Source organism: Lycium ferocissimum, chromosome 5 (assembly GCF_029784015.1).
Source record: "Lycium ferocissimum isolate CSIRO_LF1 chromosome 5, AGI_CSIRO_Lferr_CH_V1, whole genome shotgun sequence".
Lineage (NCBI taxonomy): Eukaryota > Viridiplantae > Streptophyta > Magnoliopsida > Solanales > Solanaceae > Lycium > Lycium ferocissimum.
Window position 1 is genome coordinate 10,644,408 of NC_081346.1, and position 58,569 is coordinate 10,702,976.

The 58,569-nt window shown below is 34.4% G+C and overlaps 5 protein-coding genes and 1 long non-coding RNA gene across 6 annotated transcripts in view; 3 read left to right on the forward strand and 3 right to left on the reverse strand.

Annotated features, from left to right (window-relative positions):
- Window positions 1-3,942, reverse strand: part of LOC132057544 (protein TORNADO 1) — a 6,016-nt gene extending 2,074 nt beyond the window's left edge. Inside the window, exons 1-3 of the mRNA XM_059450181.1 lie at window positions 3,618-3,942; window positions 2,572-2,658; window positions 4-1,231 (exon numbers count right to left, since the gene is read on the reverse strand). Of these exons, the coding sequence (XP_059306164.1) occupies window positions 4-1,231; window positions 2,572-2,658; window positions 3,618-3,773 (1,471 nt within the window). The 5' untranslated portion in view covers window positions 3,774-3,942. The remainder of the gene's footprint in view (window positions 1-3; window positions 1,232-2,571; window positions 2,659-3,617) is intronic.
- Window positions 3,943-17,345: 13,403 nt separating this feature from the next.
- Window positions 17,346-28,407, forward strand: LOC132055951 (homeobox protein knotted-1-like 6). Its single transcript, XM_059447982.1, has 5 exons — window positions 17,346-17,756; window positions 18,550-18,687; window positions 18,865-18,991; window positions 26,798-27,096; window positions 28,076-28,407. The coding sequence occupies exons 1-5, from the start codon at window positions 17,556-17,558 to the stop codon at window positions 28,226-28,228; spliced, it is 918 nt and encodes a 305-aa protein (XP_059303965.1). The 5' UTR covers window positions 17,346-17,555; the 3' UTR covers window positions 28,229-28,407.
- Window positions 28,408-29,555: 1,148 nt separating this feature from the next.
- Window positions 29,556-33,422, forward strand: LOC132055944 (cysteine-rich receptor-like protein kinase 42). Its single transcript, XM_059447974.1, has 6 exons — window positions 29,556-30,830; window positions 31,254-31,373; window positions 31,487-31,837; window positions 31,933-32,167; window positions 32,257-32,401; window positions 32,805-33,422. Exons 1-6 carry the CDS (start codon window positions 30,053-30,055, stop codon window positions 33,198-33,200), a joined length of 2,025 nt encoding a protein of 674 aa, XP_059303957.1. The 5' UTR covers window positions 29,556-30,052; the 3' UTR covers window positions 33,201-33,422.
- Window positions 33,423-38,367: 4,945 nt separating this feature from the next.
- On the reverse strand, window positions 38,368-41,958 carry LOC132055945 (SUMO-conjugating enzyme SCE1-like). Its single transcript, XM_059447975.1, has 5 exons — window positions 41,765-41,958; window positions 41,499-41,582; window positions 39,212-39,364; window positions 39,004-39,120; window positions 38,368-38,610 (listed from the first exon to the last, which is right to left on the reverse strand). The coding sequence occupies exons 1-5, from the start codon at window positions 41,831-41,833 to the stop codon at window positions 38,548-38,550; spliced, it is 486 nt and encodes a 161-aa protein (XP_059303958.1). The 5' UTR covers window positions 41,834-41,958; the 3' UTR covers window positions 38,368-38,547.
- Window positions 41,959-48,525: 6,567 nt separating this feature from the next.
- LOC132055946 (uncharacterized) lies at window positions 48,526-49,918 on the forward strand. Its single transcript, XM_059447976.1, has one exon. It carries the CDS (start codon window positions 48,689-48,691, stop codon window positions 49,760-49,762), a length of 1,074 nt encoding a protein of 357 aa, XP_059303959.1. The 5' UTR covers window positions 48,526-48,688; the 3' UTR covers window positions 49,763-49,918.
- A 3,229-nt stretch (window positions 49,919-53,147) lies between these two features.
- LOC132058189 (uncharacterized) lies at window positions 53,148-54,042 on the reverse strand. The gene is made up of 3 exons (XR_009415204.1): window positions 53,856-54,042; window positions 53,662-53,760; window positions 53,148-53,533 (listed from the first exon to the last, which is right to left on the reverse strand). It is a non-coding gene; the product is annotated as an uncharacterized LOC132058189 (long non-coding RNA).
- Between the last annotated feature and the right edge of the window lie 4,527 nt (window positions 54,043-58,569).

Sequence of the window (58,569 nt, forward strand, 5' to 3'; positions counted from 1 at the left end):
AACTCCTAAAGATTCTGACTATATCATCCGGTTTTAAACTCCCATCATTATATATTCCGAAGCTGGTAAGGCTTTCGTTACTTGTCAACATCTGCAAGATAGCTGCAAGCCCATCCCTACCAATTTTATTTCTTTTTCCTCCAAAAGTAAGTGATTTGAGATTAACATTTGCTTGATGTTGCAGCGCAGAAAATCGGCTTAAAGGGCAAAGTAAATGTTCTACACCAACACCTCCAAACCAATTTCCTTTAAGATACAACTTCTGCAAGCTGTGGTTCTTGAAAAGCCCAGCTGCAACATAAACAACTCCTTTGTCTTTCAAGCAAGTGTTTGACAAATTTACCTCTTTGAGGGTCCCGTTCTGTTCCAAAACCCATCGGAATTCCTTTGCCCAACGGGACTTCAACCGAACTCCTGTCAGATCGAGTGACTTCACAGTTGAATTCATCCCTAAAGCACAAGCAACTCTACAAGCACCCGAGACATTAAGACGATATATCCGAAGGGTGCTGTTTTCAGGTACAAATTCAACCACCTTAAAAGTTTTCTCCTTGTTCTCTCCATTCCATATGTGCACTTCCATTGACCTGTTCCTCGCAAGAACTGCTGAAATCAAAGGTGTGGCAGTAATAGACTTGGAATCGAAAATGGTGAGTAGCTTCAAAGTTGAGTTAACTTCGATCATTTTGGAAAGCTCCTCTGCTCCCTTTGAGCCAATAGAGTCTTCCCATATCTGCAACTCTTCTAAGCTTCCGTTCACCTTAAGTGCTGAAGCAAGAAGAGAAGCTCCAATGGGACCAATATTTGATTCTGACAGCATTATTTCCTTGATCACTCCATTCTTCTTTAGAACTTCTGAAAGCTCAGATAAGCATTGTGCAGTAAACCTGTTTCTCTTAAAGACTAATTGCTTAATGCTGGAACTATTTTCAAGCAAAACTCTGAGATTTCTCACTTGCTGCAACTCCCATTCAACCTGGTGGAACTCCAAGTCTCTCAAGGAAGCTTGAGTACATTTTGATGTTTTCAAGAGCACAAGGAGGTCAGAGAAATGGGAAAGACTCTCCTTTGATATGTTTAATTTAATGGAATTTTCCGTTTCTTGATGACAACCTGTTGCTGGCTGAGAAAGATAGAAGGAGATACTATGCAGGTCTAGACTTGAAGAGTTGATCACTTGATATCCCCATTGAAGATCTCTTAGTTTCTGGCTTGCTTTCATTTTCTTCACCTGAGAAACCATTTGAAACTCCCTTAGTTTCTGATTTGCTGCCATGCAATTCACAAGCTATGCTACAATAGTTAGAGGCTAAGATATCAACAAGATATCTTCTTTCTGAAAATAGTTCCCTTATTTGTGATGCCAAATTGAACTCAAGGACATTATATCATTTTGCTTTAAAGCTTTTGGTAGCTGCAATTACATGAGATTTACGGGGAGAATTCAAGATCAGCAAAGCAAAAGGCAAAAAAGCTGCTGGACAAATCAAGCTTGTTTGACGGAATTTGCTCTTACAGTTAGTACAACTGGCATGTAATGTGCTCTAAGAGATACCAATACCCTTTAGGTCTTTCCGCCCTTTATTAACTTTCAAATTCTTTCTTTTTGCTTCATGCATTCGATATTCCAAAATCAAGATGGTATGATTAATTTGGATTTGTGCCACATAGGGGGAGAGCGCTCCCTACGTTGAGTTAACTTAGCTAAGACAAGCTCAATTAGCTTTGACTACTTGATAATAGCCATTGGAACTTTCTTTATTTCTTTAACTAACACCCAACTTTCAATATCATTTTAACTGCATAAATAGTAAAATGTGAAAAGACAAAGAATATATTAGACAGAACACATCTTTTAGTCATAAACATATTTAAAAGGAATGTTAGTCGACTCCTTTAGTTTTTAAACTATCTACGTCATCTTCTTTTTTTCATCTCAAATTTATTGGTTCTTTTCTTTTTTTCTTTTTCCTCGTATCATGTGTTTCTTTTTACTTGTAAAGCAGAACAATAATTTGGTGCAAATAAAAGAGTAGCCATTGACGCATTGTCATTGCATTTGAAAGTAGCAATACAAAATGATTTTTATAGTTCAGCATTTGCTAAAAATGAACGAAATTTTCTCTTTATATCAATAAAATCGCAAACTTACCTTTTTGTTTTATTAGAATCACTTAACCGTGTGTTAATTTCATAAAAATACAATTCACTCAAAGTCAAATTTTTGGCACCGTAAAAATCAAACATCTTTGCCACGTATAAGCAAATTTTTAAAAGATTCCAACTTGTCATACCATATTTTAATCCGTAAACTATAGAAAATATTTAAACTAAAACAATATTTCACACAAAATATTTGAGTTAATTACCTGATTTCCTACAAAAAGTCATTTTTGTTTCATTTAGGACAATAAAATCACTTAAGTATCATTACTTTTCTTAAAAAGTACCTAAGCACCTCAAAGTGTCCTTCTTTCCCATGTATTCCACGCATTGTTACTTTTGAAGGTCATAAATATAAGTTTCAATAAGTTGCATATCATGAAGGAAACTAGAAATGTATTTACAAACCTGAGTTGAACTAGAAGAACAACCGTCAGACAATAAATCATCGGGAACTGCAGATTGCTGGCCTTCCTCTACTGGGTTCCTAGACTCCTGATGAGAAATAAGACAAAAGCAGCCCTTAAGTTTAAGGGTTGATGTAACCTTGGTCCTTTAAATATTAGACTTAACATTCCCCGTCCTTTAAATATTAGATTTTGGGACACTTTTGGTCCAAAGCACAAACGCCGATTTCTAATTTAACGAATTAATAAGTTCTCTCTCCTCTGATTCGCTTCTCCGTTATGGGGTCGAGCAAAATTATTTTATGAGAAAATGACAAATATGGTTCATTACGTGTGAGGATAGATTCAAACTAGTCCTTTAGGTATGCACTGGACAATTTTGATCTTTAATAATTGTTGATTTCTATCGACTAGATTTGAGGGGAACTAAGGGGAAAAAAAAAAAAGTGGGAGGTCATAATTTTTTTAAAAATATCAGGGGAAGGTGAAGAGGAAATGGGGAAGAAATTACGTGATGAAAATCATCGAACCGTCCTCTCCCATTAACCCCCTCACCAATAAAGTGATAGTTAAAATAATCAATCAATTGAGCTATTAAAAATCCTTGGAGATTACATTTAAAGGTACTGCAATTTTTTGTGACTTCTGTTATTTTTTATTTATTTTTAGAGTTCGGGTGCAGCATTTTAAGATGTAACTTATGTTATTATTATATATAGTTTTTAATGTGCAATGTAATTTTTTGTGTTGCATATTTTAGGATGTAATCAGACTTTCTTGGTGTTTATGATTAAATCTTTTTTCCACTATTTTCGCTAAATCTAACATAAATAAATTGTTAAATATTTGACAGAGATTAAAACCGTTAACTTTTAACAAATTTAAAGGACCAGAACTGTTCAATGCATACTCAAGGGACTATTTTGAACCTACCTCAACGTAAAAGACCATACTTGTCATTTTCTCATTATTTTTGTATCATCTTTATGCCATTATCTCTTCTTCTTCTTTTTCTCGAAAATTGCATACAGAGAAGCAAACGCTTACCGGAAAAAATGGCGGCTTCTCCATTGAAACTGGACCTCTAAAATTTTCAATGCTTGTTTCCTCAGAATTTATTCCAATGCTCGAACTTGGGTCCTTATTCAACGGTTTCTTCAAGCTCAGTTGTATTTTGCTACACAAGTTGTCAATTAATTTCATGCTAGCTTAAAATGCAATTCACCCAAATCAAAGATATACAGTGCATATTGCCCAAATGTTTCAGCCAATTCTACGCATTTCAATATAGTAGTAATTAATTTCTGGGACTTGGAAAATATTTTTAGGCTTAATGCTTTATGTTATATGGTCTGTTCCTGTCATTTTACATGACAGTGTGTGAAATGGAAAGGTTCTGCTTTTTGACTAATTTGTATAATTGAGAGACGTGATATCAGGTTGCTTTTTTCATTCTTCTTTCGGCGATTTGATTAAGACAGTTAAAGAATATTATTTACTTGTACCCTTTAAGAAGACAAGAATTCTATTTCTTCATGAATTGGTACTAGTGAGTAGTGAAGAAGGAATTTGTGATTAATCGCATTATTTATTTGTTAATGTGGTTAAAAAGTTGTCTTATTTTGATAGTATTCGAAGAGATAACAAATTGTAACCTCAAAGTGAAAAAACAAATATATAATGTAAGACATACATATCATAAATAATTGTAAATTGTAAAAATGTACATGGAAAACTACATGTAACAAATAAGATCATATTAAACTAATCAACCCCCCTTTTTCTTCTTGTTATTATTAATAGAAGGGCAAAGGTGCACATATATCATTCAATTTTGTAATTTAGAGCATATATATCTCTCGTTAAAAAAGTGTTATATACATACTTCTACCGTTACACAAATGGTGCAAATACATCCTTTTCGCTAACGGATTTAAAAAAAAAAAAAACTAATTTAGCTTAATTTTTAAAGAAATATCATGTAGCATTAAAAAATAAGTATACCCTTTTCTTAGTAGACTTACTTTTAAAAGCCACGTGACAATTTTTTTTTCTAGTTGATTATCTGGCTCTTTTTAAAAAAAATTATCTATGGCTTAAAAAAAAAAATCTACCCATTTTTTTAGACGAACCAAACCCAACCCACCAAAAAAAATTATCACGTGGCTTTAAAAAAATAAGTCTACTAAAAAATGGGTAGACTTATTTTTTAAAGCCACGTGACATTTTTTTTAATTAAAAAATAAGCTAAAAGATATATTTATGCCATTTGTGTAATGGCAGGGATATATATGCACCATTTTTTTAATAAGAGATATATCTGCTCTAAATCACAAAGTTGATATGTATATATACACGTATATATACACCTTTTCCCTTAATAGAATCTCAAATTCAATCGTTCATAATACTACCCAACTGATCAGGAAGAGATAAAGGTGAACTTACATAAATAACTACCTTATTGTCCCTCCTTACTATTCGTAGCTACCTTTTCGAAATTACCATTCTTATTCACCTTTTGTGTGTTTGCGTGTATTTGACAAAAGATTTACGTTGTATTTGACTGTATTTGAGTGGTACATTTTCGCTGTATTTGAGTGTACATATTCACTTGTATCTGATGTCACATGTATTTGAACTTTATTTGAATGTATCTCATATGTATTTGGTTCATATAATGTTACATCCCGCACTTTCAGTGTTACACCCCGTACCTCGGAGAAGCAAACGGTTAAATTTGAATGTAAGTATGTCGAGCTATGGCTAGGTAAAATAACTTTGAAGTGTGAGAAACGAAGCATTATTAAGTATATTATTTAAGTAAAGGATGAATTATGATCTTGTAAGTCGTAACCGGGAAGGACAACCTTGGAACCAACGGACATGACTATTATCAAGTATTATTAGTGATAAATATCATGTATGGAGAGTTTCGGAAGATTTCGGGATCAAGCAAATTGAAGAAATAAGTTTGACAAAAATTTGAAAAAAGTTGGCAGGATTTTGGGTAGATTTTTAGTCAACTTTGTAGGGGTATATCTCCTATTTTATTAGGAGTTTTAAGGTGTTTCAAAAGCCTAAAATGAAGTTCGTCGAGTGTAGTTTCCAACGCAATAAACCGCTCGTCGATAAGACAACGGAGTAGAGAATTATGGACGTTACAAGATAGGCTGACAAAGCAGAAACGCGTGCTACGATGCGCTTGAAGAATGCTACGATGCGCTAGGATAAAGGATTACAAGACTTTACCCACCTATAAAAGCGTCAAAACCCCTTTACTTTCATCAAAAATCAGATGAAAAAGCTCAGCAAACATATAGGGGTATTTATGTCATAAAAAGTTGAGAGAATTGAGTGATTTTAGCTAATCGAGGCTCGGGTAGCGCATAATCACGATTATAGTATCGTTTGGCGGTGGATCTTGACGTGGATTCAAGTGGATATTGAAGATATTGCTATTTTAACAAGAATAAGGTATGAATCTTTTATCATTAATATTAATTTCAGTTTATTTACGGAGATAAAATCATTAAATAGTCGTATAACAAGTTGGATAGTTGAGAAACTATGAAAACATCGTGTGGGATATTTTATGGAGCCTATTGGTGTTGATAATGTTGTTGTGATGTTGGTATTATTGTTATTGCTGTTGGTTGTTGAATTATGATTTCGGGCTAGGCATATAAATAGGGGAGATGCTGCCCGAATTTCGGTAACTCTAGAAAGATTTATTTGAAGGATTAAGACAAGCGTATAAAGGTGAGTCTAACAATAGTATAAATTTTCTTGAATATAGATTTACGAGCCTGGGAGGACAAGCGTTGAGTTGTTAAAATTAAGGCGACCAAAAAGGTATGTTAAGGCTATTCCTCTTTCTTTTAAAGGCATGATTCTTTTCCTATCAACCCATGCATGAATTCCATAAAAATCCTCATTTCCAAGAATGTTAGAGATTCATGACTCTTAAAGTTTTTACGGTGCTAAAGATGAATAATTTTTTTTTATGATAACCGTGACAATGATTATGAGGGATTTGTTTATCAAAGCTCCAAGGCATACGGATTTCATGCTATTATGAGATGATTTTATTCATAGAGATTTCCAATTACATGAGCTATATATTATTATGAGGTGATTGAGCTTACTTTGCAATTTCTTAATTTCCTTCATTGTTGGTAATCTCACCTTATGACCCTTGTTCTTGAGGTGGGATAAACGATGATGATTGATCCATAATATAATCGGAGGCTACCGACCTTACGTCACTCCGATATAGTTGTGGCTTTTGATTGGGCTCTCACGCATGCTTTATATATATGTATGTATTTTCTCACACAACCAATACGCGCTATAGTCGGCCGAGATGGCACGTAGATGTGCACACCCTTTGCGGTGGGCATGTTATGATATTGCCACGGACGCGGGCTAATGATGATAACACGAGCCTTAATGGTCGGGCATGATACTATATATATGACACCGAGCCTTAATGGCCGGGCATGATACTATATATATGACACCGAATCCTTAATGGCGGGCATGGTACTATATATATGTATAAAAATATTTTTTTTGTAAAAGGCTAAGCATGCATGACACCCTTCTTACGAGGCATCCGAAACAAAATCTCTCTTATTCCATGTTACCTTTCATATCTATATTATGTTGTTATTCATGCCTTACATACTCAACTCTCATTATTCGTACCGAACCTCCCTTCTTGTGGACGCGGCCTCGTGCTCGCGGTAGGCGGGGAGACGGATCGGACCGTAAGGTACGTTTATCGAATTCTCGGAGCGCTCCACTAAAAGCCTTTGAGGTTATTTCTATTTGGTATTATCCTTATGATTATTTATATTCTATGTAGAGGCTCGTAGACGTGTGTGTAATAGATGTTTTATAATCCAAAGGTTTATATTGTTGTATAATATTTTGGAGGCACTTGTTGGCCTTATTTTTGAAGACTCTTGACACTTCTTTGTTAGCCTTACCGGCTTTATGATATACGTTATGTTGTGGCGACCTTGTCGGTCCATATGAACATATGTCTTTGAATGATCGGATATTCCTATGTTAGGCCTTTTCTGCGTACGATGTTCTTTGAGTTATGGTTTATAATGTTCAAAGTAACGGATAAGTCAGGTAGTTCCCGGCCTACGGGTCGGAGCCTGTCTTACTCCTGGTGGGGGTGTGACAGTATTTGGCTTCATATACATGACACTTAGGCCAAATTCATATGAGATACAATATGAGCCAAATACATATGACGAAATACACTTAGATACACTCAAAATACAAGGAGAAGAAGCTAGGAAAAATATGTAAGAAAAGTAATGTGATTGGCTGAGTTCGAATCTAGGCGGGTAGGGGCAAAGCCACACCCAATAACCACTCCAACCACAAAAGTTTGATGTATTTTGTCATTTTGGTATAGCTACCAATGGTAATTTACAAAATCATTATAGCTACTAAATATAAATACATTAAAAGGTAATTATTATCAGTAATCACCTCTTAGAAGTAGCTATGCCAAGTAATCATTCATGATATTATGTTAGTACAGAGTACGAACTAACTAAATATATGCAGGTAAAAATAAAAAATAAGATTTTGTTAGTACAGAATGTTGTGTTGGGTTGCATTTTTAAGAATTTACCAAGAATAAATAGGATTACGCATTACAAGAGATGCCACATCACCCACTGATAGAGCTACAATCATGTAAGAGTGGCCAACCAAACAACCTTCGACGAAAAATTATACTAATGTGCATATAAGTTATAAATTCTGAATGAGTTTAAAACGCAACATCTCAGCCAAACACTTAATTTTTGTTTCATTTTGACAGGTTTGAAGCTCACAAGGTTGCGCAAAAAAATATGAATTCCCAACCCCCAACATCACCGTATCATCAATCAAAGTTAAATTTTAAATAAAGATTAGCCCAATATACTTATAAAATTTCCTCAGAATATTCTTCAATGAAATTAATTTTTTAGGATAGTCTATTTTTGTTTTCTTTTTTAGTTTTTCTCCCCAACAAGTTTGAGAGGAAGTCCTACCGTTACTTCAAGAGCTAGCTATTATTCCCAAGGATAAAATAAAAATCTTGTTAAAATAAATTTGAATAGTTACTCGATTTTAATTTACCCAAAATTCTTAAATACTTGTCAAACTCCTGAATATATAATGCATCCAACATAAAATTTATTTATATGAATAAATTATTATATTTTAAAACATGCATTTATGTAGTACAACAACAACAATACACCCAGTGAAATCTCACAAGTGTGGTTTGGGGAGGGTAGAGAGTACGCAGAACTTACCCTATTGTGGGAGGTAGAGAGGTTGTTTTTGATAAATCCTCATGTAGATATAAATTGTATTTATAATTTTATCCAATGTAAGATGCACTTAACGAAGGTTAAAAAAGTTAGTCAACATTTTGTGTTAACATTTCGTACTTTTTTAATATATAGATAACATCAAGATATGGAATTTGAGATGTTGCTGAAAATATTAATAAAAAACTTAATCGAAAAGTAACTTTAAATTCAAACTTAAAATCGACAAACCCGTGTTATTTTTTTCCGAAAAGGTGCAATCTATGTACAGTACAAATCAAGATCCACTTGTTCATTCAACCAATAGTTCACTTTGTTGGTGAAATTATCACAGATTATAATAAATTACAGTTGAAAAATACAATAAAAATGAAAAACAAAATAAATAAAATATTCTTCGGTGAGACGCGGATATCTACATTTCCTCTTTAAGGAGATTGATCATGCTTTTATGGTATAATCTTCATCGGTCCGGCGAAGAATCTCTTTCTACTTGTCCCCTCCGGGATATAATAACCATGCCAAATCGTGTGGCTAAACAACTGGAATTAGTTGAAGCTCCACCAAAAAAACACCTTCCTTCAACATAACAAAATACTCTCTTTTACGTGAATTAGTTGGAGACTTACTCTCAACTCTCTTTTTCACTATACTAACCTCACTTTACAACATGTTCTCACATTACAACACAATATTTCTTTCATATTTTTTCTACCCACTAAAAGCTAAGGATGATTTCTATTTATAGGTGAGAAATTCATCCTTGCAATGAATTAGGGAAGAAGTGGGGAGATGGGGTAATAATGTAGGTAAATAATGAAAGAATTATGACATAAGTTACAAGTTGAATAATGGTCACATTCATCCACTTTATACTTCCACAACGTGAGAAATTATGAAACCATTTCTCTGCCTCTTTATGGAGCCATAAACGGCAGAGAGTAATTGGCATAAATGCCACTATCAAGAAATGTGAAGTGGATGCACTGATTTTTTTTTTTTTTAATAATATTAAAATGCTTAAAGAACCTACAATCCCCTGCTATGCATAATGAAGGTGTGCTCTGCATTGAACCTCCACTTAATAAAACAACGATCTCTACTCCAGAGTCAGTAGTGTGCTCTGCATTGAACTATGACTGCTTACGGGAAATAAAGTATCACTGCTTATACATAATAATCAAGGTGTTGACATAAGCTTTATTAGCCAACACATTACGGCTTATATGCTATCCCGCATCTCATAGGAAGCGGCCTTCTTCCACACTCATATAGGTGAAATTTGTCAAGGGTGCTTCTGTAAATTTAATACCCCACTCATACGAGCTACAAAATTTCATTAAGAGTTTATGAACTCAACCTCCACAAATCGTTACAGAATAAATGCACTCACATCATAAGGGAGGGAATTAAAATAATAATAGTGCATTTCACAACAAGTCATCATATGATTTGTTTTTTCCATTGAACTTGGTTATAGAATCTCTAGTCCTCAGTTTGGGTTTCCTCGTACATGGCTTAGGAATTTATGGGCTTCAATCTCATCCCCCTCGATGTGCTCCAGACCCTCTCTTGCAAAGGCCTTTGTATAAATCTGCAAGATTATCACAAATTTACACGATCAATATTTATGGTATACCACTTTTCACAAACAATCTCGCAGTATTATATGTTCTCCTCACGGGGTCTGTACTTACCGTTGTAATAACAGTTTTATACTCTACCAATAATATTAATGCTTTCACAATAAATAAAAATTAGAAGAAATTCATTTTCAAAATGAGATAATAGAATTCTCAACCAATTCTCTTCTTCACTAGCTGAAGCTAAAACAATTTGCTCAGCCTCCATGGTAGAGTTGTTAATAATAATTTTTTTAATCTCTAACAAATAGCACCAAGTGTTTATATTTGCACCAAAAAATCTTTTGAGTACAGCAGGACATTTTTATATAACAAGCCACAAAAATTCTTACCCAGTAAATATACCTGGTTGCTTGTACCTACTAAGTACTTTTGCTACATACACAAAATCAACCAAGGGCAGTCAGTCACATATCTCATATTTAAGCTAACACACTCCTTTTTTATTTATCACAATTTTTCAGTTTGAATTGGAATAAATAAACACTTAATCAAAAGGAGTTGCACACATGTATAATCCACAAAATTGTACTTCACAATTTTCTCACCATAATGTGACTGTTTAACCAAAGTTTTATCACATATTTTTTATATTTTTCATTCTACGAACGATATTTGCCTCACTCAAATTTCTCACATCAAAATGGCTGCTACACATATTTTTAATTTAATTTAACAACACTAATGTTAGAGCCAAAGATCAACAAATTATCAAGCATTGAGGCAAAACATGTGACTATTTCAAGATTAATACATGCACTCGCCACACTTTTTAAAACATTCTCAAAGATGCAGAAACCACTTTTCATGATAAATATTTTTCTCTCTTCTTTAGCCCCCACTATTTTGAGAATTTAAATAACAATTTATACTCTTGAAAAGTAGTATCACTTTATTCATAAAAATATAAGGTAAAAGCTTTTTTTTTACCTTTTCTCTGCTTGAGTTGAGCAAGTAGGGAAAAAAAATACTTTACCCTTCCATCTCTTAAAGAGATCTAGCGATGTCGAAGCGGAATAATGTTGACATCTCCAATCTTGATTTCCGCAGTTTTTTCAAATTGTAACAAACATGAATCTCCTTAAAATTGTTGTTGAAATTACCACAGATTACAATAAATTACAGTTGAAAAATAAAATAAAAATGAAGAACAAAATGAATAAAATATTCTTCAGGCCGAGGCGCAGATATCTCGCTCTCTTTAAGGAGATTCAAGCCCACTGCGGCATAATCTTAAATCCGATCCCGGTAGCATACTCGACTTGTTCCCTCCAGATACAATGTTCGTCAACATCGTGTGACTCAAACAACTTCGGACTAATTGAAGTGTTCAAAGCTCCACCAAGAAAACACCTTCCTTCAACATAACAAAATACCCTCTTTTACAGTGAATTAGTTGGAGACTTACTCTCAACTTTCTCTTTCACTACACTAACCTCACTTTACAACATGTTCTCACACTACAACACAATATTTCTTTCATATTTTTTCTACGAAAAACGCTCAAATATGCCATCGAACTATCGGAAATGACTCATTTATGCCATTCGTCAATAGTTTGGCTCATTTATGCTATCGAACTATCATAAATGGCTCATCCATGCCATTTTTCATTAACGCAGGTTTTACACTACCAGATATAAAACTTGGCCTCCAATTAGAGGTCCATGTCGTTTAATTAAACCGACGGCATTTGTGGGTCGGGTTTTAGTTTAATTTAGGATTTAATTTGTCTTTGATTTAATTAAACGACATGGACCTCTAATTGGTGGTCAAGTATCATATCTGGTATTATAAAATCGACTTTATTGAAAAATGGCATGGATGAGCCATTCTTGATAGTTCGATGGCATAAATGAGCCAAACTATTGACGAGTGGCATAAATGAGCCATTTTCGATAGTTTCGATGGCATATTTGAGCCTTTTCCGTTTTTTCTACCCACCAAAAGCTAAGGATGGTTTCTATTTATAGGTGAGAAATTCATCTTTACAATGAATTAGAGAAGAAGTGGGGAGGTGGGTTAATAATGTAGGTAAATAATGAAAGAATTATGGCATAAGTTACAAGTTAATTGAATACTGGTCACATTCATCCACTTTATACCACCACAACGTGAGAAATTATGAAACCATTTCTCTGCCTCTTTATGGAGCCATAAACGGCAGAGAGTAATTGGCATATATAAATGCCACTATCAGGTAATGTGAAGTGGATGCACTGATTTTTTATACTATTAAAATGCTTAAAGAACCTACACACTTTATATAGTAGTCCATGTACTTTCACTACTAAAAGCGAAGCAATAGAATAAAGTGAAATTTCTCGATTGTTTATATTTTATAGAAATATATGGTGAGATCAATCATATCAGAATCCCTAGGTTGATCAAGACGGCAGTGAACCAACTCATTGAAAAATTTGTTATTTACTTTTTTAAATTTTAAACACTCTTAATAAATCTCTGGTTACGCAACTGACATTATCTTGCTAGTGATCAACTCTCTATATATATTAATTGGACCAATGCAATGACAAAGGTCTTTTAATGGGCAGTGGCAAACGGAGTTGGAAAAGTGTTTCCACTTTGAAATTAAGAATGGTAAAGTTCATTTAGGAAAATCAAAAGTGATGCTTAAAATGTGGAAATCGGGGAAAGAAGCATAAACAAAGTACGTGGTAGGAAAATTGGAAAGGAAGAAAAAAGAAAGAAAGAAAGTACGACGTGGTAGAAATTGGCTTAATTTAAAGGGAAAAGGGTCAAAAATACCCTCTCTACTTTGGAAAAAGGGCTAAAAATAACTTTCATTACAAATTTGGATCAAAAATACTCTTCCGTCATGAAAGTTTTCAAATATACCCTTGTCTTAACGGAATCCCCAACATAATCCGATTTCATTTTTAAACCCGCTCCATTTAAGCTGAACCAACTACATAAATAACCCATATGGGTTACCCGCTCGTGAGTGGCTCTAGATGTAGTACTCGGAAACAAGTTGGTCGCATATGGGTTTTATATGTAATTGGGTCGGATTTAAATGAAGCGGGTTTAAAAGTGAAATCGGATTATGTTGGTGATTTCCGTTAAGACAGGGTATATTTGAAAACTTTCATGGCGGGAGGGGTATTTTTGACCCAAATTTATAATGGAGGATATTTTTAATCCTTTTCTCAAAGTAGAGGGGCATTTTTTACCCTTTTCCCTATTTTAAAAGTATCTTAAACACAGATTTTTACAGTTGTCCATTTAAAAGATTTCCAAAGTCTCGGTTCATTAACTATACGTATACGAAATTAATTAGTTACTCTAATAAATTTTCAATTATGATATATTTGAGGAAAAAGAAAATGAAGAAAAAGATACTGTTAATCTATGGTAGGAGTTATTTAGTCAAGCGCATAACACTATAAGTACTGAAAGGGTCATTTTTTGTGTAAATCGTTATGTTGTATACTTCCTCGAATCTAAGATGAAAAGCCATATATAGTCGCAGTCATATGTTCAAATACGTCATATGTTCAATATTTGATGATTGTTTGGTTTTTAATTTTTTTTTTTCTTTTTTAAAGTGGCAATCGGAGCTAATGCATAACTTAGTTATACGTTGATCAAGTTTTGTGGGGCTGTTTGATTCATAGCATTGAAGTTTGATATTCAAAATATTATTTTAAATAATTAATTAATTTTAAAACAAAAAAATTAAAAGTAATTAGTAGACAATTACACCCTTAGATTGCTTCACCTTCATAGGCTTCTAAGAAAGAGATGAGAGCAGTTTTATCCTTTAGGTGATTTATTCATGTATAAGTGATAAATGGATATAAGTTATCCCATATTGTTAGTGTTATAAAATAAAAATATCATTTGATATATTAAATTATACTGTTATTAATTGTACACGTTTCAAAAGACAAACCAAATATTACACAAAGCAATACCAAATTTATAACATGATGTTATTTCATTCAATCCCTCAAACAAGGGAGAATTAGAAGATTCCAAAGGCTCACTTGACCAAATTAAATGGTTAGATGTACTTGGATTGACAGAAACAATATGGCTTCTTTTTTTTAAAAAAAAAAGTTGACTTGACACTGAAGAATAATTTCAAAAAACTATTCATGAATTATAATAGTTTCTTGAAAACATTCTTCAACGTCAGGTCATCTTGAATTATACCGAAATGGTTTCTTAAAGTACCATTCTTTTGTGTCAAATCATCCTGAAATATCAAAATAGTTTCTTGAAATCATTGTTCAATGTCAGCTCATCTTGAATTGCCGAAAATGTTGTATCAAATGATGTTTTCACCACACAAAAAAATAAAGGAAAAAGATGATAACTTTCCTCACTTGAATAAAAGTCACCATCTTTTATAAATATCATAACTCTTAGACGGTACCAACTTGCTTCAACTTGGCGATACATATTCTTGTCAACATTCTGTACGCCAAACTACAAATAGACCGAGTCCGGAACTTTTTTAAACCAAAAAATAACTTTCAGAGCTAAACTAACCCTTAAAAAATAAAAAAAGAACCAAACAGGGCCAAAGTGTACATTTACACTTTGGTCCTTTTACCACAAATGGTGAAATCCTTTCCCCAGACCTCAACCTTTATTCTTTGGAAATCAAACTCAAAATTAAGCTTTTTCTCACGTACTTTGACCGAAGATTAGTTGCCTTTCAAAACACCGTAATATAAATATTTTATATAGAACTTAATTATTATTTTTTAGTGTAAAATAATGTTGGCTCATTATATCAAGTATACATATATGTTTGGATCATCGTTTTAGGGGTAAAGTGCCTCGAAGTAAGTTTGGAAACTTGTTATCTTTAAGTTTTTTTTTGTACTTTGACCGAAGATTAGTCACGTTTCACTAGTCACTTACATACATGAAAAAATGAATATTAGTCCAGATGAGTATGAAATCTCTATAACATGCAGATATCCACAGTCAGTTTCCCATGGTATAGTGCTTTATGGTATGCATTATATCAATGATGATGATGATTCTTTGAGGGATTATTCCGACGTTTTGAAACGTGACTAATCTTCGGTCAAAGTACGAAAAAAAACTTAAAGATAACAAGTTTCCAAACTTGTGTGACGCACTTTACAAACACCTAAAACGACGATCCAAACATATATGTATACTTGATGTAATGAGACGATATTATTTTAAAAAAATATTAAGTTCTATATAAAATATTTATATTACAGTGTATTGAAACGTGACTAATCTTCGGTCAATGAAAAAGCTTAATTTTGAGTTTGATTTCCAAAGAATAAAGGTTGGGGTCGAAGAAAGGATTTCCTTGCACAGACTGCGTGAAGCCTAGTTTTTTTTTTTTTCTTTTTTAAGGGTTAGTTTGGTTCCAAAAGTTATTTTTTGAGTTAAAAAGATTCCGGACTCCAAATAGACCACTATCTTCATACCATATATTGCACATTACAAAATTACCATGGGGAAAATTGCTTTTACCTTGAGAGTAAAACTTTTTCACCAAAAAAACAATTTTCTTGAAAGTATTTTATACAAAATACACCCTTAATATGCATGTTTAAGGATGGTTCGTATTTTTCTTTTATAGAGTAGATCTCTTACATCATAGAAACGAAAATAAATGAAGTCTAACAAGCGAGTCATGCTTCCATTGAAATCTGTTGAGCTATCATCACCTATGAGTAATTGGGTAAATGAAAGTGCAGACAATATTTGGTCACCTGGGATATTTGCAATACAAGAACTATAAGTGCAACTTCCTTAAAATACTGGACGTTGGAATAATAAATTCACTCACTATGGTAGCTCTGTATTCCCTTCTAAAAAGAAGCTTCCCTAACTACTTTTTGGTCTTGAGCTTCATTATAAATTTACTCAATGTGCTACAGTTTTGAGTTTATAGGTTCTAGATCCTTGAAAATGAAGTTTATTGGGTTATTGATAATTTATTTATACACATTTAAGTGATTTTAGAAATAAATACAAAATTTAAGTCAAACCTACTGGGTTCTGCCAAACCTATAGACAAAATTGTAGCTCCGCCATTCTATTACTGTATGATATTTTTACATATTACAGTAGATAATTAACTCTTCTAACAAACATTTTTTAATTTATTTGAGGAGAAGAGGGGGACTGATCATGGATTAGCACACTAAATGAAAGATTTTTACCAACACCACTACAGTCTAAGCTTTGGTACGTTCTTTACTTTAATAAGTTTAGGTTATAGACAATTATTTATTCTTGCAGGTTTACTTTAACCTGAATGCGTAAAAACATTTTATATAACCGTGTTGAAATTCCTGTGATTTTTTAAACATACACACACAATTACGATACACTATTAATGTAATGTAATTTAATATGTTAGTTACTTACCATGTATTTTTACTTACAAATTAATGCTTATTAAGAAGTTACTATAATCATGCTAATTGTGTAAATAATTTTACAGCAGTCACTATATAGAATTTTAGTTCGATTTCTTCGGACTTAAGTTTTACGCACTAATTAACTTTACACTACTATTAATTAATTAGTGCACAAAATATATATATATATATATATATATATATATATATATAAAATAAAAAATAAAAAATAAAATACAAAAAAGTTTTAAGTTTTAGATGATTACACTTAAATTTCTTAATAAATATTAATTAGTAATCTCGTAAAAATATACTGAGTGTAAAAGAATTTGAGATTTTTTTGACAATGAGTGCAAATATCAGTTAAATCCGAAAATAAAATAAAATAACGAGAACAACAGTACTTCCTTTTCATGATCATCAGGGGCTGCGCGCAACAAAACTTTATTCAGGTACTAATTCATTTGTTTATAGACACAAGTTTCTCTCTCCACTAAGCATCAGCTCCATCTCTCCCTTTCCGCCTCTTTTTCTCCTTGTTGGTATCATAACGACGTACTAATTAACAGCAGATATATATAGTAATTAGCATACTAAGATTAACTGATGGAGGAAATGTACCAATTTGGTTACTCGGATGATCATAATATGCAGGCGGCATATTTTGGATCGGTCCCCATGGGATATGGATCAGCTACTAATTCAGTAGTTGAGACTTCTTCTAATTTACAAGAAGATATTCAAGCAAAGATCTCTTCGCATCCTTTATATCCTAAGCTTCTTCTTACGTACATCGACTGCCACAAGGTAAATTAAATTATTTTCTTTTTAGAAATGAAAAGGAAATTGAGAGAGAGAGAGAGAGAGAGAGAGAGAGAGAGAGAGAGAGAGAGAGAGAGAGAGAGAGAGAGAGAGAGAGAGAGAGAGAGAGAGAGAGAGAGAGAGAGAGAGAGAGAGAGAGAGAGAGAGAGAGAGAGAGAGAGAGAGAGAGAGAGAGAGAGAGAGAGAGAGAGAGAGAGAGAGAGAGAGAGAGAGAGAGAGAGAGAGAGAGAGAGAGAGAGAGAGAGAGAGAGAGAGAGAGAGAGAGAGAGAGAGAGAGAGAGAGAGTCCTCAAAAATTTAAGTTAGTACTTAAATATTTTTAATCTAGCCCATGCAAATTAAATTGATGTCTCACTACACCCTAGACCTTCCCCCTTTATCAGAGGAAAAAAAGAGGGAAGAAAAGTCTGTAATACTGTCTCTCTATAGCATTTTAAACTTACTTAATAAATAGTTAACACAACAGGCAAAAGAAAAAAATGTTAATGACAGGCAAAGTTAAAATTCTTCAAGTAGGCCTAGAGAGAGATAGACAAAAAAAGGAGCTGTTTTTACTAATTTTTTGGTTTTTGTTGGAAAACTGCTAGCCAGCTAGGAGCAAAGTTCAGCTTTGCTTTTAGGGTTTTGAATTTCCAGTACTACTATATGATATGATGTGCACCTTGTAGGGTTAGGGCTAACGAAGACCTTGGTGATAAGATATGGAGTTGTATATTGTCCCTTCTTCTTTGACATTTTTCATCAGGAAATAATCGTTATGGTATAATGATAATTTGCAGGTAGGAGCACCACCTGAGATTGGTAAAATGTTTGACAATATTGTCCAAGAAAATGATCTTCATAGGAGATCAAGCAGCAGCAGCAGCACTGCCTTAAATGGACTGATCAGCGACGATTCTGAGTTAAATGATTTTATGGTAAATAGCTTCAATTCCTCTTCTCTCTCTTTTTTTTTTTTTTTTTTTTTAAATAAAATAAAATAAATATATTTTCTATATTACTTGGGGGTTAGGGATTGGGGATCTATATATGTGTGTGTATGTGTTTGTCCTTATAATATCTTCTTTAGTGATTAATGGTGATGTACTGCGCAGATAACTTACTGTGATGTGTTAGCTAAGTTCAAGTCCGATCTGGCAAGGCCTTTCAATGAAGCAACTACTTTTCTTAACGATATTCAAACTCAACTTACCAATCTCTGCACGACAAGCAATATCTCAGGTCGGTCTCCCTCTCCCTCTACACATACATGTGTTAATTACAATAGCTTTTAGTTCGTTGGCATGTTAATAACATCACAAATGCTCGTGTTTTAGCCGGACAAATTACTACCTAACCGGTACTCTCTGATCCAATTTATGTGGCATTTTTCGTTTTATGAGATTCAAACTATCTGAACTTTGACCGACATTATTTTAAAAGGTATTTTTTCATCATATTGACATAAGAAGAATTGCAACTTATGGAATTTTGAATATCCATAATTTTAAAATATTAAATTGATCCAATCCAATTTTGCTTCAGAAATTAGTCAAATTGACTCTCGAAAAAGAAAAGTACATAAATTGGGACGAAGGAGTACATGAAATGAATGCTTTTTAAACACTCATTGTATCCGCTATAATAACAGCTATTAACCGTTAGAAACAAGATTACGGTGTTCTATACTTTTCTTTTTAGTTTGGTTCAGAAGGAACTAACAGCTCTTTCTATTAAGAAAAATAGACCTTGAGCCTAATTCAACTAAAAGATTTAGATCATGAGGTGAGATTATCGAGAACCATATAAGGGGATAGATTTACCCTATTCAAAACCAATATGGGACTAATCAAACACCCTCTACAAATCGAGGACAATATATCATGGAACCAAACATCGGGTAAATCAAGAAGTGGATGTGTCTGATTTTGATATCATGTGAAAATAAATCTTGAACACAACCCAATCCCAAAAACTTGCTCATAATTTGAGAATTATCCAAAACTACGTAAGAAGACCAATTACATGTCACAACAGACATGAGACTATTATAACACTATATTTATTAAGTTCTTCGTTACAACATTCTCATTTTGCAATCCCTCATCAGAGAAATGTCATACCACAAGATTCAAAGAGTATTTTTGATTTATTATGCACCTTTAGTTCAAGGTACCACGAGATTCAAAAGTTCTTTTCATCTTCTTAAAATTTTAGGTCAAATCAAAATAAAACACATAATATAATACTTTCTCCGTCTCAATTTATATGGCACCATTTGACTAGGCACGCAGTTTAAGAAAGAAAGGAAAACTGTTGAAACTTGTGGTCCAAAATAAGTCTTAGATACTTGTGTGGTTATAAATCATCTTATAAAGTTAAATTGTTTCTAAATATAGAAATGTGACATTCCTTTTAGACAAACTAAAAAGGAAACTATGTCATATAAATTAAGACAGAGCGAGTATTACAATAGACAAAGTAGTATTTTACTTTAATTTGTTTATGGCTCAAATGCTTCTAATTACTTTTGTTCTCGGGCTCTGTTGTTGTTTCTAATAATAATGGTGAAAGTAAAAAGAAGAACAGTAGAAAAAATAAAAAAGTGAAATGCAGAAGGTGAATCATTTACAATAGAAAGAGCAAACATTCTGAATATCGTACAAGAAATTAAGAAAATATAATAAGTTGATGACCTTGAATCAGATATAATGTCCAAATTTATGAGTGCTTTGCACAGTTGCTGGGTGTAGGAAGCTCTTTTTTAGTTCAATCGACACTTCATAGCTCCTTGAATTTATCTCCATAAATGGGGTAAAAAAACACATCTGCTATCTCACGGGCTCTGAGTGACTTGACATTTCCTAGGTGCTTCCATGTCTGGAGAAAGCAATTACAATGTTTTTCAGTAGATTCGTCTGAGTTTCTTCCCGTTAATTTCCAAGTTCCGACTCCTCCAAAAGTTAAATAAAGATTTTTCTCTTAAATCTGCCTCTCGTGTTATAGATATAATTAATAAACTAAAAGTGCGTTTTGATCCCTAACAATTTAAATTCTTTGATGAGATGATCACACTATTCAATGAGATATCTAGTGGTAGAGGCGAAGCTATAATCTTTAGTTTATGGGTTCTGCATCACAATTTTTTTTACTGGGTTCTGAATAAATTATCTGTATATATTAAATGAATTTTTTTAAACACAAATTTGAGATTTGAGCCAAAGTTATTAGTTCTGCTAAACCGGTAACAACTACTCTCACTCGGCCCATGTCTAGTGGCAAAGACATGAATTTTAATAAGGGAATTCAAATAAATACAAGAATGTCGCACTTGAGATTTGAACCTACAGCCTAAAGTAGTTTTTAAACACCCTTTTAGCCACTAGTGGAAATTACTTGTATGTCAAGGGAATTCAAGAGTCTATAAATATAAGAGAAAATTATATTTACCGTATTACAAGGCATATTTTTTTCCAACGAATCCTTCAACTCCTTTCTCAATAGGTAGCCCACTCCCGAGAGCAGACATATGTCTTGTGTCCGAGTCTTATCATTAAATACTTTTTATAAAAAATATTCTCACTTGGTTCATAAAAAACAATAAGTCCTGCACATAACGTGTCCAGCTTAAACTTTTAAATGAGAGGAAAAGTCACGTTGGTTGGAAGGAGTTGTGGGCAGCTCCTAATTAATGCACATAATTTTTATTTTTAAAAAAAAAAAGATCTTGCCTAAAATGGAGAACCCTAATATTAAGTGGGGAGAATAGCAGAGGGAATCTTAGCTTGTTAATTATAGTCAGCATGTGATATAGTGGCAGAATCAAGTACAAGAAAAGTTAAGGTCCCAATACATCTCCATAATCTTGTCGTCCTCAGACATCCAATAGTTTCAATCTTCGATTCATCATTGTCTGTTAAGCTCTACTTTAAGGCCTTATAACTTATATGGAGTAATTAAATAGTATAAAAGTGATGGCCGTATGTATAATATATTCAGTTAGTACACACAGAAGTAGATAAATATCTCCAATACTTTTAGTTTTTATTTGCTTTTGTTGCTTCGGTTAATCAAAAAGAATAATGGTTATAGTTAAACAAATGGTGTGGTCTCCTGAATAATTTAAGCATCATCCAGTCTAGAAAAGCTGTTATTCCATGCATTGTTGAAGATAAGTAGTTGAGAGATTATGAATTTTAAATTTATAATATTAACAGATCAGATGTGTAAAGCTTATGATCCAGGTTTCAGAAGATGGATTTCAAAAAAAAAAAAGGGGGGACTGCATTCCATGCATAGAAGAATTCCTTTAGGGTTATTTGGGGCTTGCTAAGTAAACTAGTACTTCCTCCGTCCCAATTTATATGGTACGTTTTGAATTTCGGTGAGTCAAACGAATTGTTCTTTAACCACGATCCTTTTATGTCTTTTAAATATTTTAAATGGTCAATTATTATGACTTATGCTAGTAATTATTATGTAGTTTTCAAATCTGCAATTCTATCTCAAAACACCCTTCACTCCGTGTGGCGATGTCACTGCCTTTACAGGTTTAATATTACCACTTCAGTTCTTTTTTTCATCTATGAACTTCATCTTAGTCGGCCTAGTAGATTGTTAAATCAAAAAATTAATATGGCTTATAATAGTCTGTTTGGTCAAATTTTAAAATCTGTTTATTTTTAAAATGTTTTGTCATAAGTGTTTTCAATGGAAAAGTATTTTGAAGATAGCAGTTTGTGTTTATATAATCAATTTAAAAAACACCTCTAACAATATTAGAACAAGATTTGTGCTTGGTCAAGGTTCCAAAAATGTTTTTGGGGAAAACTATTTTTCTTAACTTCTGAAAAATAACTTTTGCTACTACTTAAAAAATTTATTCTCTTAAAAGCTTGGCCAAACTCTTTAACTCTCTAAAACAAGCACTTTTTTTTTTTATCCGGGAAGTTTGGCCAAACAAACTATAAGTGTATTACTTATTTAAGAACAATTTTATAAGCTAAAAAAGAAAAAGAAAAAGAAAGAAAAAACTGCAGTGCTCATTAATTAGCCATTTACCTTGTTTGCTTCCTTTATCTGAGAACTACAGATGAACTGATCACATAGGTACTTCAACTTGAGCAATAAAAGAAAACATGAAAGACGAAAAAGGAAAAAAGGTACAAGATATAGCGCAGAATTCAGGTTATGTTAGATTAATGCAACCATTTGTTTGTACAATACAACCTATAAACTTTCTTTAGGGCGATAATTTGTCTATATTGAGTATTTACATCAGCTAATGAATATAATATCAATTTTGTCTACCAAAAGACGCTTCTGAACTAAAAAAGCTCTCCGTACATTTCATGACCGTTGCAACATAACGGTAATTTTTCCTAGACTTTTCCGAGTTTGAGAGACGCGCCGCCCCATGGGGACGCCGGGGGGTCAACCGAAACCGGCCCGTCTCTCACAGAAAACACACCATCTCAATGATACGACTTCATCGGATTCTGAAATTCCAAGAAAAATCAACTTTGCAAATGCTATTCTTACTTCTCCGGATCAAAACACAACGAATAAGAGTCGATTTGGGGATCCATCTATGGAATCTCGAATCGCCTCCCATAACGGAATATCAGCAGTCATATTCAAAGCTAAAGATTTCAATGGGGTCATGGCTGAAGAGTGCAAATTTACCCTCGTTGGTAAATTCATGAAATTCATACCACATATTAAGAACATTAGGTCGAAATTTGCAGAGAAAATCACTGTGAGAGGTACGCCTAGAATTGGAGTCTTTAATTATCGCGCTGTCTTCTTGGCTTTTACCAACAAAGACGACTTTGAAAATGTTTGGTTTAGATGATCCATTGAGATTGAAGGCCAAGTTATGTGGCTTGAGAAATGGAATCCGGACTTTAGACCAGATGAAGATTCTCCAATCGTACAAGTTTGTGTTCTTCTTCCTGAATTACCTTTTCATTGTCATGCTTGGCATTACTTGAAGCAAATTGTTAGAGCTCTAGGTATTCCTCTATCAATGGATGCTGCCACTGATTACAGGACTAGACCGAACATGCCTAAGGTTAGGGTTGATGTTGATCTTACTAAACCCAAAATTAATGCTATTTGGGTTGGGCTTGAAGATGAATCTTGCCCTCTCAAAGATTTCACTCAAAAGGTTGAGTATGAAAATCCTCCTAAATTTTGTGTTCATTGCAAAATTTTGGGGCATTCTATATTACAGTGTAGAAGAGTAGAACAGAGGAAAGAAAATGATAAGACTACTAAGGATGATGGATCCAAAAAAGATGGGGAGAAAGATAGTGAACAACATGAGAATGAGGTGGATAGCAATCTAAGGAGAAGTAGTGAACAACATGAGAATGAGGTGGATAGCAATCTAAGGAGAAGTAAATGAGAATGACAAAGAGATAGAAGCTACTTCTCCACAATGTATTTCTGATAAAGATTATGGCAAAAACATCCATAACAACAGCGTAGAGAATGGTAAGGAAGGGGAACAGAAAGAGGCTTCTAGCAAGAGCTTCAATCACAAAGAAAAAAAGAAGAAAGCTCCCAAGAAGATTACAAAGAAAAAAAATAAGGTTGTTTTAAGACTGTAGGCCCTGGAGAGATTGCTAAAAGGAAAAAAAATAAGAAAGTCAATTCTGCATAATCAGCAAGTTGATGAACAAAGGAAAGATGGACAGGAGGGGGAAAAAGGGACAGATGAACTGCAACTGAAGGATTACACTGATGAAAAAAGAAAAGAAGAGATTCTTTAGCATGATAAACAAAACAATGATATTAATACTCATGGGGATATCCATGTAGATATCATAGGTGTAATGCTTAGAAATTGTACAGAACACTACCAAGTCAGGTAGCTCTATACATTATATCTATTGAAATTGGAAGTGATGCCAATGGGGATTATGCAGTTTGGGACCTTACAGAGGATGGTAATTATTTAAATGATCTAGCCTGGGAACTGATCAGAAAACACAGAAATATTGACACTTATATCAATGAAATTTGGCATAGAGCAATTCCTTTTAAAATGTCCTTCATCTGCTGGAGAATGTTATTGGACAAATTGCCTTTTCCTAGAGCTTGGAATAATGCTAATACTAGCACTCAAGAAAGAATTGATAGTGTTTGCTGTTATATTCCTCAGGCTAAACTATGCAACATGTAATGGTAGACGGTAAAGCTGTAGAATGCATTTGGAAAGCTATGGGTGCTCCTGTTGGTATTACTCATCATCATATGCCTATTACAACTGTCATTAGCAACTGGTAGATTTCAAGCCTAAGAACAAAGTGCATAAGTTGATTCTGCAAGCTACTCCAGTACTGATATGTTAGGAAATCTGAAAATCCTGGACTGCATGTAGATATGGAGATAAAAGCATATTTTATCATTACAAGATGGTTACTCAGTGTACTTGGAATATCAAAGCACTGATACAACAAGCATTTCCCTCTGTTACAACAGAAGAAAATTGGCCAAACTTATGCAACAAAGTGGAAAGACTCAGTCCCATGATGAGATGTACTCCAACTGCTTGGGAAAAACCTTGCACTGGTATGGTGAAACTTAATACTGACGGGAGTTTCTTCAATGACACCAAAAAGGCTAGTATGGGAGGTGTTGTAAGATTTGATAATAGACATTTCATTTTTGCTTATTCAATCCCAATTGAATGCAACAGTAACAATCAGGCTGAAGCACTGGCTGCTCAGTATGGTATCACCTAGTGCATTCAGACAAGGATACAAATAACTTGAGACTCAAGCATGAACAGCACCTCCAGAATGATCAGCCAAACTCAACATCAAATTTCACACTGTTTTAGAGAAGCCAATCAGATGGCAGATTTCATGGCTAAATTGGCTACTAAGTGGAAATAGGACTTTATATCATTCTCTACAAGATCTTCCTAGAGAGGCAAAGGGACTACTTCAACTAGACAATTGGCAAACTCCTACATTAGGAGAAGATATGAGAAGTGTAATTTTTTTGTAAGTTAATTCCTTTGGTAGATATGAAAAGGGAACTGTATAGGCTAATCCATTTTCTTAAAATTGTATTCTTTAATCTTCTTTTGTAGGTTAGAGGCAAGGTTCCATGTCCCCCTCTAACCAATATAAGTTTTCTGTGACTTAATATAACATGGTAGGGATCAAGCCAAACGCCCCACACCTTAGGTCCACAACCTAATGGTGATGGCTTAATTTAAAAAATAATAACAAAACCTATAGGATTCTCTGACTCTGAAACGACATAACGAACCCTACGCCTTTGTCACGAGGTCACTTGTCGTTGTCCTTATACCATATATCTTCATTCTCCTTAGTACTCATAATGAATGTCTCTGATTGATTTTACGCAGTTACAAACCCAAGTGGTCGTAGAGTCAAGGAAAAAGAAGTCCAAAATCGTACCTGTACTTGTTTAAAATTGAAGAAATTTTAATTTATCATCCGTTAAAATTTTTGCATATTTGTAGCATAGTCGTTAATAAAAAGTATTGTCTTTGACCTAGTAATTTCATTTAAAAAAAAAAAAAAAATTAGCAACGGACAAATTCGATAGTCAAATAGCAAAATCTATAGCTAATTATATTTGGCGACGGATTACCACAAATTTCTGTTAGTTACGACCTAAGCAACGTATTAGTAACGAAGTTCGTAGCTAATTTCAATTTTTTTATAGTGTTTACAAAGCTCCGATATGAAATGAGTGGACTCCATGTATACCTCAGCTTTTGGTTATTCGCATATTAAAGCTCCGCTAGGGATTAAGACAAAAACAAGAAATTTTTTCCTTCTAACAATGGGTAAGATTAGACCAAAAGTCCAACGAAGGGCGAAATTATTCAATTTCAAATAGTAGATAAACAAATTTGACCATTTTCCTAATATTAATCATTAGCCGTTTGTTTTTTAATTCCCAGTGCATGTTATAGTCCATATATTAGGAAATCTAATTTTAACTGCTTTTTTTTTTTCTTTTCTTTTCTTTTATGTTGGGTACTTTAATTTATTTTGAAAGAAGAAGGAGCGGAGGCGGAGGCGGAGGCTGAGGCTGAGGCTGAGGCGGAGGATGGTTATACAATTGGTGGTGGTGGTGGTGGTGGAGAGGCTAATAATGATCAGAACAAGAGTACTAGTGATGAAATGTGCAGGAGGAGTGAAATAAAGGATAAGTTAATGAGCAAGTACAGTGGATATATAATAAGTAGTCTAAAGCAAGAATATTGCATGAAGAATAAGAAGGAAAAGTTACCAAAAGAAGCAAGGGAGATATTGCTAAACTGGTGGACTACTCACTACAATTGGCCTTATCCTACGGTAACCATTTCATTTATTTTGCAAATTGAATTCTTTTTATTATAATTTGTTTTACGGATCGGGTATTGGGTCAGATAAGAAGTTTTTTCGGTGTGCAATAAGCTGGATTATGGGGTGTATGTATTGAAAACATTTTTCTAAAATGAAATGGTTTTGTTGTCTAATTTCTGGTGTTTGATAAGTAGCAGAAAATATTGTCCCCTTTTTTTTTTTTTTATTTTATATAGAAAGATAAGAGGTTTTTTTTTTGGTTTGCAATAAGCTGGATTAGGGTGTGTATGTATTGAAAACATTTTTCTAAAATGAAATGGTTTTGTTGTATAATTTCTGGTGTTTGATAAGCAGCAGAAAATATTGTCCCGATTTTTTTTTTTTTTTAATAGTTAAGGAAAATAATATGAGAGTGAAGAGGAATGGGGTGTTGAGGCGAGCGGGTTGGGCGTTGGGCGGGGGGGGGTTAGATTATCAATATAAAGGTCATTTATGGAACTTGTTCTCTACTTTCACTAGGAAAGTCATTTTTCTGATTTTTAACAAACTTGTTTTCTTAGAAAAAATTACTCCATTGTCTAAAATATTTTGACCAGCCAAATATGAAAAGAGTGAAAAACTTTTTCTGAAAAATATTTTACTCCATACCAAGCACATTCTTAGTGCTTTCTATTTCTTGGCTTAAAGAACTAGGTGTCGTCTTAATAAGTGGCCGGATATTTCACTTTCCAACTTGAGCGATATTTTGAATGAAATAACAAAATATAAATGACTTTTTCGGTACAAAAGAAAGAAATATGACTTTATTCACCAATTTTCAGTACAGTGACCGTTTGAGTAATGAACTCGAAAGCAGTACAGTGTTTAAGTAATGAACTCGAAAGCGGAATTAAACTTTTTTCTTTTACCATTTTAGATGTAAACATTTATTATTCTATCAACAAACGAAAATGTGAATATAACTGTTTTTGAACTTGCTGAATTGCAGGAAGTAGACAAAGTATGTCTAGCTGAATTAACAGGTTTAGATCCCAAGCAGATTAACAATTGGTTCATTAATCAGCGGAAACGTCACTGGAAACCTTCAGAAAACATGCAATTTGCTGTTATGGAAACCCTACATGGTCACTTTTCTCAGTAATTTATAGCATAGGAAAGTATATCTCTTTCCTGAAATGTTTCTTAGAAGACATTTTAATTTGTTCTTGGTAACAAAATTATCCTAATTCAATTACCTGATCTGATTACATCAGGAATAATCTTTATCGTTCAAACTCCAAGTCTCATAATGTTACAGAATTTTAGTAGAAGGTATATAGATTCAGGATTTTAAGGGGATTCATCATGAATCGACAAATTTTATATTGGCTGTCAATCTACCACAACACGCTATTTTATCCGGCCGGGGTTAAGACCGGCAATGTAAGCAAGCTCATACAGGTGGAGTTCGGGATTTTAAATGAGTATCAACTAACTACTCGCATGTAAGCATAGATATAAAAAAAGCTTAATGCATATGCGGCCCCTGCGCCCGCTCCTTTAAAGGGAGGCGGCTTGAAAGCTTACCTTATTATTAGAGAAAGGTTTGGAACCCTAACCAACGTTTTGGATTTTGGAGTTTTCGCCCCTGGGGGGGTGGGGGGGGGGGGTTCTATGGAGCAAGTCAAGTCTCCCATTGCTTTCGCAAACCAGTGGAGACAACCCCCAAAAAAACGAATTTTCCACGCGGCGATCTTTATTTGAAATATGAGCCGCTAAAATTTCTCCCTTTTGAATGTATTTACCCCTATATTTAGTCCCTTTTTACCATTTTGGCATCTCAACTACGTGTTGTTCCTATTGAACTCCTAAACTCGTCATCAAGTATGTCTATCAAACTCCCTAAATCTAATTTTTATTAGAAGTAGAAAATAAATTGAGGAAATGAAGGTTGAGTAATAGTTTAGACATGTTGTAAGTTATTCTTTAGGTCATGGATGTATTAGAATCTGCTGGTTTGCTCTTCCACTGTCAGCTTAATTAAGAGCTACTCTTTTTTCCCCTCTCAATTGTTGCTAATCTAAGTTAAAAGATAACATAATTAAATTAGAATATATATTAGCATGTTCTTCAGATCAAGCATTTAAGACTATATCATTTGACATAAGTCGGATTATGTTTGATACCTTGACGATAGCGTTTAGGGGTTAATAGAAAACACTTAATGAGATGTCAAAATGAAAAAAAAGGGATAAATTTAGAGAGCCGCATATGCATTAAGCCTATAAAAAAATTCAACGATAACTACATACATAATTACGTACATATATAAAATTCTCGATTAAAACGACGGTCGCCCTTTGTCGGCTGCTAAAAAGGTGGATTCGTCCCTGATTTTAGTTTTAGCAAAATAGAAATGAACAAAATGATATAGATAATCTATTAACAGAAAAGTTCAAAAATATCCAAAAACCAACATCTTGAATTATTACCATACACCGTTAAGATTTAAGAGCAAATAAGCTGTGATGGAACTTGGAAATTAATACTAGCCATTGATATTACCTCAACTCTCTGTTTCGGAAAAAGAACAAAATTGCATCGAAATCATTGACATTACTTTCAACTTTCCCCAAACGGGGTAGACCCCCGTTATTTTCTTCTCTCTTCCTCTGCAAATTTTTACTTTTTACAACACATTTATGCATTCTCATGTGTATTCGCATAAAGTAAAAAGAGAGAGGAAGAAGAAGAAGGAGAGGTGGAGAAAATTGAAGATAAGTCGACTTTTAGATATTTCCATAATAACATATTGAAACTTTAATCTTTTCATTCCTTCGCATGCTCTGTAACAAATATGTTTATTTGTTACAGAAATACCAAATGTACATGGAATAGAGTAGTTTAGGATAAAAAAAATCAATCATTGTCTCTTTAATTCTTTTTACATAAACAAGGAGGAAAAACAAATTCCTATTTTAATTTAATGCCTATTGCACCAAGATACCTTGAATATGTCACGTTCGTCTCCTTAATTTCCTTCATCTTTATGTTATCTCCCTCTCTTGCTGATCCAAGAACTACCATAGCTAATATTTCTTGCAAACCCCTTACAAATGTGGCGATTAACACCAATTTATTCCCTAAATACATGGAAGTCATGGGAACTCTCGATGATTTTATTTCGGAGAATAAGTCTGCAACATATGAAATGAACACAAATGAACCCGATATTTATGGATTAGCGAAATGCCACAACGATCTTTCTCAAGACGAATGCAAGCTCTGTTTCATCGAAGCAAAAAATAAGCTCACCAAATGCATTCCTGCGCCTGGTGGCTCTGTTTATTTAGACGGTTGTTTTCTCAGATACGACAATTATAATTTTTTCGACGAGAGCATACAGAAGAATTCTTCGAGTTATGCTTGTGGTGTTCCCACGGATATAACAAACGATCAGTACATGAAAAGGGATTTTGCAGCAAGAGTTGATCGTGCAATCGCGAATGTCACGAGCATGTCAATAGTAAATAGTGGATTCGGGGCAACGGTTGTGAAAAGCGGGTTGCTTGCTATTTATGCATTAGGGCAATGTTGGGATTATTTGGGACCTGAAGAATGCACTAAGTGTCTGAATAATGCTGGAGATATGGTAAGAAAATGTTTGCCTGCTGCTGAGGGAAAAGCCATGAATGCTGGTTGCTATTTGAGATACTCTTCTAATAAATTCTTCAGTGATGGAGCACTAGTCCTCGCTGATAAAGGTAACAAAAAATGTGAAAAATCAAACAAAAGGATTTTTTTTTTAGATTATTCCACGTTAGTTTAGTGAATGGACTGGAGTTTCCTTATATGGTTTTGGACAATTCTCATGCTAGCTTTTGTGGTTGAATTAGACCTAATGTCCAATTTCTTAATGTGGTATCAGGGTCGGGTTCAGTTTACCTAATGTTGAAGTCGTATGTTATATCATCCGCGCTTAAGATGTCTATTCTTGGGAGTGTAGTGTGTTACATTGTCTCATATTGGTTGAGGTTATGGGATATTGTCTCCTTGTAAGATTTTGGAAAATCTTCGCCTCCTAAATTAGCTTTGCTAGGCCGAAATGCCCATTTTCTTAACAAATTTAATCGCTAATTTGGATATTTTCTAGCTTACTTTTGGGCCCTTGTTCATCTTTTTTCCAGGACCAACAGAGTGTAAGGATGCATGGATAATTGCAGCGATAGTATTATCGTCTATCTTGGGACTATTTGCTATTTTAGGAGCTTTTCTAGGCTACCGAAGATATTCTAAGGACAAAGGAGGTATAGTTCTTTAATACTACATATATTATGTCTCTTCAAATCTTGAATTCTATATACTAAATTTCTGTTTGTTTATGTTCTGATGGATCTTACCTTAATCGAGACATATATAGGTACAAAAAGGGTTCATAAGATTCCACTGGCTCTCGAGACATCGAAACTAAATTTCAAGTATGAAGTGCTCCAGAAAGCAACAGGGGATTTTGATCCCTTGAACAAGTTAGGCCAAGGAGGATCTGGTTCAGTATATAAAGGGATTCTTCCTGATGGCAAAACTGTTGCTGTGAAAAGATTATTATACAATACGCGTCAATGGGCGGAGGAATTCTTCAATGAGGTCAATTTGATTAGTAGCATTCAACACAAGAATGTTGTGAAATTATTGGGTTGTAGTATAGAAGGACCAGAAAGTCTTCTGGTTTTTGATTGTGTATCTAACAGGAACCTTGATCAAGTGCTATTTGGTAACGATTTTTTGAACTTAGCCTAATTAGTTGTTTTTTTTTTTTTACTCTTTTTGTTGGAGCATATACGATAATTTGATTGATTTTTATTGAAGATGAGAACAAGCGTCAATTTTTAAGCTGGAAAGAGCGGTTTGAAATTATATTGGGAATAGCCGAAGGGCTTGCATATCTTCATGAAGGAAGCAAAGCAAAGATAATCCATAGGGATATTAAAAACACTAATATTCTGGTTGATGATCAACTCGTTCCAAAGATTGCTGATTTTGGACTTGCTCGACGTTTTGCTCCCCATAAAACTCATGTCAAAGACGGAGTTGCGGGAACCTTGTAAGTTATCAGTATTCAAATTTTCATTTCTTAATTATTCAGCTGAAGATTGCTAAAGTGCTGATAATATGATTATAATTCTGCTGTAGGGGATATTTAGCTCCTGAATATCTTCTTCAAGGATGTTTAACAGAGAAAGCAGATGTTTATTCCTTTGGAGTGGTGGCCATAGAGGTTGCATGTTGTATAAAGAGCAATGTCTTTGTGAGCGATTCTGGATCAGTTCTACAATCTGTAAGTCTCAAGCCGCCCTCACTTAATCGAGTTTTGAAGACATAATATAATGGGCTTTTTTCATTTTTGGCCCGTCGGCCAGAATTAATTACGAGCGCTGGCTAAAATATACAAAACATATACACTGATTCTGTATATAATATGTATACTTTATGTATATTTATACTAAATAGACAAAACATGTGCATTTACCAGCTATTATTTTTTGGAGCGGTCCAAAAATGTAGTTTTCCCAAATATATATTGAATATAATTCCGTAATCAAAAGTGTGTTCTCCTTAACAATTTAAGCTTTTAGATGATCAGTTGGTCACATAGTTCGTGCTTCGTCCTTTAACTGTTTCTGATTGCATTGCCATTTACATGACCATAAATAAAGCATGGTTTTTAACTCTTGTAATAGGTGTGGAGAAATTACAAGTTGAATAAGATTACTGAGTCCATAGACAGCAGGCTGATGAGTGATTTTCAAGAACAGGAGGCATCACGCGTGCTTCAGCTAGGGCTATTGTGTACACAAACTAGAAGATTTTCACGACCATCTATGTCTCAAGTGGTAACGATCCTAAGAAATGAAGAAATTGAAATTCCAGTGCCAGTGCAACCTCCATTCCAGAACTCAAGTTTACTAGCCCCTCCAGATACAAGTAGTCCGTCCGTAACTAAAGATAGTTTCTTCTCAGAATGGTATTCCACTGATGGGATTTCTATTCAATCTTCTGAGTTTGCTAGCTTATCTAGCTCTCAATCAAGTGATTTTTCGACGAGTGAAAACAGTAGACTCTTGAAAATTTCTTGAGGATTTTGGTTGCTTACGATTACTCATGGATTTACATTAGTCCTCCCCAGGGCAATGAACCAAGATCAATGATTTGGAATTGACCCTAGCACATATGTAAACTTTCTGAGCAGAGCCTTGACTTACTTGTAAATCACATCGTTTCTTTCGTTGGTGTAACTGTAACTATATAATTCAAGAGGATGAAATAGATTGAATCGATAGAGCTTTTGTCTATGGAAATGTACATCGCCAGTACTGAAAAATGCAATTTCAGTTTCTTGTCCTGATAAAATGATCTTAGTAGTTGATAGCTACTCTGAGCCTCTGAAGCAGAGACTTAATATTGACTTCCAAGAAACATAAAATTCATGGTGGTGACAGAGGCAAAAATATGCTACTTGTCCTACTGGACACTAGTCTTTTAGATAAGAAAATAACATAAGAGAAGTTGAATTTGAGTTGCATAACTTTTTTCTAAGCATTAAGAACATTTTTCCATGGTGATGAGATCTTTGGGATCCTATAAACATGATGAGTTACAGTATTTCATAAGTTTTGATGATTGACAAAAGACCCAAGGACCAGGTCCTCCATCAGGTTGCATGGGAGTACTGCCCGGTACTTAACAGCAGCACAACTGTATGTGTAGTAGAAACTAAAAGCCCTTGGAAAGTTACCACTCATGGTCACATGTTCCTCACATGCTCTCTATTTGGTCTCATATTTATACAACATGTTGGACATTATTTGACCTAACACTTGAAAACCTAAAAAGATTAGACTCTTACAAGTGCAGCCACCACAGTTCTTCTTCTGGGGGCTTTCAAGAACAAGCTAAGACAGATTTCAAGGGCCAGATCTCAACAAAGGAAGATGTTTTGAGTCCTAGAATTGTCTAGTCTTTATGATCTCTACATTGTAAACCTACACTTCTTTAAGAAGAGTTTCGTAGGTAGTTTGTCTTTATCAAGCTTTTGTTGTAAACACTTGGCTAGAGTTAGTCATAGTGGTGTGAGGATTCAGCTAGAGTTAGCTAAATTAGTTTGGTGGTTGACTAGAGTTAGTCAAAGAAAGTGCTTGCAATAGAGTTATTGTAAGGGGAGGGATTAAGAGGTTAATTCCTAGGTTGCAAAAGCTTGTAATCTGAAACATTGCTCAGTTTAGTGAAGTTGGAAATCCTACTGGGGTAGGTCGTGGTTTTTAATCCCTTGAGCAAGGAGTTTTCCACATAAATATCTTGCTTTATTTACTTTCCATCATTATCTATGAAAATGACTTAGGGACTGTGTCCGCTTAGGCATTTTGAAAGTGAACCTTCAGGTGGTGAACACTAAAAGGGTGGACTCATAGGTTCTATCAAAACATATTTCATATCTGAAATACATTCCTTTAATGTTCCTAATAAGATCTATGGAGCATTTTATAGTAGTAAGCACTGGGTTTGCACTTTTGTCCCTATTTTGTGTTGGTCTTTAATTTTTTCCCCTCATAACAAACAACTTTTTTGCGGTGCATAAATTTATATTTTCATATCATAATATCAACAAGTTATGCCCAGCACAAGTAAAGAATATATGCTCCGCTAGGCATAGATTCTATTGCCAACGGATAAAAATTTAAAGACCAGCCCATTTGAAGGACAAATCGTGCAATTTCTTTGTGTTCTGAAGCTTTGTCAACAAGGGAGTCCAATTTAGGCTACGAAAACCGGGTACCGTTGTGTGCATATTCATTGGCAGGTTTAGCACTTACTAAAACCACAACTACATATGGTTCACAACATAACTAAAAACACAACTACATATGGTTCACAACTTATTTTCACAGGTGGAGTCTGAGGAGAGTAGAGTGCAGGGGCGGACGTAACTTATGGCTAGGGATGTCATCCGACACGGCTTTGTCGAAAATTTTAATTAATATTTATTTCTATAATCTAGAAAAAGAACATAATAGTATAACTATAATACAAATGACTCTGCTTACACAAAAGACTATTTGGCTTGCTGGTTTGGTGGCTCATTACTGTACTGTATGCCTAGGGATCGAATCCACTCTATACCTTTTGCACGAGCATTTTTTATAATTTTCTTTAAGGGTTGATGGCTAAATAAAAGCAGGTTCCAAGTAAGGATCGAACCCAAACACCGTTCTTACTAAAAGCCAAAAAATCCCAACCAATATTAAATATTTTGAAACGAAGTTTAAGGTGAATTATATACCAAGCTAAACTTAAAACCTTAACTTGAAAAAATTACTCATTATTCCCTTCAGTTTGTTCATTTGTTCTCTCCACTTTAAATGTCGACACCGCTTACGAAAAATCTTGCGTATGCCAGTGGTAGAGTGTACCCGACTTTTTACCCTTGCCTCCCGGAAAGGTTCACCACTAGTTCAATTCCTACTTAAAAAGAAATTGATCTTTGTCTCTTATTTTGGAATATATGAATGCTAAATTTGTAATGCTACAAACCATATAAAGGAAACACCATAATTAAGTTCCCTAATAAGCAAAATGTTCCATATATTTAAAAGTAGAGTATCTATTTTCGGAAGTCTTCATATGGTAAACATTTTATTTTATGACTAAACAGATGAGCATCGACTCAGATCTCAGACTATATTTATATATCAAGTATTACTTATTTGTTTAATGCTGTGGCAGGCCAACTTGCCTGCCCAAAAATATGATATTTTTTATTTTAGTGTTTTGCCCGTTGCCCTTATCCCTAAGCATGTATTCTAGCACCTTAGTTGTTATAAAACTCTATATAAGGCAAATACAAACCCTAGCAAAAAGCCTCGTTTCATTGTTCGCCTCCTTTTGTTCTTTCTTTTTTTCTGAAATATTTTCCATTTATAGCAATTTTTGTCTTTCACAATGTATGGATTTTTGTTAAAGTTCATGTCTCTCATATAACATACATCAGTGTAAGTCACTTTTTTGTTTTTGCCTTCTACTGCTTCTTTGAAGCTGCTTTGCATTAAATTTTTCTATATCATTGTTTTACGTATGGAAAAGTTGAAACAGATAATTAATTTTCCATTTTTTGAGTTTTATTTGTGAAATTATGTGCAAAATCTTCCATCCGCTTGCTAAACAATAATGAGCAAAGCGGCCATCTTTTGCGCAAATGAAAATAATGCTTTGAAAAACTAGGCACCCTTTATATGGTGTACTTTTGCTGGATCTAAAAGGTTTACATTATTTATATGTTTGACCTTCCTAGATTCAAAGAGCAGACATTGTGTTTAAATTCAAAGTGCAGAAAGTTTTTATATTCAAAGTACAGAAATTGTTATCTATTACTATGCTGAAATATATCTTCCACATCCACTAAGAGGCAATTTTTCTTTGGAAGCGATTTTTGTGTTATACTTAACTCTTTATAACAGCTTTTTAATTATTTAACTCTTTATAACAGCTTTTTAATTATATATGATAACATCTATCATTATAGAGGTGTATTCTTTGTAAAATTACCCCTATATAACTACCTTATTCGAATATTATAACCAAGAAACAATCTATTAATTGTATTTTATTTGAGATATAGTTCAAACGAGGTGAGAAATTAAAAGATTAAGGTGGAAACTTTTTGTATTCTGTCATTTTCCACACAAAAATAGAATGAAAAAGCTGTTTGTTGGGAATTTTTGTCTAAACAATCAAATAAGATGTAAATATCAAATGTTGTTATTAGTTTACCACCCATCCCTGTAACAAGCCAAAAGAAATAAGAATTGACTGTACTTTCTTTTGATAGAAATAGCGGCACAGAGTAGAAGAATCTAAATCAAATACTCCGTATGAATGAGACATCTAAAAGAAGAGGGTCAAAATGAATTAAAAAGACGAAGGTGATGAAAAGATTCTTATATGTACAGCCCAATGGCTCGCCTAGTCCACAAATTGGAACGCTTCACTGCTATAATGGGATTGCCAGTTTTTTTTTTTTTAATAGCACATTTATCTTTAAAGTCTACTAAAAAAAGGTCAACAACGATTATATTTCAATTCTAAAAATAGTCGGATTGAGTATAGAGATTCTTAAGAGATCATAACAATGGTCGTCGGTGGGAGATAGAAGGTACCTTACAATAATTAGTCGAGATGCCCGCAACCTAAACCAAACATGGTTATAAAATTAAAAAAAATAGCCAGGCGGCTGAAAAAAAAACTCACCCTCCTATTCGTAATCATTTGTATTTATTACCCGACTATACTCAATATATACAAAGTGTATAGTCAGTTTAAGAAAAGTGTAAAAGCAATGTGTAACTTATATATAGTCGAATACCAATGCGGGTACCGTAGAGTGGAAATCAAAAAATGTGTAACGTATATATTTAGACAAACTGACAGATTATATTGGCTAAAATTTTCAAAAATTAAAAGTTGAGGTTATTTTAACTTTTAAGTTGGGCTGCAGTATAGTGTAAGAATTCCAATTTCTATTAATAACTATTTTGCTCCTTCTTAATTCCTTTCGATCCAAAACTAATTAAGGATACTACTGACTGAAAAACTTAAGGATAGTACTAAAAAGTTATTACAGATATTCGTATAAATCAATTCTTGTTGAACAAAAAACACTTCGCTCCGGCACTGTTGGACAAGTAGATGACGCCAGTGGTTCTCCTATAATTTTCTTTTGTGACAATACACATATAGGCACAAATAGTCAAATGCTTTGTCCATGTTTTACTAGGTAGGTTGTCATAAAGGGTCCGTTAATATTTATTTTTTTTTTGTTTCCCCAGTGTCCGGTATTAATGTCCCAACTAAACCGAATTCTCAGGAAAAGTGCTCCCTAACAAGATTATAGGTTTCAAACCCGAGCTCTTTGATTAAGGGTGAAGGAATCCTATCCATTCCAACACAACCCTTGACACTAAAGCTTCATAAACAGGATCACCCATTTTCTCTAACGTGCCACAAGAAGAAGGATCATAAGTTTTTTTTTTCCTTAACCAAAGGTCTCAGATTTGAGTCTTGGATCACATTTGATAGGAGTGTTGTACCCTTAATGTGTAGACTTTCCAATATGAATCCGAATTTAGTCAAACCCAATGTATATACTGGACACCAAATGGGAAACTAACAAAAAAAAAAGGAAGTTTTTATCTCGCATTTGGTAAGCCTCTAAATAAAGTGTGGAATATAATGCTCTCACTAATCACTATCTTATACTGGGGAACAGGTTAATTAAATAAGTTATTAGGGGTTAACAATCCTCCGAAAAAGGGAACCAGGATACAAAGATGCCCTATTTCCCTTAATATTGACGTTGCTAAGAATCAAGAGAAGTTTAGCCATAGTCAAATTTAATTAAGTAGTACATTGTTTTAAAGCATCCAGCTAATATTAGAGTAGAGCTCGATATTGCTTAGCCTGCTCCTTCACTCGTCTCTTATACTCAGCTTTATCCTGCAAAAATGATAGCCACATTATTCATGATAATGACAATTCAGGGAAACACTTTTATCAGGAATCTATGAGATTATTTCTGGACAGCATTCATCATATCCCCAAATGCATATTTTTATCACAAGTACTGCAACATGGAAATTAAGAATCATTTGACTAAACGAGTTCATTTAATCATCACTTGATTCACTTCTACAACCAATTAGTGGCTAGAATTACAACATTGTGGATTTCTAGTACCCTGCAAATTAGTTGTTACGAGGCAATATGCATAGATAATCCAATTGACAACGTCGTAAGGATTAGATATTAAAAAAAAATCCACGTAAGTGTTGAACGTCAAAAAAATAAAAAAAAAATTGACCAAATACACGTCAATTTCAAGTAGAATACCTGCTGCATATAGAGCTTATTACATTCAAATTGTGCTGAAGAACTGGGATTTGGCTGGTCGAGCAATTCTTGGATACCCAACAAAATTTGTTTAACTGTAATCGCTGGACTCCACCCCTAAGAAAAAGTCAATTGCGACAATTGAGAGCTGTGAATACAACTCAGCAACATATAAAATAACACAATGGCAGCAACAAGTAGTACTTACAGCGCCGACATTGAGGATGGACAAACATACATCTCCTGAAGGATAGACATTTATATGAAAGAAACCTTTAGGAAACTTGCACTTCGGGGGTTGGCTAGGATAGTCTTCACTGAAGTGCATTGTCAGCGGATAGTGACCCCCCTCCCAATCAGTCTGCAAAATTTGAACACATCATTCTTGACAATCAACTGAAGGAATACAATAGGGAGAAGAGATCTAGGGAAAAGAAAGGGATTTTGATTACACAAGCAAAATATATGTCGCACTAGGAATTATCTAGCCTTAACTAAATTTCCAAAAAAGAAACTGAAACGAGAAGCTTTTCACAAGCAATGTGGGACAGATAGATGGAATAATCACGGGAAGTTACCAGTAGCCTCCTGTAATCATTTCATCACTACATTTTTTCGTGTGACCCGGCGGTTATGTTGCTCAGGCCTCTTGCTTGTCTAAGGCAACCAACATGAACTCTGATTCGATCCAAATATTAGTGCCCCGGAGATTCTTCATATTTCCAAAATTCAAAGTCAATTCCAATGAACTTGAGTGTCTATCACAGTACCATGATATAGAATCTTGTACAGGGGAGGGATAACTATGAAGTGTCCTCCTAGCACAGATAGAATATGCTTTTGTAATTAGAAATATTCCAACAATCTAGTACAGGACGGAGTTTGTTCTATTCTTCGTCGGAGCAGGGAGTTTTTATTAACTCCTCTGACTTCTGTATGTACGAAGTAGTGATTGATGTATAACAAAAAAAAAAAAAAAAGTAGTGCCTGTCTTCTTCAGAGCAGGGAGTTTTTATTAACTCCTCTGACTTCCGTATGTACGAAGTAGTGATTGATGCATAACCAAAAAAAAAAAAAAAAGGTAGTGCCTGTCCCAGAACAACAGCAAATTGATTCAGGTCTAACGCTAAGTCGCTAACAAAGTCATCATTATTTACACCTCTAAGATGATCAAACAGATGAATACTTCGCAGACTTCGTGCACTTTCTCATAGATTTCGGTCATTCACCTGGAACTAATGAAAGAAAAAGAAAGACACATTTCAAACACCACGAATCCAGATTTTCACTTTCGTCCAAATGTCCTAAAAGTTCAAAATTTTTAATCTTGACACAAAATAACCAGACCATACATTCAGTTTAAGCTGGCATGTACATCCCTTATGCAATAAGTGGATGCTGGACTAGACTGGTCACTTATAAAGGAGGACACTAACAAACGTGGTATCAGTGATTGTAATGCCCTAGCTCAAACTGTTGGTAGATTCAACCCCATCAGTTCTATCTTGAATCGAGCCATACTAAACAATAAATATAATCAACATACAGATAATTAGTTGTAAAGAAAACATTATGAATAAATTTGTTACTTTTTCTAGCATTGCATATACATATCTTTCTCTCCACTGTGCCCTTTTTTAACTAAAGCTCACACTTTATGTGTGCTTGCGTCTAAAGCCCCAATAGACGTGAAGCATTATTTAAAGCTTTCACCTTCGAAAACACAGGTAGCAAATAGACAGGGCCAGTAATACAGATCATAAGGACTACGACAGAAACTAGCACAAGCACTCGAATCATGTAAAAAAGATCAGATTTTTTGTAAAAAAAAATACCAGTGTACTGATGCCAAGTAAATCAATTTAAGAACTCAACCACGATGTAACACACAGAGAAAATAGTAGTAAGTAAATCTCCAGTACAATTGAAGGAACAAATGCAGAAAATTTAACATGACCCAACTCACTATTGAAGGAACCATAAGTTGCATCCATTGCCAGTATTGGAGGTGGAAGAGTAGATATTACAACAAAAACAACATATACCCAGTGTAATCCCACAAGTGGGATCCGGGGAATACAGTACCCCTACCTTGGCAGATAGAGAGGCTGTTTCCGATAAGAGTGGAAGAGTAGATTGAGAGGGAAATGTTAGAGAAACAGAGGAAAATTCAACCTTCTTTTTCTTGTTTCACTCAAGTTCCAGTGTCAGTTAGTACAACTTAAGGCGCTTCGCATGAGCTCACACATATATATATATATATATATATATATATATATATATATATATATATATATATATATATATATATATATATATATATTTTGGTGTTCATTTTTAATTTTTCTATTACGAAATGTGGTCCCCTACAAAATGTACTTACCCAGCCACAACCTTGGCTAGTATGCATTTTGGGCCCATGACGAACATCAGTAAAAGAAAATTTTAAAAAAATCACAAAAAGGGCAGTAAAGAAACAACGGAAGAGAACTTACCCCAGGTTTACCAGGAATAGTACAATGCCAAACCATCAAATTGACAGACCCATCAGGACTAGTCTCCGGCTTTGCCACAAAACCCTAACAATAAAATTGACATTATTGCATCCATCTTATTCTGATTCACCTACAAAAGTCCCGCCTTATTTTTTCTGGACTCGAATTCCAAACTTGAATTAAAGATATAGAATTACTCACCGCCCATCACAATCTTGAATTTTCTTTAAAAAAAAGAAGAAAAGTAAGATGTTAAGGGAACGCACATGTGGGTGATTTTTACGCCATGCTTTCCTCTCCTCAGCCAGACGACCACGCGCGATTCCACCAACCATCTTTCCTTCTCTCAATATCAATAATAATAATAACTCAAGCCCAAAGGGTTTTATTTATTTTTGTGGGAAAACGAAAGGGTACTATTTTCTTTACCAAAAAACAAAAGGGTCCTATTTTCTCTGGGAAACCAAAGGGTTTTATTTATAACTTTTATGCACTCTTTTATTACTGTAAAATCTTATTCCCACTGGTTTACGCCAAATTAGTAGATACGTGTATTTTATATGCACTAGTCTCTGTGCACGCTATTCCCTGAATATCATTATCAAGCAAAGTTAAATTATAATAATATCTCTCAATTTTAAGAATATTTATTTATTTATTAAATAAATTTGAGTTAATTGATCACAAAAGTTAAAATATATTATTCTTAAAAAAATCAAGTCCGCCAATCGTCGTAAATATTTATGACTTCATGGTAGTTTTCATGATGAAATGTTTATACAAATTCAACTATTTTATTTTCTTTCAACATAAAAATGTATATCTTCCGACTTGCAAGTTAATCAAAAGTTTATGATAGCTATTCTTGTATCCACCTATTTTATTTTGAGTATATCTGTATTGATTCCAACAAAAATATTTTAACCGGTCGTCATTCAACTTTGAATTTATCACGCAAAAGTCATTTTTTATTTTTTTATTACGTAAAAGTCATCCAATTTAAAGTTTATCACACAAAAGCACTTTTCTGTTTTTTCACTTTTAAGTGATAAATTCATCAAGATTATAATTTTATCAAACATTTACTATACTCATTATCTTAAAATAAAAACGGTACTTAACTTTAATGAACTCTTATTCTATCTTTTAAGACCAAACATATATATGAGGTAATCTAAAGATACCTAAACCTTCAAATAATAACCTAATAATTGTCTATGTTAAATTTTTTTCTTTTAATACGGACAAAGGCACTACTAAAAAAACTGTATTTTCCGACCTAAAAAACCGACCTCAGTTGAGGTCGGAAAATAACCAACCTCATGAGTTCGGTAAAGTCGTAATATTAATTTTTCGATATTTTTAAAAATAAACCGACCTCATGAGGTCGGTAATATTGTACCAAAATTTCAAAAAATAAAGTACCGACCTTTGTAGGTCGGAAATTCATTTGATGCTAAATATTATAATTTTATTTTTAGTTTAAAGGAATACCGACCTCACGAGGTCGGTTTATTAAAAATAAATTTAAAATTATTTTAAATATACCGACCTCATGAGGTCGGTATTCTTTTAAATTAAAAATAAAATTAAAAAATAATATACATACCGACCTCATGAGGTCGGTATAATTACTCAAGTAAAATAAAATACAGACCCTCAATTAATCATCTTTCCCCTTTCTCTCTCTCTTCCTCTCACCTTCTCTCTCCCCTATCTCTCTCTAACCCTAATAATTAACGAGCTGCCACATCGTGGTTGGAAAATACAGTGACGGTCGCCGTCTTCTACATTGCCGTCGCCGTCCACAGCCTTTTCCCTTTCTCTCTCTTTTGATCTCACGTTTTCTCTCCCCCTCTCTCTAACCCTAATAACGCCGCCTGCTAGTCACCGTCGGTCCCTGCCAGTCACCGTCGCCGCCATATACCGTTGACGTCACCGGCCTATGTGACAATTTCAGGTATGCTTTCTTTGTTTTCTTCTTCAAGATTGCATGTAAGATTTTGAACGACTATTCTTCTTCCTTGTTTCTTAGTTCTTTTGGCTACCCAGATCCTTATTCTTGTCTTGTTGGAATACAATTGAGTTGTTGCAAAATACCATATAAATTATTTGTAATCGACTACAAGGGTAGTTATTATAGTGGAAAGTGATTAAATGTTTACATTGTCTTTTAGGTATATTTGGTTAATCTTACTTCGCGATTCTCTGCTTTTCTTGGGGTATCTATATTTTTGTTCTTTATTTTTACATTTCTATATGCAGAAGAGCTAGTAGGGAGATGAAGTAGATTTTGTTGAGAGTCAACCATTATAGTATGATATGATTAAGATATCAAGTGGGTTGCTACTTTTGTTGTTCTGTTATTTTTCACTTAGGTCTTTTGGCTTTATGAGATTATGTAGTTAAGTATCTTTTTTTGCGTCTTTAGCAACTTCTTTCCTAATTTAATTGGTGATTATCAGGTTGGGTTTGCTCAAATTTGTTGTTGATTTGCTATAGCTAGTTTCCTGAAATTTATGATTGGTTGGTTAAAAAATAATTGATCTTTTGCTCAATTTTTTGCAGCTGTATATGAACAATTTGCATTTGGTAGAATGTATGTTCATTTGGTTTTACAGAGATCAAGTGTCATTGTACACACATGTATAGCATACTAGTTGCCTATTGTGGAAGTGCACTAAAATGCTTTTAATGTACAATTTTGGTGTTTGTTGGGGGGTGAAACTGTTGGTGCAATGTATATCAAGTGTTTTTTGTTTGAGCTTTTGTTTGAATGGTGATGAGTATTTTGCATTTGGTTGAATGTATGTTCATTTGGTTTTACAGAAAGTGTCATTGTACAAAGATGTCTATTGTGGAAGTGCACTAAGATGCTTTTAATGTTCCAGCATTGTAAAATTTTGGTGTTACTCTTGAGAATTGACTGAATATATAGTATCAGTGGCGTATGAATGTACATGTTGGTAATTTGTTTCTTTCATTGATGAACAAAATTTAGAAGTTGAATGACTAGAAGATAGTCCAGCGATATCATGTTCCCATCTATGTAGTATTGTTGTGAAATCTAAAAGGTTGAGCACAAAGTGGATTTGTTACCATGGCATTATCGTAAGATAAAGTGGATTTCATGTTCAAACTACACTAACAAATATAGAAGTTGAAGATGTTTCTTTCTCATAAAAGCATTTTCCGGAACAAGGATATTTGGCAATTTGTAGGTATCTTTCATATAGTTCTATAGTGTCCTTCACTGTCTTAATATAACAATGTTCTATAGTGTAAATTTGAAATGAAATTGGTCACCTCATTGCTAAATTTGAAAAAAAAAAAAAAATATATATATATATATATATATATATATATATATATAAAAGCTTGTTCCAGATTTGACAATCTAAAAAAAGTTTCCCTAATATTGTTTCTGATTTGCAAAGTGAATTCCTGTACTTGTGATGTTTGCATTCCTGTAATTGTTTTTTATTTACAAAGTGAAATCTTGAATGAAATTACATGTACTTGAATTCCTGCCCGTCAACAATGAGGCTGCTAAAATTCATAGCATGATAAAGTCTACATTTGGCTCATAATATTTGTCACTTTACTATATGGTACGTTGGAATTTATGTGTCATTAACTGGCCAAAACAGTAAACCATTTTGTCATATTAGTAAAGTTGGTGTAGGACTTTGACAAAAAAAAAATATAAAAAGAAAATAATTAATGAAGGATATTAAAGTTGTTGAATTGTAAAGAAAATAATGGACTACTAAAGTAGTCTACAGGCTATGATTCTTATCTTTAGGAAAAGTCAGGAATAAGTCCTTAATTTTGAAATTTCTTAGATTAAATTGTGCTAGTAGCTAGACTTATTGAGAAACCTACTGGTTCTCTGAAAAAACCTAGTGATTTGTATTTATTAGCAAAAAATGAATTATTAAGCATTGATGAGTTTGTGTTATTTGTGTAGATGGAATCTCGTAGTTGGATGTATAATAGGACAAATGACGGAGGGGGATGAGGCAAGAATTTGTAGATGGTGTCGATGCTTTTGTTGACTATGCAATGACACTTGAACCTTTTCTATGTCATGGTTTGGTTAGGTGCCCTTGTGTGAAATGTAAATGTAAGAATTATGAGACACCAGAGATTCTTAGGCTTCATCTCTATAGAGACGACTTTGAAAAAGATTATACAGTGTGGACTAGTCATGGAGAAACGGGTAGTAGTTTTGGTTAATTGATCACAAAAGTTAAAATATATTATTCTTAAAAAAATCAAGTCCTCCCATCCTCGTAAATATTTCTGACTTAACGGTAGTTTTCATGATGAAATGTTTATACAAATTCAACTATTTTATTTTCTTTCAACATAAAAATGTATATCTTCCGACTTGCAGGATAATCAAAAGTTTATGATAGCTATTCTTGCATCCTCCTATTTTAGTTTGAGTATATCTGTATTGATTCCCACAAAAATATTTTAACCGGTCGTCATTCAACTTTGAATTTATTACGCAAAAGTCGCTTTTTATTTTTTTATTACATAAAAGTCATCCAACTTAAAATTTATCACACAAAAGCACTTTTCTGTTTTTTTACTTTTAAGTGATAAATTCATCAAGATTATAATTTTATCAAACATTTACTATACTCATTATGTTAAAATAAAAATGGTACTTAACTTTAATGAACTCTTATTCTATCTTTTAAGACTAATCTAAAGATACCTAAACCTTCAAATAATAACCTAATAATGTCTATGTTAAATTTTTTTCTTTTCATACGGACAAAGGAACATCCAATAATAAAATTACTCCTTGGCAAATACGAATGCTCGGTGGATATCTTCTCATTATTTGAAGATAGGTAAAGACTCTTTAATTAATTAGATTCAGAATCGCAATTCAGAAGTAGTATTTGTTTTAAATTTTATTTTCAATTATTATATTTTTTCTATTTATGAAAATAACCAATAGAAATATGGTAGAATTAGATAAAAAAGGTATAAAAGTCGTTCAATATTTAAAGAATATTTTGGTCAATCAATATTATTATTCATGCTTGTATCCACTTAATACTTTGTAATTGATGTTCTCAGTATTTATTTTTTTCATCTTTTTCCCCACTCAGAAAACAAGTAATGACTAAAAGATAACATGAAACGCGTGCTAATAGTTTAAGAGCAAGGAAACCTACAACATCATCATTTATTTAGTGTCCTGCAAACTATAACATGAATCAGAAAAATGTTACCACAATTAACTTCAAAATCGTTGGGTACCACGAATTTCTCGCTCCCGACTAACCTATCAACATCAAGAAGTTAGGATAGACAAAAACTTTTATTTACACGTCAAATATTTCAAAACAGCTACTTTCGATTTCACAAATATTGTCCGAATATAAGAAGTATCATTAAACGTCCATTAAAGACACATCATGCACTGTTGAAAAGAGAAGAAGAAACTAATTGGTGTATATGCATTAACTCATTTCCTTAAGATTTAAAATATAAAAATAAAAAAATAAAAAATAAAAAAAAGAGTTAAAGGTGCGTACTTTGATCAAGATTCAAGATAGAAATTTAGCGTTGACTTTCTCCCCTCTGCAAGTCATTAACAATCAATTTGTATACCAACTAAAAGGGGAAAAAGGAAGGACAAAAATAATAAATCAATAGACATACATACAGACCAAAATATTTATGTTGTCATACCAATTTCCCACAAACATAATAGAAGAGTTTTCAAGAGTTCAAAGATCTTTTGTTTTGTTTTGTTTTGGTATTCGTCAATGTCTCTGGTTGAGAATATCTTGTGAATACTTTATGGGGGACTCTCAATGCAGACTGCAGAGAATCATATTTTGCTGAAGTGGTTAAGAAAATAGCATTGTATTTGAATGGTTGTGTCTGTTGAGGAAGAAGTACGAAGGTTAGCTTTGGGATGTTAGTAGGCGATAGTTTTTAAAAATAAATAAATTAGTATTTAGGTTTAAAAGAAGGGTATTTAGGTAATTTAACTTTTTAATTTTGGAGTTCATGCTTTTAATAAAGTATAGATAGATAGATAGATAGATAGATACTTATTACTTAATTATAATTAATTGATATATTATCTTACTCTAATTTTTAACGTGTAAGAATAAATTATTTGAACTAATATAAATGTTGGATATAACCTTCCAAAAATAAAAATATATCTAGTTCTACTTCTACTTCGACTTCTATCACTACTTCCTTTGTTTCATTGTACTTGTCCTTCATACTAAAAATAAAAATTTTATTTTTCCATTAACTTGAAGAGAAGGTTATTAGTTTCTTACATTACTAATCTTATTATTAAATAACTACGTAAATTATTAATAGTCAAATTTAATTTAGTAAAATAAACCTCGAATAAATATTTTCTTAAGGAAAGTGTCAAATAAACATGGATCTAGTAAAATTAAACGGAAAGAGTGTATTATAAGTGAAGATAAGTATGCATCTCATGGTCACCATGCTTGCGGATTAGAAGGCAGTATTGAAATTTTAAATGTCATCTACTATAAGATTGAGTTAATTTCTTGAGTGGTATATAATTAATGAAAATAACCTATCAAAGTCACTTTTGTTATTTCTAAATATGAGTTCTTTCTCCTTTTTTTTTTTGGATTAGTTCTATAATTAAATACTATCTTAATTGTTAGAATTGTTCTTTTTTCCTCTAAATGCTTGTTATCTCTTTCTCCCGATTTTGTTATTAATTTATTGTTACAACTTTGATTTCCATCATACAGTTAGTTAGGTACCTACTTTATTATTTTAGGCTCAAATAATAGGCCTCTTAAACTCGTTCACATCTTTCACGTGGACACTAGGACTTAAATTTGCTCATATTAAACACTCGAACTGTTCAAAAATTGTACTTTTAGACCAGCCAAAAGCTTAATGTCCCAGTCAAAACAAAGACCAGAAGGATTGAAAAGTCTACAAAGCCAGACAGAAACCAAAGGCGGCTACAAACTCTGTCTGCCGTTGCCATTTGCTCCTTTGGTCAAATTAATCATCTCTTTCCTTCCCCTTTCCAACTTCCACATGATTCTCACCTAGCATTTACTTGTATCATATCATTCTATTCTCCTGTTCTCTCTGAAACTGAGCTGAGTTTCCTCCATTCTCTCTAGCTCCACACCAAAGTTAAAAAGATGGAGATAAAAGTGAAGTCACCTCCAAGGGACTTCAACTTGCACAGTGCTTGTACTACTCCTTATATTAGTGCTTCTTCAAGCCCTCAACGTTATGGCACGTCTTTCCTTAGCGCCCCCACTAGCCCTGCCCGTGTCTCTGCCCTCTATGACGACGAATTCAACATGAGCAGCGGCGATGCTCTTAAAGCAACAGGTGAAGTTCCATTCAATTGGGAGGAAAAGCCTGGAACTCCAAAAGCAAGAGAAACTAACCGTATTGCTCATGATGAGGATGATTTTGTTTTTGATTTTAGTGGGCAGTTGGAGAGAAGCTCGTTTTCGGCCGCTGATGAGCTTTTTGATGGTGGAAAGATCAGGCCTTTGAAACCACCACCGAGATTAATACAGTGTGAAGCTGGAAAACCTTTCCATTCACCGAGATCACCAAAGCAAAGGTTCAAGCAAACTTTCTCTCCAGCCCGAAACAAGAAGGAATTTGATCCATTTGCTGCAGCCATAGAACACAGTGCTCGAACAGAAAATGATATCCCTGGAAGGGGAAAAATCAAGAATCCTGCAAATTCTAGGCCCAAAAAGACAAGATCTTTATCCGTTCCCGATCTGCTGTTTGATCCTGAAAGCAATCAGGAAACCACAAAGACCAGCTCCTTCTCTCTGTGTTCAGTTTCATCATCGATATCACTGTGGTACAGAAAATGGAAGCTGAAAGATTTGTTTCTATTCAGAAGTGCTTCTGAAGGCCGAGCAAGCAGTAAAGATCATCTAAACAAGTTTTTGAAGAAAACTCATGAGAAAGAGGATGATGTGAAGAGTAATTCAAGCTTTAGATCAACTGCTAGTAGTGTTGGATCATCATCGGTATCAAGCTCCTTGATGAGGAGGAGGGAGGTTTCAGCTCATGAGCTTCATTACACGTTGAATAGGGCATTCTCCGAAGAGATGAAGAGGAAAACTTTCTTGCCATACAAGAAATTAGGGGTACTAGGTTGCTTAGGGTTCATTCCGTCGACAATGGATGATATAAATTTTAGAAGTGTTGCTTCTTCTATGTCCATGACTCGTCGTCAATAAGTGTGATCATCTCTATCTAAATTGTAATTTCTTTAGGCTGAATGCATACACGGCCACTTAAACTTGCCCAATTTTTGCATTTAGAAACTTATACTAAGGGCTGTATGTATTGAACACTTGATGTTAGCTAAAATTAATGTACCTATGGATCATGTATCCCACATGCCTCTTATTGTGCATAAAACATTCATGACCCCAATCTCCTTCGTAGAAATTCGTTTGTGCAATGTTGCAATAATGAATGTTTGTGCATAAAACATTCATGACCCTGATTTTTTATGTTATATTTTACTTCTTTATAACAATATTTCACATGTAATAACAACAACCAATTTTATAATAGTACGCTCTTTGTAAAATTACCCCCATATAACAACTATCTTCTTTTTTTGGTAATATAATAATTAACCATCTTTATAAAAATAGCATATCTATGATTTTCAATAATAATTGTAGAGATTTTGACCAAATATTTGATCCTTTAATACAATATTTATGACCAAAAATATCATATATATATTGTCATCATTAAAAGATTTTCCTTCGTTATACAAAGTGTGATTAAGGATCAGCTGTGACAAAGTGTGACTCAGAGCACTTCCCAGTTGTGATGGGGTTGCATCAAGGATCAGCTCTTAGTCCGTTTTTATTTGCCTTGGCGATGGATGAATTGACGCAGCATATTCAAGGTGAGGTGCCATGGTGTATGCTTTTCGCGGATGACATAGTCTTGATCGACGAGACTCGTAAATGGGGTCAACGCTAAGCTAGAGGGTTGGCGTCAAACTCAGGTGTAAAGTTCAAGTGAGTAGGACCAGGCAGTACTTGGAGTGCAAGTTCGATGAAGCACCTCGAAGAGCTAGCGTGGAAGTGAGGCTTGGTACCCCGGAGTCATCCGGAAGACAAGTAGTTTCGGTATCTTGGGTCTATTATACAAGGCGGTGGGGAGATTGACGATGATGTCACACAGATTAGGGGCGGGGGTGGATGAAATGGAGGCTCGCTTCGGAGTGCTATGTGATAAGAAAGTGCCACCACAACTTATGGCAAATTCTACAAAGTGGTGGTTAGGCAGACTATGTTGTATGGGGTGGAGTGTTGGCCGATTAAGATCTCTCACGTTCAAAGATGAAAATTTCTTGAGATGAGAATGTTGAGATGGATGTGTGGGCATACCGGGAGTGACGATTAGGAATGAGGCTATCCGGGACAAGGTGGGAGTGGCCTCGGTGGAAGACAAGATGCGGGAAGCGAGGCGAGATGGTTTGGACATGTGAAGAGAGGAGGAACACGGATGCCCAGGAGGAGGTGTGAGAGGTTGGCCATGGATGGTTTCGAAGAGAGGTAGGGGTAGGCCGAAGAGTATTGGGAGAGGTGATTAGACGGGATATAGCGCGCGTTATAGCTTACCGAGGACATGACCTTAGATAGGAGGGTATGGAGGACTCGGATTAGGGTAGAAGGCTAGTAGATAGTAACGTTTATCCTTTCATATTAGTGGTCACTTTATCGCGATATAAGTTCTTGTGCTTTGATTTTTGCTACTATTTGTTATTCTGTATTTTGATTATCTTATTTTATCTGTGATAGCTACTGCTCCTTTACAAACTGCTTCATCATGGCTTAGTCGCTTTAGTTATTTGCATTTCCATATCGCTTTGAATCTCTTCGCCTTATCTGACCTCTTTTTATGCTTTTATGCTTTCTATTGAGCCGAGGGTCTTTCGGAAACAGCCGTCCTACCTTGGTAGGAGTCAGGTCTGCGTACACTCTACCCTCCCCAGACCTCACGCTGTGGGATTTCACTGGGTTGTTGTTGTTGTTGTATACAAAGTGTGATTAAGCTTAGAATTTGGCAATTAAAAATGAAAAATTAGATTTTATGCGTCTTTTTTGCCTATAACAGCAAAATATTATTTATATGTCAATGCTGTTATAGGTGTATAACAACAATTCTCTATAACGGCCAAAAAATTTCGGCCCCAACGATGCTATTATAGAGAGGTTTGACTGTATTATGGAAGTAGTGTTAAATGAAGGGCAGAAGAATTGTTCAACCTTTCATGGGCCTTATGATAATCTAACTTTTTTCTTAAGGTGTTCCCACTTTTAGTATAATATGATGACGTTGGATCATATCTATCCAAACCATATTAATTATCATGTTTTTTTATTGTTAGCTAAAACGTACCTATGGACCATGTATCCCACATGCCTCTTATTGTGCATAAAACATTCATGACCCCAATCTCCTTCGTAGAAATTCGTTTGTACAAAAAAACAAAAACAAAAAAAAAAACAAAAAAAACCTTCTATTAAATGAATAAAATTTCAGGTACATCATTCATTATTGATATATGAGTCCTTCCAATTCTTTACCAGCATAATAGTAGTAACATTCATGTAATTGAAGCCCGTGAGTCCCTTCACGTCCTACCATTATTAGACTTTTAAATCCAACATTAATTACCATAGAAACGTATCAACAGTTGCCTGAACACTAATTTACTTATCAAGTTTAAATAGGAGTACACAACTAATATGACCCAATAAAAACCCAAGTGAACCACAATACCAAAAAAAAAAAAAATCGGTATAAAAGTACCTTTAGCGCGGTATTTTACTACGCTAAAGGATATTCCATCTCTCCTTTAGTACAGTAAAATACTGCGCTATAGGAGTCCCTATTTTCCCAAAACAGACTCTTATTACATTTTCACATTTTTTTTACGTAATTTAGCCGTATATTAATCATGCTTTGAGACTCTGGAACTTCAATATTTTATATAGAATCCTACTTATTTTTGTGCAATTAATAAGGTAGGTTCAATACATCAAGGATACGCAAAAATTCGGATTGTCGTTTTAGTGGTTGAAAAGTCCTCGAAGTCCATTTTCGTTTGAAGACTTGTAGTCCTTAGCTTTACGTTATTTATGTTTTAGGGTTTCGTGTTATTTTTAAATTAATGCTTAACTTTATTTCGAATGTGTCACTTTTTTTTTTATTATCAATTTAGGATGTGACACTCTATAAACAATAATAATAAAGACTAAGATAATATAAATATAAATAGAAACGCTTTAAATATACAATACTTACTTAAACTGTACAAGATAATTGTATATACTAGTGGGTCCCACATGTAGCATGCCGGAGACTATCCTTAGGCCTAAGGCTCATATAATCCCCACCACCCTCGCCATCGTCTCCATCGCCCTTTTTCCTCTTAATAACCGGGCGCTCCAACTCATGATCATCTCCTCTTCCCTCGCTATTGCGCCCTTGACGATAACGTGCTTCTTCTTAGGATCTAGTCCAGCTGGCACGCTTAGAACCTGAGGCTGAGCTGGGTCTGGAAACTCGACCTCTTCCTCGTCCGGAGTTGCCACCGCAGACGCCGAAGGATGAACCTGCAAAATATATAATAATTAGTACCATTTCGTATTTATTCAATTGAATACATTAACGTTTGTTGAATAATCAAACCTGTGTATCAACGGGCGCCTGAGTAGGCTCCTGAGGTGGGTCTGTAGGCTCCTGAGATGGATCTGGTGCTGAATATGATGTAGTCTCCTGGACCAGATGCTGTTCGAGGTCTAAATAAAGGTTAAAAATATTAAGTTAATATTCACCTTATATTGAATAAAATTGATTTAAAGTAAAAAGCTTACCTGTGGCTCGATAGTCTCATGAGAAGACACCTCTGGCTCGGCAGGCTCATGAGTAGGTTCCTGAATGGGTCGCTCCTGTGGACCCACTGGCGCCGAATCCTAAAATATGAAAAATTACAAAATAATAAGTAACATATATATTTAAAATAAGTCCTTTAAATAATCAAGTATGTATTTTAAATATTCACCTTATATTGAATAAAATTGATTTTAATAAAAAAGCTTACCTGTGGCTCGACAGTCACATGGGAAGACACTGTTGGCTCGGTAGGCCCATGAGAAAATGCTTGAGTGGGTCGCTCTTGTGAACCTACTGGGGCCGAATCCTAAAATATGAAAAATTACGAAATAATAAGTAACATATATATATATATTTAAAATAAGTAATTTAAATGATCAAATAAATATTTTAAATACTAACCGGGATTAAAAAGTCATCGAAGTCAAGAATCCTGGGTCCATCTAAATTCCTCACAGGCCGCTCATCAGCTAATGACGCGCGTAACGCCGCCTAATCGAAGTCATCACGTTCCTCCATGTACGCATTCTGGCTCAGCTGAGATGGAGACCTAGGTATCTCAGCAAGTAGGAGCGCCGGCGTAAACGTAGGTGAGCGTCCGGTGGCAGGCCCTTCGGCAGGCAGTGCCGGATGGACTACAACGGGAACGACCTGCGGAATGGGCGAGCCTCGTCTCTCTCTACTAGATGGTGTCCTCCGCCACCGGGTCCTCGCGGCGGCATCGCGTCCTCTACGCGCGCCTACGTCTACTACGGCACACGACCTTCTCCACCGCGGCGGCCTGCGGAACACGATCATCCATGCGCCTCTCTCCTGCCTACCACTCACCGCACAGGAGCGGGATAGACTAGCACCACGGCCTCATCTCGGCTACTAGATGGTGTCCTCCACCAGCGCTAATACTCGGCCTGCACCGCGTCCTACGGCGGGATCATCCGTGCGCCTAACACGATTATCCATGCGCCTAAAATCTCCTGCCTACCGGATAACATCCTCGGATATCCGAACAATCTCCGCCGCAAGCCTCGCAACCCCAAGGTAAGGCATATGCTTTAACCCCAATATGCGTAATGGTTGTACGGCCACCAGCTGCATTCGTGTTCAACAGTAAAAGAAAAAGTTATATTTAAAACGTAACAATTAATACAATTAAATAAATATAAATACGATAAACTTACCAATGCCTCGTACTGCCCCGCGAGTGCTGAGTATCCTATATCCTTTGCGGGACGCAAAGTTGTGTTGCCGATCAATCGGCGTGTGATCCTATGATACCAGTGCATATAATCCTGAATGGGAGTCAAATGGGCGACCACCGCTAAAATGTCCAACCTGTGCTGCCAACGGTGGAGTTGAACAGCCATGAAAGCCAGAAATGCATCATCAACGGCGGCCCGATCATCCATTGGTAGTGTCAGAGCTCATGACGAACGTCAGGAGGTATACTGTGTGTATGCCTAAACTGTCGTAATACGCGCTCGGGCATGTGGTCCTCAACGATGTCTGAGTATATCAATGGACACCGCGATCTCCAAGCCCCCGACCTGCCCTGCAAAAAGCCGACAACCCATCCAATATAGCAATGTACGACGTCCGTATAAATAGCTGCATAACATATAAATACAAATTAGTGATCACCAAGTAGAAAAGACGTTTAATTAAATTAATAATGTAAAGTTAAATAGTTTTACCTTATCGTCCGTCATGTGATCAAGCTAGTCCCGGAATGGAAGAATATTGTGATGCATATCCACATCCCGATCAAAACCCATCGTCCACCTCCTCGTATAGGGCATGTCAATATCGAGGTGATGCCTAGGTACAGGCTGAAATGGCAGCTTCCTCTCCCACGCCATAACTGTAAGCGATATTAGAAAATACGATTTTTTAGTCATCGTTTCAAGAGGTTTGTTTACATTAAAGGAACACACACTTAAAATATTACACAGAAGAGAAAAAAAATCCACACACATCACTGACAGCACCAATAGACGCTCGGCATAGGCATCTGTAAAGGTACGCCAAAATAGCACCGCCCCAACTGTAGTCTCCCAAGCGTCCAAATATCGTAAATTGACAAAGGCACCCGATGAGTTCGGGAACAAGTTGCCCCCGAATATAATAAGCAGGTACAAAAGGGCATGACAATCAACAACGTCCTGCTGAGTGTCGTCCTCAACAGAAGGCTCTGCCTCCAAATAAGTGCAGAGTGCACTAATCTTCACCTGACTCTGTCTCGAGATTTGGGCTGCGTCATCAGGCACGAAGTGGGTGAGCCTAGTCAACTCCGTCACCCATGTACTACCAGAAGCAGGCTCATACTGAGTGTATAATGACTCTCCATCTACCCGCAATCCAAACAGGACCTCCACATCCTGAAGTGTAATCGTGGCCTCATCGGTGCGAATATGGAAGGTACGTGTCTCTGGCCTCCACCGCTCAACCATGGCCGTAATGAGCGCCCAATCATGTTGTACCCGACCAACGGACACGCAACGATAGATACCGCCCCGAAACAATATCTCTAAGACGCAGGGGTGTGGGGGGCGCTCACGTAAAAGAGCCCACGCTCTCTGCAGCTTACGGGGACGGAGTCTAGTCGATATGCCTATAATACCATCCCATAATAACTCTAACCTATGATTGTCTTATAAAGACAATACTGATCTATCATCGGGCCCCGGGTGAACTGCGGGCCCCGGGTGATCCTCCGGCCTCGGGTGATCATCATGTCCTGGGTGATCATCGAGCCCCGGGGGAACATTCGGATCCATGAAAAAGTTGGGTCTGTAGAAACTAAATTAGTCATTATTCTTGAAACTAAAGAGAAATTATATTAACTAATTAATCATTTGTAAGGAATATGTGAATTATATTGTATTATATCTTGTGAATAATTAACATGAGATAAATAATTTCGCAAATAAATAAAGTAACAATGCCATAATTAACATACTATGAGATTGCTATATTTTTTGTAACTAGTCTCTATGTAGGTGCGTTGCACGAATATTTCTTGTCGGTTTTTATAATATTATGTATATTCTATTGCTAAGCAACTTGAAAAAATAATATCTAATTATTATCTTGAATACAATATTTATTTTGAATGTATAAAAATCAAATATTCTTGCCTCGCACGATTCTGAATATTTGATTTGGTAATTTTGTTATCAATCTTTAGTAGATAGTATTTTCCAAAAATTATTTTCACTCTCTAACCAAATATTGGAAGAAAATAATTATTTTTTAGAATAACTTTCGTCATATTAAATGTGCAGTAAATTTAATATGTGATGGTAAGGACACGGGATTTTGAATCATGTCATGGCAAAGACTTTTAAGTTAATTAGTTTGAGAATTGAAATTCAGCGGTAGTATTTGTTTAGAACTCTATTTTGAATATGTGATATATTTTTAGTTGACAAAATAGTCAACATAAATATGATAAAATTAGATTAAAAGAGTATATTCGTCGAACACATATTTTTCTAGAAACTTTGCATTTTATAGTTAACGTATCTATTTGTGAAATTCATAATAATTTTTATTTCTGTGAACATAAATATTAAAAGAAGAACTTTAACTATTCTTTTTTAGATAATCTTTTTCTATTTAACATATATATTCATGCTTTTAAAATAATATAGATTTAACAATTCATTATCAATTAACAAAATAATAATTCATAAACAATTAACAAAATATCAATTCATAATCAATAATTAACAACTAATTAATTAATAATTGCATATTTTACAAATAATAGTACATTACTATATTAAAAAATTAACAAATTAACAATTAACAAATTAACAATTCATAAACATATAACAAATTAACAATTCATAAACATATAACAAATTAACAATTCATAAACATATAACAAATTAACAATTCATAAACATTTAACAAATTAACAATTCATAAACATTTAATAAATAATAAATTAGCCAAAAAAAAAATGGAACAGTAGCAAAAGCTAATGCCTAGTCCCATCAAGAACAAAAAAAAAATTGATTTTTTTTTTTTGGAAATTAACAAGGATTAAATGTTAAACATGCTTAGAATATAATGTATACAACAAAATAATAACAAAAGTTCATAGTAGAAAACCTTAATCGAAGATTTTTATATTGTTACTTTAATCGAGTTGTACGTCGCTTTTTTTCAAAATTCGAGCTTAGAATCTTGCTCCTTGACTTGAATATACCGAGAATCTAAACTTTGCCGATGAAAATTAATAGAAAACGACGTATTATGAAGTGGGGACCACCTTGAAATTGCCTCCAATGGCATTTTTGAAATATTTTTGGCCGTGGAGGGGACCAGTGGCGAACCCGATCGGGTTTTATGTTTATATTTATAAAGATTTTTTTCACGCGAAAGAGAGAAATATCCTTTAGCTTAAAGATAAAGGTACTTTTGTACCAAAATGTTTTTTTTTGGGATATTTTGGTTCACTTGGGTTTTTATTGGGTCATTTTGGTTCCGGACTCTTTAAATAGTGCGAAGTTTATGATGACGAGTGGAGGAAGCAGGCATTTTACTTTCATCTATTTTCAGTTTCTTTTTGCATGATTTCTTGTCCTTTACCTATTGCATTCGTGAACAGATATTATTTTATTTATTACAAATCTAAACCATCTTAATTTCCTCTAAACCAGGTGCTTCTCCAAGGCCTCTGGATGGTTGATATTGGCGGATGGGCGCCGATTTGTTATTCGGTATGCTTGGATCTAGGCAGACGGAAGAAGATGATGAATGCTGGTGGGATTAGTAGAAAACCAAAATGTGCGTTACTATTTACTAATATGTTTATTTATTTCTGTAAGACTTAATTATAGAAGTAGTAAAATCTCAACACTTGGCTATAAAAGTTGTTAAATTCGAACTAATATTGTAATACTCAAGTCAAGAATCACAATTTTCTTGACTGTTTTCATTAACCATATCTTTTTTTTCTTTTTTAATCACCCGATGTCAATACCCGCATGGGCGCCCGACTAAGTCTGGATAGCGCGTTGCTAGGGGCGGCTCGATACATATGGGGGCCTAAAGCAAAACTTCAATAAGAAGCCTTAAGCGTTTTGTTAAAACAAAACAAAAAAATTCG

What these genes read in the sequence shown, in the direction of transcription:
- LOC132055951 (XM_059447982.1), top strand. Translation starts at nt 17,556, where the DNA reads ATGGAGGAAATGTACCAATTTGGTTACTCGGATGATCATAATATGCAG. An exon ending in CTGAGTTAAATGATTTTATG is followed by an intron (nt 18,688 to 18,864) that starts GTAAATAGCTTC and finishes TGTACTGCGCAG; the next exon opens with ATAACTTACTGTGATGTGTT. An exon ending in CACGACAAGCAATATCTCAG is followed by an intron (nt 18,992 to 26,797) that starts GTCGGTCTCCCT and finishes TTATTTTGAAAG; the next exon opens with AAGAAGGAGCGGAGGCGGAG.
- LOC132055944 (XM_059447974.1), top strand. Translation starts at nt 30,053, where the DNA reads ATGCCTATTGCACCAAGATACCTTGAATATGTCACGTTCGTCTCCTTA. An exon ending in ATATTCTAAGGACAAAGGAG is followed by an intron (nt 31,374 to 31,486) that starts GTATAGTTCTTT and finishes AGACATATATAG; the next exon opens with GTACAAAAAGGGTTCATAAG. An exon ending in CTGGATCAGTTCTACAATCT is followed by an intron (nt 32,402 to 32,804) that starts GTAAGTCTCAAG and finishes CTCTTGTAATAG; the next exon opens with GTGTGGAGAAATTACAAGTT.
- LOC132055945 (XM_059447975.1), bottom strand. Translation starts at nt 41,833, where the DNA reads ATGGTTGGTGGAATCGCGCGTGGTCGTCTGGCTGAGGAGAGGAAAGCA. An exon ending in CTATTCCTGGTAAACCTGGG is followed by an intron (nt 39,365 to 41,498) that starts GTAAGTTCTCTT and finishes CAAATTTTGCAG; the next exon opens with ACTGATTGGGAGGGGGGTCA. An exon ending in ATAAGCTCTATATGCAGCAG is followed by an intron (nt 38,611 to 39,003) that starts GTATTCTACTTG and finishes TCATTTTTGCAG; the next exon opens with GATAAAGCTGAGTATAAGAG.
- LOC132055946 (XM_059447976.1), top strand. Translation starts at nt 48,689, where the DNA reads ATGGAGATAAAAGTGAAGTCACCTCCAAGGGACTTCAACTTGCACAGT.